Source organism: Erigeron canadensis, chromosome 9, assembly GCF_010389155.1.
Source record: "Erigeron canadensis isolate Cc75 chromosome 9, C_canadensis_v1, whole genome shotgun sequence".
NCBI lineage: Eukaryota > Viridiplantae > Streptophyta > Magnoliopsida > Asterales > Asteraceae > Erigeron > Erigeron canadensis.
The window spans coordinates 5,815,273-5,886,957 of record NC_057769.1 but is presented as its reverse complement, the minus strand read 5'-3'; the positions used below and the strand labels follow the sequence as shown (position 1 = coordinate 5,886,957).

General features: G+C 32.8%; 9 protein-coding genes and 1 long non-coding RNA gene across 13 annotated transcripts in view; 5 read left to right on the top strand and 5 right to left on the bottom strand.

The window, feature by feature from the left end:
- Positions 1-231, bottom strand: part of LOC122581069 (thioredoxin-like protein 4B) — a 3,286-nt gene extending 3,055 nt beyond the window's left edge. Inside the window, exon 1 of the mRNA XM_043753210.1 lies at positions 1-231. This exon is cut by the window's left edge and continues 177 nt beyond it. The gene's annotated coding sequence lies outside the window, so the exon portion shown is untranslated.
- A 3,832-nt stretch (positions 232-4,063) lies between these two features.
- On the bottom strand, positions 4,064-9,329 carry LOC122582768. 3 transcript variants are annotated; one of them, XM_043755202.1, is made up of 4 exons: positions 9,122-9,329; positions 7,839-7,985; positions 4,832-5,892; positions 4,064-4,384 (listed from the first exon to the last, which is right to left on the bottom strand). In XM_043755202.1, the coding sequence occupies exon 3, from the start codon at positions 5,881-5,883 to the stop codon at positions 4,840-4,842; it is 1,044 nt and encodes a 347-aa protein (XP_043611137.1). In that variant the 5' UTR covers positions 5,884-5,892; positions 7,839-7,985; positions 9,122-9,329; the 3' UTR covers positions 4,064-4,384; positions 4,832-4,839. The 3 variants fall into 3 exon arrangements, with proteins under 3 accessions (XP_043611137.1, XP_043611136.1, XP_043611135.1); XM_043755201.1 differs by having other exon boundaries at positions 4,064-4,394; positions 4,832-5,895; positions 9,122-9,325; XM_043755200.1 differs by having other exon boundaries at positions 4,064-4,394; positions 9,122-9,325.
- A 9,256-nt stretch (positions 9,330-18,585) lies between these two features.
- LOC122581628 (F-box/kelch-repeat protein At3g24760) lies at positions 18,586-19,951 on the top strand. The gene has a single exon (XM_043753870.1). It carries the CDS (start codon positions 18,612-18,614, stop codon positions 19,800-19,802), a length of 1,191 nt encoding a protein of 396 aa, XP_043609805.1. The 5' UTR covers positions 18,586-18,611; the 3' UTR covers positions 19,803-19,951.
- Positions 19,952-25,772: 5,821 nt separating this feature from the next.
- LOC122583091 (thaumatin-like protein 1b) lies at positions 25,773-26,600 on the top strand. Its single transcript, XM_043755529.1, has 2 exons — positions 25,773-25,824; positions 25,939-26,600. Exons 1-2 carry the CDS (start codon positions 25,773-25,775, stop codon positions 26,598-26,600), a joined length of 714 nt encoding a protein of 237 aa, XP_043611464.1.
- Positions 26,601-29,140: 2,540 nt separating this feature from the next.
- On the bottom strand, positions 29,141-31,987 carry LOC122581190 (vesicle-associated membrane protein 722-like). Its single transcript, XM_043753360.1, has 5 exons — positions 31,646-31,987; positions 30,607-30,748; positions 30,396-30,516; positions 30,240-30,302; positions 29,141-29,543 (listed from the first exon to the last, which is right to left on the bottom strand). Exons 1-5 carry the CDS (start codon positions 31,833-31,835, stop codon positions 29,394-29,396), a joined length of 666 nt encoding a protein of 221 aa, XP_043609295.1. The 5' UTR covers positions 31,836-31,987; the 3' UTR covers positions 29,141-29,393.
- A 5,503-nt stretch (positions 31,988-37,490) lies between these two features.
- Positions 37,491-40,615, top strand: LOC122582165 (uncharacterized protein At4g13200, chloroplastic). Its single transcript, XM_043754523.1, has 3 exons — positions 37,491-37,782; positions 38,774-38,928; positions 40,200-40,615. The coding sequence occupies exons 1-3, from the start codon at positions 37,563-37,565 to the stop codon at positions 40,434-40,436; spliced, it is 612 nt and encodes a 203-aa protein (XP_043610458.1). The 5' UTR covers positions 37,491-37,562; the 3' UTR covers positions 40,437-40,615.
- A 423-nt stretch (positions 40,616-41,038) lies between these two features.
- Positions 41,039-47,771, bottom strand: LOC122581519 (guanine nucleotide-binding protein-like NSN1). Its single transcript, XM_043753749.1, has 9 exons — positions 47,671-47,771; positions 47,343-47,587; positions 46,643-46,772; positions 46,368-46,532; positions 45,764-45,981; positions 44,695-44,959; positions 42,974-43,153; positions 42,259-42,470; positions 41,039-41,558 (listed from the first exon to the last, which is right to left on the bottom strand). Exons 1-9 carry the CDS (start codon positions 47,687-47,689, stop codon positions 41,196-41,198), a joined length of 1,797 nt encoding a protein of 598 aa, XP_043609684.1. The 5' UTR covers positions 47,690-47,771; the 3' UTR covers positions 41,039-41,195.
- Positions 47,772-49,231: 1,460 nt separating this feature from the next.
- On the bottom strand, positions 49,232-50,830 carry LOC122583090 (phospholipase A1-IIgamma). The gene is made up of 2 exons (XM_043755528.1): positions 50,249-50,830; positions 49,232-49,858 (listed from the first exon to the last, which is right to left on the bottom strand). The coding sequence occupies exons 1-2, from the start codon at positions 50,828-50,830 to the stop codon at positions 49,232-49,234; spliced, it is 1,209 nt and encodes a 402-aa protein (XP_043611463.1).
- Positions 50,831-56,879: 6,049 nt separating this feature from the next.
- On the top strand, positions 56,880-58,741 carry LOC122583881. Its single transcript, XR_006321342.1, has 3 exons — positions 56,880-57,120; positions 57,326-57,381; positions 58,426-58,741. It is a non-coding gene; the product is annotated as an uncharacterized LOC122583881 (long non-coding RNA).
- Positions 58,742-62,655: 3,914 nt separating this feature from the next.
- Positions 62,656-66,115, top strand: LOC122582506. 2 transcript variants are annotated; one of them, XM_043754911.1, is made up of 2 exons: positions 62,656-63,624; positions 65,824-66,115. In XM_043754911.1, the coding sequence occupies exon 1, from the start codon at positions 62,855-62,857 to the stop codon at positions 63,563-63,565; it is 711 nt and encodes a 236-aa protein (XP_043610846.1). In that variant the 5' UTR covers positions 62,656-62,854; the 3' UTR covers positions 63,566-63,624; positions 65,824-66,115. The 2 variants fall into 2 exon arrangements, with proteins under 2 accessions (XP_043610846.1, XP_043610845.1); XM_043754910.1 differs by lacking the exon at positions 65,824-66,115 and adding an exon at positions 65,080-65,464.
- The last annotated feature ends 5,570 nt before the right edge of the window (positions 66,116-71,685 follow it).

Below are 71,685 nucleotides of genomic sequence, written 5' to 3'. Positions count from 1 at the left end.
CTCACGTACTTTTGGTTACATATGAAAGGAGAGGGCTGCCTTTAGCTTAGGTGGTGGTGTTTTTTTGTGTGGCTAAATGGCCACAATCTTAAACTATCAAACCTAAAACTCCATCATGGATATGAACCACATCAAATAGCTCAACCCGATCAAAAACTCGGATCTAATATCCAGTTGCATCTATTTTGAGGAAAAACCAGATGAGTAATTAGCTAGAACTTGAATTTTTGACTTTATGAAAAAAATCCGATATTGCAAGAGTTAATTTGTGGGTCATTGCTTATTTGTTAATTAACTGCACCATTTTCTTTAGGTGGTCTTCGAGATTTCAAAAACTCACAATTTTCATCCCTCAAAGTTATATACATACATATAGAACCCTTTTCCCTTTTTTATCTTATGGTGCATTTAACTTTGATATAATTAACTACACTAGGTACAATCCCCTTTATTCATCTCGGTATTCGTATTGGTAGCAACATGAACAGAGTTGCGAACTAGGATTTTCTTTTTGATATTTTCAAGAGGCAGTTGTCGAGATGGAAGGCGTCATGCCTTTCAATAGGGGGTCGTGTGACTCTTATTAAGTCGGTTCTAGAAAGTCTTTCCATATATTATTTTTCTCTTTTTAAGGCACCATTGAAAGTGATTGAGAGTTTGGAAGGAATTATAAGGCGGTTTTTATGGGGTGAGAGTGGGGAGTCTAATAAAATCCATTGGGTGGCTTGGGATAGAGTTACATCATCTACTAATAAGGGAGGTTTAGGGTTGTGTAAGTTATATGAATCAAACATTGCCTTTTGGAGATACAGAATTGAACCAAATCGTTTATGGAGGCTAGTTGTTAAGGTAATTCATGAAACGAAAAGATGTTGGGCGGCCAATCCATATAATAAATCAATTACAGGGGTGTGGTATAATATTGTCAGGGTTGTATCAAAAGTGAGAGTGGAGGATTTGAGGCTCGATAATCTTTTTAGAGGTATTTGTGGGGATGGAGCGCAGATCAGATTCTGGCTTGACCCCTGGGTAGGCAACGCCCCGCTTAAAGAGGAGTTTCCGGTACTGTTTAAAAAAGAGAAAAAGAAAAAATGCTTAGTTAGCGAGAGGTACTATTTTAACGATGGCAAGTTTGTGATATTGGAGAATGAAGAAAGTGGGTTGTTACTAAATGGAGAAGAAGAAGAAAGGCTCAGGTTGACCAACTTGCTCGATGGATGTAGGCTGAATGAACATAGGGATCGATAGGAATAGACAGGAGGGTCTAAGAATGGTTTTAACGTGAAAGCTGTCAAGGAATTCTTGAGAAAAGGCAAAGATTACAGGAACATTTTTACGTTCTCATGGTCTAAGTGGGTGCCGATTAAATGCAACATCTTGATGTGGAGATTGGAAATGGATCGGCTACTGACCCTCATGGTATTAAGAAGGAGAAACTGTTGTTTTGACTCGGGTTTGTGTGGCTTCTGTGAGTAGTATGAAGAATCTAACGGGCATCTTTTTTGTTCGTGTGTGATTGCGATGGATATTTGGCAAAGGGTTAGCAGTTGGTGCAAAATCCCACCTATTTTTCTTTTTTCGGTTAAGGATTTGTTTGAAAACTACCAACAAGGAAGCAGAGGAAAGGAAGAGAAAGAAACCATAAAGTGCATTGTGTTCGTTGTTTGTTGGTGCTTATGGAAGGCGCGAAATGATAAAAGATTCAACAATGGCGTTATCAACACGGAAAGAATTTTTCAAGACATAAGATCTATAGGTTTCCTTTGGTATAGAAATAGGAAGAAACATTGTAATATAAGCTGGGAAAACCGGTGTAGTTTTGTTTTGTAGATCGCGTTTGTATAGTTTGTCGACCCACTAGTTGGTAGGGAGGGCCGTGTGAATAAAAGTTACCTTTCAAAATTAAAAAGACTACACCCAAGATTTTTACTAAAAACATAGGAAAATGTTAAATGACCTTAGGATTTTACTTAATGTGCATAACAAGATTATAACTTTTCATACTAAAAGATCACCCATTGAATTTTATGGTAAGTGTACAACTATATAATGCACCTTAATGAAAGCTCTTAGGGCTTCGTTTAGTAAAACTCAAGAAAATAGTATAACATGCTTACATACATATATTGAAAAGGGGATATCATAAGCACTGTGTGGTAGTATCCAACATTGGGTGATATTCATCTAACACACTGGGGGTTCAAACTTTAGGGGACCAATGTAAATTTTTCTCACAGGAATGAAGTACGAATGGTTCAAATATGGATTTCTAAAAATATGTGTAAAGGTTTAGTGGATGATACATGGTTCTACCGATTCTCTTTTAATTTTAACCATCAAACATTTTGAATATGTTTATAAGCCTAACAAATTAATCATATTTATCATTTTTCATGTTCAAAAGAGACAAATTGTAATACTTTATTTGTGCTAAAAAGATTCAGATTTTATTTTAAAATGAAAACCATACAAAATTACCAATAAAAAAAATACATTTAAAGCTCAACATATGTATTTATTTTACATCAGTTATTACAAACAACAATATTCGAAATTTAAACCGGAAAAGAAATAATTCAAAAGGTCCCTTAAAATACATATTTCTCATACAAAAATAACTTAACAGGTGATATATTAATGAGAGATAGTGTCCGCGCGTTGCGGCGGTGAGATGGTGGGGGTGATAGGTCAAGTCATAGAGTATGATATATAACCAAATGCCTTAGCCGTACGGGCTCCGCCCTCGGATTTAAAAATTCGTCAAAAGTATATCGAATGACATATCTAATGAAAGAGCATGAAATTTTAAGAACACCTATACAATTTTTATAATTTATCGATATAGGGTTTTTGAGATAAAAGATTTTGAATGAATTAGAGGAATAAAATGATTTATAGATGAGAGAGAAATGAGTGTTTAAAATTTGAAAGAAAAAAAATGAATGGTTGAAATTTAAGGTTATTATAGGTATATTAGGTAGCGATGTTTAAATTAATAAATAAATAATAGGGAATTTTTTGGGTAGTTAAAATCATCTTTCCTTAAAAAAAAAGACAAAAATAGTACTGTATTAAATTAGATAATAAAAAAAGAGTTAATTGCACAAATCATCCCCGTGGTTTACACATTTTCGTGGTTTTCATCCCTACAAGTTATTTTTAGTAGATTTCGTCTTTCAATTTTGCCTTTTTAGTAGATTACATCCTTTTGAGGGATGTAAATGTAAGATGCTAAAAAAGTTTGAACACTTTTCGTGTTTTTCATCCTTCAGAAGGATGTAATAATCCACTAAAAAGGTAAAATTAAAGGACGAAATCCACTAAAAATGTAAAGTTGAAGGATGAAATCCACTAAATATAACTTGAAGGGATGAAAACCACGAAAATACGTAAACCATGAGGATGATTTGTGCAATTAACTCATAAAAAAATGAAACAGATAACAAATTTTAATAAAGAAAATCAGCTATCAAGACACTTGGGTACATAATAATTTAGGAAAAATATCATCTGCTGCAACAAGCAAGCAACCCTTGTTTTTTCGTCGCAGCAACCCTTGTTTTTTCTCTAACAATGAATTAATCAATAAAATCAAAAAACTTCTGCTTGAAAAGGCAATTGTTTGTCTGTTTAAGCAGGCATTGATATCCTCATAATATTATAAATTTATGATTGTAATGAAAATATGAAGTCAGTATAAACATCTTTGATGAATTGATGTTATATCTCTTGATACATGATTACATGGCAAGCAAAAGCAGTTATAATGACCTGGCCACATTTGTGAAGATATAATGCTATTGTTCAATTTATGACACTTGGAAGTTGAGTTTGTATACTTGTTTGATCTATAACAATCATCAATTGAACTTAATAATCTTGACAATCATCAATAGGTTTATTGATATTGTACTTAGTAAAAGGCAGCCTAAAACATTCAATACCACAATGCCCCTTTTCCCAAAAAAATTGAGCAATTTCTGTAAGCCATTCCACTAAAAATAAGCCCAAAAAGAAGAGGACTAAAAGGCTATAAATTCAAGTCTCGCTAACGATAAGGCTGTTAATAAAAGATCAATCACATATAAAGCAAAACAAATCCGCCTCAGTACAACTAAAAAGAACCAACCAGAAGAACAACTCTATGAGTAAATATTGCAGGGCATGCCTCAAGACAGCATTGAAAACCCGCACACCAAAACCAAAAGCGTCTGTGAATGTTATAACAAGATAATTACTAACTTCACTTACCTTTTCTTTGAATTAAAAAACAATTGTGTAGATCATGCAGATTTAAATTCAGATTCCCATGACTGATCTCTCCACCTGTGCTTGCAAAGAAAGATGGGAGTCGGAGAACAGGATGGTGTCGGTTCACTTTTATCTGCATAAAGCTGAAACAAGATGAAAAATGAGGGTTTTATAGTACATGCCACATTAGAGGTGACAATTTTGACTCATTTACTTGCAAATGGTTCGGTTTAGGTTAATGTTTCATCTCTAACTGGGCCATATGAGTAAAATAAATGAAGATTAGCAAAAGAAAAATAGATGGGTCAAATGAACCAAATGGGTCGAAACTTGCCCAAAGTATATTTAATATGTATACAACATCCTAAAGCATATTAGTAATTAGAATATAATTGAAGCAATATCATATCTGTCATCTATTAGACACCCCGTTATTTTATATAAAATTAGGGTTTCTGTTCGCCATTTTGACTCGTATGAAAAAGCATCCAATATAACAGGAATACATCCTGACCGGTTACCCAACCCACTTGACCCCAACACTTATGCCACCTCTATATTAACAACTGGGAAAGACTACCAGATTCTTCATGATCGATCTTCATCTGATCTGTATCGAGTCAACCTGCGCCTCCGCCTCCTCACAAAAGGATGAAGATCTTCATCATCATCAGTTGCAACATCCAACCCAAGTGGATCATCATCACTATCATGATAGTCTTCATATTGTAAGCCCATTAAACTCTCTCCCCACACATACCGCCGATGGCGGTGTCGGTGTCGTGTCGGAACCCTTGTTCTACCACCACCTCGCTGGTCGGCAGAAGGTGGTTCCATCGACGCAATCATCTGAAACAAGAAATAAGCAGTCAACAAGTGTCCATTATTCCCTCCTTCACCAGGCCTATCATCTTCATTTTCAACAGCATAGTCTCCAAACACAACCGCACCAGGCATGGCTGACCTAATAGCACTAACTATATCACCGTGTTCTCTCTCATGCTCGAGAATCCTCCACGCTCTTTCACGGGTCGGGTCAACATCAGTGGGCCGGGTTGTCGGGTGGACTCGCCTAGCATGCTGCCGCAGCTCTCTGTAGTTCCCAGAAAATGAACACGATTCGCGGGAGCAACTTCTGAATTTCAAATTTAGATACTGCCTAGCTTCCTCCACCACCTTCCACCCGGTCACACTTCCCCGACACAACGGGCATTTCAGGTTATACTTAGAACTCGACCTTGAGGCATTATTATTATTATTATCATTATCATCATTATTTTCAAAAACACGAGGTCCTCTGGGCAATTCAACATGTTCAATTGCATCCAATGCGATTGATTCATGAGCTCCGTTAGCTTCTACTGAATTATCGTTTACAGGTATCAGCCTAGGAGAATCTATGGTGGCATCGTTGCTTCCAGACACGAGTTTTTTGAATCGGTCAAGGCAATTTGAGTGTCGATAACTAGTGTCACAAATGAAAGATCTACAGCCTTTTTCATGCGAACTGCATAGGATAAGAACAGCATTGTGTGGATGGTCCATGCATATAGGGCATGAAATTTCATCCCATTCCTTGTGGAGGGCACTCTTGTCTGCATCATCAGGGATTTTCCTTTTTCTACTTGCCATTTGTGTACGCTACTTATAACATCCAATGAGAGTAGACAATATCAGATTTAATATAAAAAAATCCAGATAGAAGAAAAAACATCAAACTAATTGTTCCTTCTCTTGTCAGAAAAATCTGTTGCTTAATGTTTGATTCATATAATTGGCAAATATACGTATGCATTTGTTAGTCTATTATCTATATGAGCAGCCACCAACTAATTTAACAAAAAGATATCCTGACAGATAAGAAACAATCCCTTCGCTTAATATTAAAATCTCCAGTTCATGTTTTGATTTATAGAATTAGCAAATCTATGTATGCATTTGTCAGTCTCCTTGAATGTTACGAATTTGGAATACAAAAATTATGTGATACAGACCAGATTTAATGAAAGATAGAACAATAGCCAGCAAAAGTCCGCTGAAAGAACCTAAATATTATTCCCCCAAAACTTATGGAACGCAGGCCTTATTTAAACATGAACAATACTTAACCTAACTTGTTCACGAAAGTCACTAATAAATAATAATAATTATCACTTAACCCCTCTGATCTCATACGGCCCTAAAACCCCAGGACCCATTAGGCCCATCTTCTTTATGTGACCCCAATGAGTTCCTCCAGATTGATTCATATTAAAAAAGCTCAAGAACAAATACAGAGGTTGCAGATGAGAGTAATTAGGTTATTTCAGACCCATCTTGTGATTTAGAAATCTTGTTGAGCCGCAAATGTGCCGTTTAAACAATTGAATGAAATTCAATATACTCTTAACAAGGATGTAGACCTGATTTGTAAAATCCACCTGTACTATAGACATGCTTTGCAAAAGTGAAACCACAACCAGACTTAATAGAACCATCAACAAAGATGAACCAGAATATGAACCATGTATAGAACAGTTAGGCACTTTAAAAGCAATAGCCGAATCAAATAAAAAAGAAAAAATGGGTAAAGGTGGGAATTTGAACCTATATACTTTTCATATGGCAATTACTCCAAAAAAGTGGCATAGGTGAACAAAAAAAAATTTGATCAGAGATGCGAATTTCAACCAAAATACTTATAAATGAGCCAATCGCGGCTCTGTTTTACTGCTAACAATCAAATGGGTGAATTAAAAAGATTAGCTAAACAAGAAGCAGGTCGAAAGTCACATGTATCATTATTGCATTTAATCTACATAGTATTTAGACCATTATTGCACTGATATAACCTGTAATCAAACTTACTGGCTTACTGCACAATTCAGTACAGAAACAAGTGATTTGGACCCGACACAATTTGACCCACACCAAACTTACCCAAGTATTTGACATTTTACACAGGTAAACCTGCTCATCTTGCCACACTGGATTAAATAACTAATACCATACACCCTACCAACTATATAAAAACCCAAAAAGATCTTAGCCCCAACCCAGGGCCAGTGGAAACTACATACTAGACCAATCAAAGTATTATAACAGCTAACAAGGCAACGAAGACTTGATACTAAACATGTACTCACCAATTCATCATAGACTTCCTAATATAGTTAAGCAGCAAGCATTAAATTCCAAATTATTAGTTGGATTAGATACAAACTCTGGCTGTAGATACAAGGTAGCAGCAATATGCTAAAAGGGGGAATTAACCAAATGCATACATATCGTAAAATGAACACCCAAACCATGACTACTACTATCGTGCTAAACCAGATGCATATACACATTTGCAATCAATTATCGATGACAGTGTGTACATTAAGTCCAGGAAACCACCCATAACAACTTTATACCAACGTGATAAGCCTCGCGGTTTGAACTCTAAAAGTTAACATGGATAGGGTCAAACAAAGTTTATAATTAGCCCACTGGCACGACAGGATCCAGTAAACATTTTGGCATGATATGCAAGATGGATGCAAAGTTAACAGGATATCCGAGATGACAAATGATGTACAAGTCATACATATTTTGGGAAAGTATACCTGAACTGAGCAAGCAAATGGAACCTGAGGATGGCCCTTACAAAATCTTTATGGATGGATAAGAGTATTTCAATGCAGAAAATTAGTACTTGTAGAAACCCCAAGCATATCCTGCCTCATAAGCAAAGAAAAGAAGAGGTTCCGTATCTAGTGTGAATCACAGAAGGAATGAGTGTTAACACAAACAGTTGTACCACAAAATATAGAGCAATAGTCTTGTGCATAGTATCCCAAATATATAAAACAATAAGCTATCACACATGGTATTAGCAAATCTTGGTTTAATATTTAGTGTTGTTATATACAATGCAACATTTTCATTCAATCATTTCAGTATGCAAGTAACTTTGAACGTTCACAACACCACAGACTCTATTTATTCACCAATTATACTGTGTATAGTAGTGAAACTAAAACTAGCTAAGGAACGCTTAACTCCTAAAACAATGTATCTAGAATTATCATCGCCAAATGAAAACTCTAAACGCCGCCGCTCCATAACTAGTTCACCTTAGAAATATATTCCACACTGGGAGACTAATTCGATAAGAAATGAAACATCTTACACAAGTTTACCCTCAGAGATACCAAAGGTTGTTTCTATAGCAACCCTCACCGACCCACGTTAGACTGCCTTACGCCTATATCAGGCTCACCTAAAGTCCTGCTCAGATGATGGCCCAACCAACTAATCCACCTTTTTCAAAAAATTTGCGATAAACACGTTCCTCGGTGTCTCCGTCTAGAATTAAAGTCGGAAACTTTCCAAATGCCCCCATCTACAAAACCAACTAGGCTACACGACGGTTGCATTTAGCCCTCAAAGTTGCAACTCCGGCAACTCCAACCAGACCGCCTAATGACCGTTACTCACGAGCTTAATCAAACTCACCTACTGGCACAAGTAACTATAATCCTCCCATTTACATGTCCTTTTAGCATACAAACTCTTTAAACTTCAAAAACCCCTAAATTTTTACTCAACCATATTTTATAAACATATTCATTTCCACATAACTATCATATACATACACAATTATCTACAAAAAAAAAAAAAAAAAAAAAGAAAAAAAAAAGATGATTTATCTTAATAAAATAATTATAAAAAAAAATCTAGTAAATGTTAACAGGTCTTTAAACATCAGAAAATATACCACTTAATAAATTAAACCTTAATAAACTATACAGATTAATGAACCATATAAGCACATGTATATATATGTATATATAATCAAACTAATCCGAAATTAAAGGTAAAAAAACAAATGAAGTTTCGAAATTACAATTGAATTACGTCATGGATTCATCAACCTGATTGAAGATTTGCTGAGATTTATCAACAATTTATGATTTTTCGTTGTCTTTTTTTTTTTTTTTCTTTTGGGGTTAATTTTGATGGATAAATTTTTTTGGGGAAATTAAGAATATAAGAGAAACGAGGTTTAATGGTGTTTTTTTCTCTCTCGTTTTTTTTTTCTTTAAGGTTGTAACGTGGTTATAAAAGTTGTAATACGTGTGATAAGTTTGTTGGTGGATGTACGTGGTATAAATTTCATTTGCGGATTCAAAATTAATAGAATTTTTTTTTTCTTTCGAATACTAGGTTTGAATGAACTTTGAGTTAGACTAATGATTTTTGCGAAACAACTTGTTAAGTGGGATGTCAAAAGAGAAACCTGTAGAAATTAGTGGGAAATTCGGGTGATCGCATTTAATTTTGGAAAGAAAGGAGTTTCATAAATTCAGGTGACAGTAATGCGAGATCTATGATTTATAGTCGGGGTGGTCGAATAGTTTTCATAATACTAACAAGCATAAGAGTTGTTAATTACCTTTAAATTAAATAAATACATAAAAATAATATTAAAAATATAGAGTTTTATAAATATTGTGAGATTGTCATTATCACCTTTGACAACTACATAATTTTGTCATGGTTGATGCCTTGATGGGGTATTCTCAAGACAATAATGAAAAGAAAGTCTAAACATTAGTCTTTTACCTTTCAGTCTTGCCATCACTACTTAGGTGGCTGGTAGGGGCTATTGCCTTTTGAACCAAAGTTCAATCCTTGACAATGATGTAATTTACTAATTTAATATTATATGATGTAATTTAGTAGTGTTTTATATTTGTCGTTTAAAAAATAAAAATAAAAAATTTCAGTCTTCAACAAATGCTCTTTTCACACTTATTGCCTTATATATTAAACATTTTTTAACAACTCTTTGTTTATTTGTAACTATTAAACTATATCCCGAGGAAATTTGCTTTCGGCAAATGGTTGTATTTTAGGAGGCTATGCATCGAAAATTTCAGTAAAATTGACATACTAGTGGTGAAGTCGCCAAAAGAGACTATGATAGGGAAATTTTTAGGAAAGTAAAAGAAAATTTAGGCCCCGTCTTTAAACTTTTTTATAAAATTTATGGATCCGTCACTACTTAATGATGTTAAAGAAAATACAGATCGAAGACGAATAACTGAATAAAAGGATTGAGACTTGAGGGAGAGTAAAAATCACTTATGTAAGTTTATTAAATGATGTGATTTACATCTTCACATTCATTTGCAATTATAATATACATTAATGTCGTTCAACGGCTATTGTATTTTGAATATAGCAAAGGCGTTGGCGTGAGATTCATGCCGGGCACCATTGTTTCTTTTACCAAAGGCGCCCCTAGCAAGGTTAGACGGCAAAGCGACGAAAAGTTGCGGATGTCGGGGCGGAAGGTCCTTGCTTCCAGGTGTCTGACTATGAGTCTATGACTTTACCAAAATTTCTTAAAATTACTGTAGACATGCATGTTTGTTAGATGATAAAGTTGACAAAGCTAAACAAGCCCTTAAATCTTATTCTTAGTCCGTTTTTCATTGCACACTTATTGATGTATGAGTATTAATTTTTCAACATACTCCTTTGTGTGTATTTGTGAGTACACCTATCCTAACCGTATCATAAAATGAAATTGTTTTATATCCATTGATAGTAATAATGACTAGATTTTAAACTCGTGTTCAATACTGGACTAGTGGCGGAACCACTTTAGGAAGAGAGCGGGCCATGGCCCATCCCAAACATGCTAGTGACTTTGATATATTATACATGGGCTTGTGTAATTTTACTCAATCCGTTCTTTTGGCCCATCCCATTTAAAATTTCCAAAAACTGAAAGTCTGAAACTATCAAAATGTTTCAACAAGTCAAATGTTTACACTGTACTTTGGCTTTTTTTATATGCAATGAGCTACTATTAACTTGTTTAGAGATTCCGATAAAACTTGTATTATATCTCATTAGATATTTATCTAAAAATAGACTCTACTATATGCATTGTAGCGCGTTTGATATGTTTAACAAATTACATAATTGAATGAGAATTTAGAGAAATGACCAAATAATCTATATCTATACTCCTTATTAAAAAGAATAGACCCCCGGTTGAAAGTTACAGGGGGGGAAATGTCAGAATTGCCCTCCATTAAAACAATACCTTATAAATACGATACAACCTCACTCTAAATGAAACAAAAACACCATTAGTCCCTCAACCTTTAAAATAACTATACTAACCTTTATATTAATTAGATTTACATAATAGCCCACACTACTCGTCATCACCACCGTCAGTCGCCACCGCCGCCCGTCACCATCGCATTGTGGCCACCGCCGCCGCATTTGCGCGGGTACCATGCTAGTGTCTCTAAAGTTTATCTCATTTTAAAAAAAAATATTAATTAATGTAATTTATAAGTTCTCATTATTTTCAATACTTTATATAATTTATTTATCGTAAAGATGTCATTGTTCTATAATATTTTATGCTTATAGCATCATAATAAACTATGTGCTTCAGATTTTTTAGATTGTTTTTTTTTTTTGTTTCTTGGTGCTAATTACAAGTTTATCTCTTGCAATCATATGGTTGACTTGTTAACGTGTTTCAATTCTTTCTAGGTGTTGTAGCTAAATTGTTGTAATGATGTTTTCTTAGCTTCTATAATGTTGTTGTTTTGATAATTGTTTTGCAATATGTTATATTATTGTTATTTGTAATGTAAGTTGTATGTACATTACTTATAAACTAAATTGATGTTTTGTCATCGTCATTGTTCGGTTGGGGCTCGGGTTAAAGAAACTTGGCCCTTCCTACGTTAAATTTCTAGCTTCGCCACTATACTGGACACATGGCTTATTACATATCAATATTAGACCTTCATACATTTAAGACATTAAAGGTTATAATTTCATATTGGTTGAGAGATATAATGAATTTTGAACGGAGTTTATATTGGTTTGAATTTAGGATTTAAGTAACCATTTGTTTAGTTTAATGTACTAGATTTTAGACCCGTGTCCAATATACTTGACACGGGGCTTATGACATGAGTTACAAATATAAGTTTGGTCGCCCATGTCATTGTATTCTGTTACAGGCAAACATTATTTTATTATATCATTTTTCCTATTTTACAAAATTAAACTAAATTTAAAAACAAATTAAGTAAAACTTTTAATAATAATAGTAGTAGTAGTAATAATAATAATAATAATAATAATAATAATAATAATAATAAATATTATACAATTTTAGACAAAATCTAGATAGAAAAATTAGGGTTTAAAAGTAAAATTTTAAAACTAAAAGTAAACTTTGTAAACAAATAAGAATTCAAAGGACTAAATGGAAATTTATATTAAATATATAACAATTTCAGGGTTAAAGCCCTTTCTTCTCCGACCAAATTCCCAACCGCCATATTTCTCACCACCGTGATTTCGAAATCTTTCTTTTTTCTTTCTCTATTTCACAACAGTATCTATATATCTATATATATCACACACCAGCAGACACATATACATAAATAAAAATTCGATTTTTTTTTAATTTGCTACGGTACACTTTTTTGGTCCCACATACCATTTTGACGCTCGTCTAACATTCGGACACTCGCCTAAGACGCACCGGTGCTAATAGCGTCTTCCGCCGGTTGGGCGTCAGCCGTGCGTTGGACGCGGTGAAGAACATCTATAAGGATAGGCCTAAGTATGCATGAACTTGAAGGACCCATGTGAAACTGCAATCATCTTTATTTGGCACCTCATTATCTTTTGTCCTGAATACCTCTTTCCATATGCCAAAGTTGCTTAACATGCCACACAAGTATAATTTTACTCTCACACTTTAACTATTCAGTTATCCAAAATACCTCCTGTAGTCCTTTAGTTATGAATCTATGATATGTCAATTCTGTCCTTAAAACGACTAATTTAAATTCCTTTGAACCTGTTTCTGTTAGGTTGTGTAATGTTAATTTATTTATTGGCTTTACTTTTGAAAATGGTTGGTTTCATCTCCTAGAAAATCCTACGGGAAAGCAAACCAGATCGCCCTGCTAACTCTAGATGGGTTTAAACTGAAATGTGTCTGATAGCAAACTTAATTTGAGAAAAAGTAGAACATGATGGTTTTGTTTTCATATTAGACTCATCTTGAATTCTTGAGCTCTGAATCAAAAACTTTGACAACTATAACATGTAACAGGGCATATAATTACGATATTTGACTCAGATGTACACAATTTAACTGGAGTAATTGTTTTCGAACTTCTTCTTGACCACACAAAATTTTAAAACATGTGTCGTCCATATTAAACAATGAGAAAGGGAATAACCACCACATGATTGTCTCATTAATAAAACAATCACACACATTTCCCACAACCTTGCCTGGTTGTCCCTCTTGACTAGGGGTGTTCATTCTTCGAATTAACCAAATAACCCACCCAATCTATTTGACATTTGTATTATTTGGATTGGATTATTTGGATTTGGTTTGCTGTTTGGGTGAAACCGAATAAGGAAGTTGTTAAACGGTTTGGTTTTGGTTTAGAAAATTTTAATTGGGGCCCAACCAAAACCCGATTAAGATTTAATAAAAACTATAATAACTTAATTTAAATGGTATTAATATGACTCTAGTTATTTAAATACGTTGTTCTACACATCTAATAACATATAGTTAGTTGAATAACCTCACATGGATAAATAAAATGGTGTAAATCGAAATTCGGATTGCATGATTATTCAAATATACTAAATAAAAATTTGAAAACGTTTTTTATTTGGGTAATTCAAGAACCGACCAAATAACCCGAACTTTATTTGAGTGGTTTGGATTGGGTGGTCATATATATGGATTGGGTATTGGGTGGTTTTCTCATTCTTAAAAAACCGATTACCCCAAACCAAATAACTCTATTCACCCAAAACCCGACCAAATGAACACCCCTAATGTTCTTAAGCCGCGTTTAGTTGGAGAAAATGTTTTTAAGTTTTTCATTTCTAGTTTTTTAGAAAATGAAAAGGTTTTTCATTTCTAAAAAACCCTTGAAAATTTTGAAAACACGTTCAAAATAAAAGATGGAGTTTTCATTTTTCCATTTTAGAAAACTAGAAAACGTGTTCAAATTCACTTGTTTTCTAATTTTAGGTTTAGAACATAGAAAAGTGAAAACAAAAACAGTTTTCTAATTTCAGTGCAAAAGTTGCAAAAGGGAGTTTTCATTTTCTAGGAAAACTTTTCTAAAAAATTACAATTTGAATGCGTTTCCTGTTTTCCATGTTTTCTTGGAAAATGAAAATGGAAAATAAGAGAGTTTTTTTGAACTAAACGCACCCTAAAACACTCCTTTTGCTAATCTTATTCATTATTCAAAATATACACCATTTCATTAAATGCAATTTATATATATACCTAAAATTCAAGTAAACAGAAGAGAAAGGAGTTTTAAAGAAACCTTATTATGATCTTTGGAAATTTCCGAAACCAAATTTCAACTTTAAAGAGTTATTAACCCAAAGTAAAAAAAAAAAGAAAAAAGAATAATACTCTGTAATCTGTATTATAGAAACAACACTCACGGTGTTTTAATTGGGGAGTATCTAATTAAGAATCTTGATCCTTGGAATCCCATACAACACGCAGACAGAACAGCTAGATCTTCTTTGTGCTGTCCATTTGACTGATAATTGTCCCACCTCCTTAATATTCTTTTACTTAACTTTTTCCTTCTAAAAAAGTCTCTAAAGTTCAATTTACATACTGTATGTGTGTTTAATTGAAAAGTTTATACTCACGAACCTGTAGACCGGACTACCCATATTTCCAATCTAGTTCTGTTTCTACTTAGTCTTGAAGACTTGCTAATATAGGTCGGCGACCATGGCTTGCTAATATAGGTTGGCGACCAGATTACCCTTCTTGGCCGTCACTATTTAGGCTTGGTCCGCTTGGATGTACACTACACACGACATTGCTTTGGCTAAGAAAACTCGTCCATACTGGTGAGACATATGTGGAGCGTTGAGCTACTTGATATGGTCTAACGGATTATGCACAATAGTGTTGTGACGTTAAGATCTATCAATGTAGTTTTTAAACGCCTTGGGCTTGCTATAAAAAAGAAATTCGCAACACAGTTTGTTGTCTGTTTGCCAATAAGACAGTTTTTGCAATCATAATGAATAATTTAAAAGCAAAATTGGGTTGGAGGCGAATTGCGCCAGATTCCATAAAACATGTACCCAGACTATAAACGTTAAAAATTTTAAGATCATAGCGAGTAAATAAATCTATTTAACTATTTGATGTATCTTTATACTAAGTAAATACTATCATATATAAAATAAATCATCAAATCATATATATCCAAATAAGTCATCATATATATAATTAAACTAATAGACAAATTTAGCATAAACTTATCTCTAAATAATCATATTCTAATCAAAATCATTGAGGACACCATGTTCTTACTTCTTTATTAAAGCTTAAAGACACATGAATAGATCCTACATTGCCTCTTCGAGGTGGCACTTGAACTACTACCACCTTCCTTGATCTCCTCCTTCCCCCTCCATTGTCTAGATTTGGACTAGGGAAAGTCCATTGATCGAAGTACGAAATTATTATTATTCGATCTAGAGTTGATGAAGATGAAGAAAGAAGATATTGCTAGAAGTCTAAAGTTCAATACTTCCACTCCAAAAAAAGATCATCATGAGGTCGTGGTTCGGGTTGGAAACAAGGTTTTGCCCGTCAACGAATCCACCACAACGTCATCATCCAAAAAAAATTTAAACACGAATTTGAGTTTTGATCATTTAAAGAAAGAAAAGGGAGAGAAAATGAAAGCCATTTCTAGAATGAGAGAGTTGTTAAGACGGGCCGCTGCTTCAAAATCCGAGAAGGGTGGGAAATACATTGCTCGAAAGGTTCGTGTTTATTTTTCTATTTTGTTCTCACTCGCTATAACTTTTCTTGTCAAAGGCAAATATATATCAGATAGATATATAAAAAAAACAAAAAGTTTGAAAATTCAAAATAAGACTCTTCTAATGTGACGAAAGGCGTACATAAAAAATAACAGAAGTAGGACCAAAAAGAGATTATACATAATTCTCTTTTTTTATTTCAGGTGGCACAATTTAGAAACAGGACGGTGTTTAAAATGACACAAGATGACGATCAACTGACTAACGAATCGCCAAAGATTAGTTTCAGATGGGAAGTAGAGAGTTGTTCAACTTTTTCATCTGCATTATCAGTCTCCTCTAATAATAAGAATGATCAAAATCTCAATATCGAAATTCATTCAAATACCGATGGCAATTCAAGCTATGCAAGTGTGAAATCTGGAAGCTGGATCACAAGCGATTCAGATTGTAAGCGTGCTACTCTCTTTAGTGTACTTATGAACCATTCTTACATATTAACATAGACGTAGTATGATGATTAAAACTTATCAACCGTGTCTTATGATTTCAACTTAACTAACTTTGTGTGCATTTTTGCAACAGTTGTGGTCTTAGAGCTTTGATTACAGTATATCGACGAATTTGAAGATTTAATTGCAAGTATTTTTGAGGATGTAGACGATTTTATAAGTATTTAGCGGTTTATTGTAACATTTTTTTTGGTCACGAATATATGGTCAGAAAATTGTTGCAATACTACATATATGCATTTTGAATGATCATGTGTACATCCTTTTATTTATTTTTATTATGTTTAAAGATAAAGCACTTTAGGTGTTTTGTTGTATTAATGCAAGATTTAAGCTAATCTATATATGTCTTTCCTCTTCCTTGGATCATCAGTTAAAAGTTTATTCAAGTTATCATCGACTTGTTAAATCAACGTTGTCTAAGATCTCAGGCTATCTTTAAAAGATCAATAACGTAGTATAATTTAGCAACTAATACGAGTATAATTTATCAAACAAGTCTCTGTTTGTTGTTCTAATATGGATTTTCTTTGATATTCACGGTTGAGTGCTTGAAAATGTAATTACTAGTAATTAATCGGTGTTTCCAGCTCAATCTATTCACTTGTGACTTGTCTAGATATATTTTTCCCTCATCATTAATAAATCAACTAATTAAACTCGTTTCTATTATCAATTTAATCCCCCAATTGGATCGGGCTGGAGCAAGTGCCTACGAGAAGATCGCTTGGATTCAAGAAAAGTTCGCTTAGAGCCAATTAATACTTAGAATGATTTTTATCATGTGCAACAAACTTTCTATTATTGTTACATGTATTTTCTTATGGTTCGTCATAGTAGAAGTAAGACATATGTATAAGTTGTCATGTCAATAAACTTTCTATTATTTACTTTTATTGAATTAGTATAATAAGAAATCGTGACAACCCCACAACCGTTAGAATTACACATATTACTATATTAGGTAAAGCAACACGTCCCTGTGAACGATCCTGTAGTTTATCACTAAACTATATTACATTGATCGGGTTCTCTGCTCGTTGGTGTACAACATTTTATAAATTTAAAGACCGAATAAAAACGCACATCAACCACATTAGTTCATTTTGAAGATCTTAAGCCAACACATGTTAACCATCATCTACGACTCCGTGTTGTGCATGTATGGACTGTTTCGGAGTGAACAACCCGAAGAAAATCAAAACGTTTGAGATGTCTTTGCTGATGAATTGGTGTGTAATTGTTCAAATTGTATACTATACACTTTTTGTTTTTCTTTTTGTTGAGTTCAACTCTAAATTGTTAGTATAAAATTGTTGTTTGTGTTTGTAGTATGTTTAGATTTAAAAAAACTGCAAATTTTGAATTTAACTAAAGCTGAAAAAAAAAGTAAAATGGAATCAATATTTATATGGAGTTAATTTTCATGTTTCTTTTTTAGCTTTAGTATTGATTAAGTTGTGATATTGATCATATTGATTGTTGCTTGAATCATATTGTATTATTTGAATTGTTTTATGTTTTATTTTTAAGTTTTTTAATTTTATTAATTTCATTTTTTAGTTTTGATTAAATATATTTTGAGATTATCCGTTCATTCTGAACTAGTACAAGTATACAATAGATTTATCATGAAAAAAACGTGACATATTTATCGATCTCCTTTTCATAAACATCAATCATTGACCAATAACAACGGCCCGCAAATGCCACCATAAATATCCTGGGCCACAAACAACAGTAGCCCCCAAATGCCATCCACAAATTCTTGACAAAACCAACGTCGATATCATATGGATAAACTAAACAAAATAAAAAATATCTAGTTAATTAAACTACAAGCCATCCATTATACTCACAGAAATTCAATCCATACCCCAAAATATCTCATTCTTGTCTCATTTTTCTCAACCACACTTCATCCATTTAAATTCCAATCCAAATCCTCACAATTTTTCTTCAAAACAATCAATCAATCAAATGGAACAAATACAACAAGAAGAAGAAAAATCAAACACCGACAATTTTTTTAATTTCATAAGCATAGATTTAACACAACTCATATTATCCCATCTCCCAATCCGTTCAATAATTCGTTGCTCATCCGTTTGCAAACTTTGGCGTTCAATTACTACTTCCCCATCATTCTCAACCGCGGCCCAGCCCGCGCCTTGGTTTTTCCTTTACGGACGAAACAACATATTTTTTAAAAACAACCAAGCCTTCGCGTTTGATCCAGACTCAAACGAATGGATCAAACTCGGGCCCAACCATTTTCCTCTCTCCATTTCCCAAGAGTCTTCCTTAATCGGGTCGGGCGGGTTCTTATTTAACACCTCCGCCAAGAACTTTAGCTTTTCCCCAATTTTAAAACCATTTTGGCGGGAAACCACCCCTTTGAGATATTCTCGGTTAAACCCTTTAGTAGGCGTTATTAATAATAATAAAAATAATAATCGGTTCCAACAGAATTTGAGTTTGAGTTTGCCGGCAGTTATCGTTGTGGGCGGGGTTCGGTTTATTGGTGGGTTAGTTGATATTGAAGATAATTTAGCCGTTGAAATATATAACCCTGATTTAAATTCGTGGGATCTTTGTCCTCCTTTGCCCGCGAATTTTAGATCAGGGAATTCTTCGCAGTCCCTATCGTCGGTCTTATACAATTCAAGGTTTTATGTATTTGGTATACATTCATGTTTCATTTCGTCTTTTGATTTGAAAAATCGTGTTTGGAGTCAAGTACAGACACTCAGACCACCGGGTGTGATCATATCATTTTTACTATCTTGTCAAAATGAGCTAATGCTAGCCGGGTTATGTAACGATCCACTTGGACCGTCGTTTAATCTATGGAGAGTTAATGATTTGACAATGGAGTTTAGTGAAGTTTCGGTTATGCCTCATGATTTGCTTAATGTTTTGTTTGATAGCAATGAAGATGATAAGTTTGCTAGTTTAAAATGTGTTGGATTTGGGGATTTTGTGTTTGTGTTTAATGAGGAAAATCGTCGGAATTACCCTGCTTGTGTATGCGAAATTAGGCCTAATTTAGATGAGTGTAGATGGAGGAAGGTTCCTGCTTTGCCTGAGCCCGTTAATAGGTTTCATAAAGTCACCGGATTCTGTTCACCTATTTCGCTTCATAGGATCCTTCATCGCGACATTGCATAAAGGTTGATTTTTACTGATACTTGGTGGGATGAATGTGCTCATGAGAATATCATCTTTTGTCGCACAGTACACGTTGTTTTTTAACAACTTTTGTATTGTAAATTATGTGAAATTTGAAATTGTAAGGAAGTTTTTATATTTGTTAGTCATTGTGGGTTTATGATACTCAATTCTATCATAGAGAATATATGGAAGATTTGGAATGTAGATAGTTTTGTAGTTGCTTGAAAATAAAGAAACTATTTCGGTATTTTCAGAATGAACCTGCTTATCCTTAAGGATTAGGATCGAAATTAAAGTGTGTACAATTTGGTTGAGGTGAAAAAAAGACATGTGATTCAATAACATGGGTCATGTCAGGCCTAATGGGGCCGGGGCCAACATTAAATCAACGCCTTTGATCACTGTTTTTATTTTAACCATGTTGCAGAAAAAGTAAATTAATCATTAACATGCCTAAGAACTTGAACTTGTTCTTTCTTCAGTAGTGTATTATACTCCCGTAAGTCCGTATGATATAAGCACTTATGGTATCTTACCATTAAAATAGTTTGACTTTAATGAAAAAAGAAAATGTATTGGCCCAATTAAAGTAGAAAAGCCCATACATCCTTTTTATACGTTTGTGAAACTCACATTCTTGGGACTGTTAGTCACGACATCATCTTGGCTAAACCAAATTTTCTTCTTCTTCCGCCATTAATAACAAATCTTTTTTAGGTGTGTCCAAGTCCAGTACTTAAGTAGTCCATATAAAATATTTGTATATCATATTCTGTATGAATATTTTTACTATGAAAGCAAGTAAATACTGAGCTTTCTTTTGTTTTTACTTTTTGCATAACAAGGAACATGAGGTTCAATTGTTCAAAGTGGTAAAAACTTTGGCAGAGGGTAACACCACCAGGTAAAAGTCAATCCGGCCAAGCTATTAGCGGCGACGTCGCCGCTAATACTCTGACACTGACAGGGGGCCCGCTAATTTCTCGTTCAGATTTACCATTACAGACATGGGGACCCGCAGTATTAGCGGCGACGTCGCCGCTAATACCCTCTGTGGTGGGGTTACACATTTTCCCCTGGTGGGGTTACACATCCCGAAAACTTTACATTGAGGCTATATAAAGATTGAACATTGTAATCTCATTAAAGGCAAAGGTTATGAACATTGCCAATTTTGTCTTTTTATGCATTTTTTAAAATAAATATAACGTTTGTACAAATATTAACAAATTGATCTTTGGTGGAGTGGTTTGGCCGCTGCTTTCTATCCGGAAGGTCGGGGGTTCGAAATTTCCCAGCCTCGTATCTTTTTTTATGTTTTGTTATTGAAGGATTTAAAAATTTACATTTTGCCCTCTTATTATTTATCTTTCTTTCCCTTTGCTATTTGTTTTTTTTTTCTGCCCCCTCTGATTTTCTATTGTACTTTCCTTTTTAAACTATAAAAGTTTTATACTTTATAGAAAATAACATAAATTATATTTTACTTATTTAACATTTTATTTTTTTAACATTTGTTTCCTAGCTTTTGATGTACATTTTTGTTTTGTTTTTTTTTATTTTCTTTTCATGACTTTTGTAAAATTTTTGATACTTTTTTGTTAATTTATTTGTATTGATTTTGTTATTTGGTTTTATTCTTTTAGTATTTTTTTTTTTGTGGGTACGATACCATAATTTTCTTTTGATTTGGTTTTTAGGTTTTATTAAAAAAAAATTTTCCCGTGATTTTCGAACTAAGTTTATGATAATGTCATTCAAGAAATTACTTGTTTTCGAACTTTCTAGTTGAAATGATAAGACTTTATTTTTTGTTTTCATATTTACAAGTGGGTTCAAATAATATAAAATATTTAACATTGATATTTTGTCCATATTTATTGTTTACACAACCAAATATTTATGTCATTGATTTTTAATAGATGGTGATACCATTTTTTATGGGTCTCATAACATTGTATTAATAATTTATATAATTAGTTATATAACTTGTACAATGTTGTACATCTATCAAATATGATGATACGAATATTATCACTTATTTTTAATAGGGTTTATGACATACGAATGTAACCACCTATGACCAAATGGTTATGTAATGTAGTGACCTATTCATGTGGCTATGTAATGTATGCACCTACGTTTTCTTGGCTATACTATGTAAAATATGTACGGATTTTACATAGTATAGCCAGAAAAAATACATAAGTCCTTATATTGATTGACCCAAATAAAAAGAACCTTACATAGTATAGCCAAGAAAACATAGGTGCATACATTCCATAGCCACCTGAATAGGTCACTATATTACATAACCATTTGGCCATAGATGGTTACATTCGTATGTTAATATCCTTTTTAATAAAACAAAGTTTCATTTGTAACTTTATATATAGGAGGACCTTTTTCAACATGCACAACTTTATATATAAGAAGACCTTCTAGACTATAATAATTTTGTTTCTTAACTAGGTAAATCAACTTACGCATTGCATGACTCTAGTTATTACACTTTTTGTTGTTATTTTCGTTTCGTTATGCTACTTGTCTTTGGTTGATCTACAACCGATTAAATTGAAAACGAATTCATCATATATATATTTTGACAAAAAGTTTGTCTTGTCAAATATAACTTAATTAAAATATATTAGAATGAATATTAAATATATTATATTATGTTATATTATATATTATCTATGGAAAATGATCTGTACAAGTTATATCTATGTCGTTGGGTTAATGGTTATTTGAATTTTGTTTTTTAAAATTATAAATTAAACCTTTGAATTTGATAAATATATAAAATTTCTTCTAAAACAATAGTTTGCAACCAACTGTACATAAGCTTTTTCATTAACTGTTACATTATATTACATTATATTATATTATACTATATTATATTATATTACGTTACATAAATAACAATTGTATTACAATTATAATTAAATAATATTAATAATAAATGTATCGTGTTATTTCATAATTATATATATATTAATACTATTCGTATTATCGTTATATTCTATTTTTATTATTGTCATATGTTATGTTGATTTTTAAAGATTTGAGAAACAATTGACATAAAATCTTTGGTATAACATGTAGCACAGTTCTTGCATATCTAAATGATATAATATAGATAGAGGGTATGGAGTATGTGGCTGTTAGATATCCAACTTGGGTATAGAACCCCTCACATATTGTTTTTTTAATCCATGAAAAGCATGAGAACACTTAAAAACTACATTTTGATGCATTAAAAGTCCATAAAACTGACATAGTGCTTAACTATTTATCATTATTTAAGTGTTTAACAACACATTGATCCGTCAAAATCAAAAAAATCACGTTTTTTGTTGAATGCATCATTTTGATGAATATGCATCCAAGATGGATGCACAAAACAAAAAACGTGATTTTTAAGATTTTGACGGATCAATGTGTTGTTAAACACTTAAATAATTATAATTAGTTAAGCACTATATTAGTTTTATGGACTTTTAATGCATCAAAATGATGTTTTTATGTGTTCTCACCGTTCTTATTTTAAAGTTGTTCTCACCGGAGTGTTATCCTATATATATATAGGGTAACACTCCGGTGAGAACATTTTTAAAATAATAACGGTGAGAACACTTAAAAAACATCATTTTGATGCATTAAAAGTCCATAAAACTAATATAGTGCCTAACTAATTATAATTATTTAAGTGTTTAACAACACATTGGCCTGTCAAAATCAAGAAAATCATGCTTTTTTGTTTTGTGCATCCATCTTGGATGCATATTCTTCAAAACGATGCATCCACCCAAAAACATGATTTTTTCGATTTTGACGGATCAATGTGTTGTTAAACACTTAAATAATGATAATTAGTTATGCACTATGTTAGTTTTATGGACTTTTAATGCATCAAAATGATGTTTTTTAAGTGTTCTCACCGTTCTTATTTTAAGATTGTTCTTATTTGATTGTTCCCATATATATATATATATATAGTTAAGTTATTATGAGAACCAAAAAATTGTCGAGAACTACAAGAACCATTTTCGTCCATTTGATCAATTAGATCAATGGTTGAAAAGATTTGATGACATTTATTAATTAATTTAAATAAAAGTTGATTTACTAATAAATAATAATGGACAAAAGGGTATATCTGGAATATTTATGAAAATAGAATACCGAAACACACGTCCATAGATTATGGATCTTTATTTTGAAACTTTTATACCGTTTCAAATTATTATTAATTTATAATTTATAATAATGATAATAAATACAGATATTATATTATTCATTTCATTTTTAAAATTTAATTCAATAAATTAATCAACTAATAGAAAAATGATCGATCCAAACATCTATTAATATTTTTAATTTAATTAATTCATAATATATTTTAATAATATATATAAACTTGTGATTATATTTAATTTGTAAACATGTGAATTGTATAAATATAAATTTTAAAAATTATAAATTTTTTTTGTTGGTACACATGTATATGGCCATATTTACAAGTGCACATGTTTTAATAAGGTATAAAATAAAGTATTTTTAATTTGTACACATATGTTACCGTGTGAATGTGTTTATTTTAGGATCACAAGGAACATCTGTATTTCGGTGTCCACATGTGTTATTGGGATATGGTCATTTATATATGTATTTCAGTGTACACATGTATTTATAGTTTCTACCAATATCTTCATATTTTTAAAATGTATTTGGTACAATTGGTTGTAATTAGTAAAAAAAAAATGATATTTATGTTCAAATAAAAAAAAAATAAAAGATAGGATATTTACATATTTGATAAACAACAAATTTATATATAGTATAATAATAATTTTTAAATATGTACTTGTGAACTAAATATTTATTAGTATTGTAAGTATTACGAGTATAACATGTAATCATGGAACTTAAAAATGAACAGAATTCATAAAATGAAAAGGACGATCGACGGTGATCTATATAGGACGGTCGATGGTGATCTATACAATTGTCAAGCTATTTGAATAATTAGTTTTTCAACTTGTAACCGTTTGAGTAGATTTAGGAATTTTATTTTAATATTTTTATTAATTAAAATGATCAATTATTATATTACAATATTACCCTTACATAGATTAATAAAAGATTGGTTCTCGTAGTTCTCGACATTTTTTATGGTTCTCATTTTATCTTTTGACTATATATATATATATAACAACACATTGATCCGTCAAAATTGAAAAAATCATGTTTTTTGTTTTGTGCATCCATCTTGGATGCATATTCTTCAAAATGATGCATCCACCAAAAAACGTGGTTTTTTCGATTTTGACAGATCAATGTGTTGTTAAACACTTAAATGATGATAATTAGTTCTGCACTATGTTAGTTTTATGGGCTTTTAATGCATCAAAATGATGTTTTTTAAGTGTTCTTACCGTTCTTATTTTAAGACTGTTCTCACCGGAGTGTTACCCAATATATATATATATATATATATATTAAAATATTAGTATGTGAGAGGTTCTACACTCAAGCTTGAGTATCTAACAGCCACGTACTCTATTTTCTCATATATATATATATATATATATATATATATAGTTAACAAAAGTTACTATTGCCAAATTATAATTTCTTGTCCACAACCAATGGTCATGCATGTATGCTACTCAGAAAACTAAATGTTGTTATTACTTTTAGTTTTAATGTATAGATTTATTACTTATACTGTAATACAATTTCCATTTCTCTTTCACTATTTTAGTATTAAATTAACTTTTAAATACAACTTATCCATGTGTAATAATTGATATGAGTTTTATGCAATGCACATTCCGAATCCCAGGACGTACATGGTACATAGAATTGTCACCCAGTTAGTCTATTCTATATTAATAGCAGCCATGACTTCCTATAAATACAACTTATATTTGTCTTTCACTATTTTAATATCAAACTCTCAAAATGAAGATTGAACTTGTCATTGTTTTTTCCTTGATTTGCAATTTGATTTTTGGTAAAGCTTAATTTAGAGCGTTTGTCGTTACTAGAATTTTGGTCTGATTAATCGATAATGGTTTTATATGTTGCATATACTTGTATTATGCTTCTAATATCAATGATTTTGCAGGTGTTTATTCAAGCACTTTCACAATTAAGAACAATTGCCCTTATGGAATCGCACCGGCAACGTTAACTGGGACAGGAGAATCAATATCCACCGGATTTGAACTAGCGCCACAAGCTTCAAACGCTATTAACATACCAGGCTCATGGTCTGGACGAGTCTGGGCCCGTTTCCAATGCTCAAATGATGGCAAGCAGTTTCATTGTGACAGTGGAGATTGTGGTTCTGGTCAAGTAACATGCAACGGGGCTGGTGCGGTCCCACCAGCAACCCTTGTCGAGTTTACCCTACATGATGCAAACTCAAAAGATTTTTATGACATTAGCCTTGTAGATGGATTTAATCTGCCTGTTTCAGTTGTACCACAAGGTGGTTGTCCAACTACTAATTGTCCTAGTGACATTAACTCTAGATGCCCTCCTGAGTTAGTTGTGAAAGATGGAGCAGGAAGGACAGTTGGGTGTAAAAGTGCATGTGAGGCATTTCATCAACCACAATATTGTTGCACTGATGATCACAATACACCAGAGACATGCCCGCCAACAAATTATTCTGAGTTTTACAAGAATTTATGCCCAGATGCTTATTCTTATGCTTATGATGACCAATCAAGCACTTTTACATGCAATGCTGGCAATGATTATTTAATTACATTTTGCCCATAAATATTATATTGTATATTGGTAAACTGTTCAAGTAATAAAGATTCATTTTAAAAATAAAATTAAATAGGTTTTTATTTTCTGTATTGATAAGAGGTTATATATATAAGTCGCGCGTAATGGAGATTATGCAGGCTTTTAATTATGAGTTATAGTTACATAATCTTTTTTTTATTATTATTGTACTAAGAGTATGTTGGCCGTGTGACAACATCGGTAAGAATGACATACTCAATTCTATAAATAGAGTTAGGATTGAGATCGTGTGACAACTTTTAAGTATCATCTCCCTACTAGCTTAGGATAATAATATCGCTTCTGCCTAAGGCTACTTGGCTTTAGTCTACGTAGTTTCCGAACTTAAGCATAGCTGCTCAATAGAGGCTCCTGACAATCTGACATAGCCTATGAACCCTGTTCCATAGAGGCTCTGACATAGCTTTCGAACCCTGCTCCATAGAGGCTCCCGAAATAACCTCCGGACCTGAGCATGCCTGCTTAATGGAAGCTCCTGACATAGCCTCCGGACCTAAGTCGTGGAGGATCCTGACTAAACCTCCAAACCCTCACAATACCCCATGTATGTTAAGTCATGGGTTTCGTTTAGGCCCAATCATGTAAAGCTCATTACTCATATCTTTAAATCCTAACAGCTCGACACCTCTATAAATTAAAGACCAAGACACTAACCAATGAAAACTCTCTCTTTCCCCTCTCTCTCTCTCTCTCACACACACACACTAGCCTACTTTGACTTGTGGCGTCACGTTCTGTGGTCACGAACAACCACCCGAAATAGCAACAACATTATATCCCTCATTACATTTTTTAGATGTAGGATTCACTCGTAGTACTAAGTGCACAAATATGCTTAAACAAGTGGCTCTTCTCACCTTCGTAGTGGATAGCATAAGTTTCACGTAACTTAGATATGAAGATCACCTTAGTTTTATGTAAACGTCATGTGATATTCGAATTATGTAACATTATTTACTGAAATTCATGTCACCTAACTTGATCTTTTAAATATAAACAAAATGTCTAGTCACTAAAACCTTACCTTATGAATACAATACTTTTATTTTATATATTTAATTACATGTAAACAAACTGATTAAGTATTGCCTGTTAGAGAGAATTTTAGGGTTCAGTACCTGAGATTGGTGTCGGTGCATCCAGAAATTTATTAGATAGTTTAGGATTATGGGTAGAAATTTTAGCTGTTAAAAAACAACATTATTATTAACGTATATAGGTAAACAATAAAGTACGAATTATCAAGTTTTGTTGGTTCGTATAATAAAATAGATTCAACTCAATATTCAAATAAATACCAAATGATAATATTTGGTTGACTTAAACAATACCTCATCAATCAATAAAGTAATACGAGTACTACGTGATGGTTAGTACTTAGTATTATTGTATGTGGGTTTTATTAAATTTTTGATGACTTTTTACATAACGTTGTCTTTGATTTTGAACCATTGAAATATATACGGATGTAATGGACGGGAATCCGTATGTAAATCTATGTCAACACGATTAGAAATTATTGACATAAAACCATCACAGGAAATCTAAATAATCACCAGTCAATCTATGTATGATGTATGGATATTTATTTTTAAGATACATTGGTTGGTGTCCAAATTTATGGTTTCTTTATTCTTATCAGGATGAACTTGTAAGTTGAGCACTACAGAGAGTTGGTTTAATAGTTGCATAATAACATGGAAAACATAAAAATGAAAGGCAACATTGACATGTTTGAAGAGCTTCAAGAATAGTGATGAACTTCTTTTAAAGAATTTGTTGTTTTTTTAGGTTTATAATGTTCTGATGTATTGTGATTCGTATTGTAAGTTGTAACACTGTAGCAATGAAGTTAGAAATCCTTGGTTAGTGTATCCTCTGAAGTCTGATCGATTCTGATTATCTTTGACCACTTTTAAGATATTTATCCAATCAAGTTTCAAATCGAAGACCTTTTTAACGAAATAGGATAATACTATTTTGGTGATGGTTAATTGTATGCATTACAGCATGTCAAACAGACATTCTAGAACAAAGTAACATTAGTCTCGGTGGTGAGTTGTCATTTTTAATTTCACAAGTGCAGTGTGAAGGGGAAGGTGCTAAATTACTGGTCAGAGAAGATGGAAACGATATGTCGATATAATAGGTAAGTTAATAATTGCCTTCAAATATCAAAAAAGTTACATAACTGAGTTTACCAAGCACCACAAAACCAAAACTATTAAATTTGAAACACATATATTAAGACACCTAAAAGTGCAAATATCTCCAAAAGGAATATGAATTAACAAAACAAGTTATGAGCAAGCTAAAACCAAACAAATCAACCATTAACCAGAGCTAATCCAATTTTCTAGACTATCAAGGGATAAGAGCAAAAGCCAGTTTGTATAACTTGGTTTAGCTTAGTCTGGAATTATTTTTCCACACCCGTATTCTGCGTTTTTCCACATATGACATGTCTCAAATAGCCCCAAAGTACAATGCAACATCAGACATCGGTCTTAGAAAAAACAATAACGGCAATCAAATAGTTCCCTAGTAAGGACATCCATGGTACTTAAATACATACTACACAACCACTATATCACAATATAAGTGTTTCGTCACAAAAGGTAGGCCCTTGTCACCCCAAAAAGTAACTAGCAAAAGAAAATCATTGGCAAACAAATAAACATGGGAAGACAGAACCCCGAGTCTTTTTCCATGAATGAGATTTTTACCATTCTAAATGCCTGAAGCAATGATGCATGTGTCTCACTTGCCACAATTGAAGCCCCCACAAGCCGATAGGACTATAATGAGAATCAAGGCAATGATGATTCCAAGAACTATCAGTTTTATCTTCATGTTCTGCAACCACATCTTCCTCCTTATCTGTGTGCCTTGTGTCCTAAAATCTTGAGCCTGTGAGACAAACCATGCTCGCACATCAGGAAATCATCAAACATAAAACATGCAAAAAACTCAAACAAAGAATACAGAGAACTAGAAGTGGCTAATTCTACCAGTTTACTGCATCATCAAGTCCAAAGTGTACTTTTGATACATACAACATCCTAGATCATGTTATTCAAGGATTTGTGGTGGTATTGTTTTTGTAATCATAGTTAAAGCATTATTATTAATGAAAATTTCAACAATGAATAAGGCGTTTGCAGGTCAACCCAATCCGGCCCGTTGTGACCGGTTAACCAGTCAGCCTATCTACCCACTCTAGTATAACATATCAGCCATTGCCCCTTTCTCTCTTACCGGCTCATTAGCAGTGCTTCAAAGGGTCTGTTTGTTAACAATCGGGAAAAGTCATTTAGGTGTTCACATATGAGTGAAGTCGTAGATGAAATTTTACCGTATCTTAAGTACATAAAAACTCCAACGAAAGATATTTCCGGGAGGATGTAGTGATATTATAACAAGAAGAAGTTTTGTGGAAACGTATGTGATTTAACGACCAAAAAAACCGCTTTCTCTCTGCTTATGTAAGCCCTAACAAATAATCCTTTGGATTATAGCAAAGCCTTTACCACAAACAGACACCACCTTAGTTCACTAACCATGAGAGAGAGAGAGAGAGAGAGAGATGTGCACTGATCCACTAACCTGAGAGCGGAGGTTCTCTGTTTTATCCACCAGAAGCTCGATCTTCTCTCCACGGTCAAGAACCTAAACGTGCAAAAATTTAAAAAAGAGAGATTTGAAAACCAACACAAAGATATTGAATAACAGTCTGCACCATACAAGAAAATGAAGTTTTACCTTCTCAATGTTTTCCATCATCACACCCTTAACTTCTGAAACCTGGGCTTTCACCTTTGCAAGCTTGCTGATCTCTTCTGGATGGTCCACACAATACTGCATCTGCTCCTTCAGCTTGGGACTGGGATAAGAGAAATGTGTTAGTGGACATTAGCTAAATAGTTAGAAACTTTAAATGTCGCAACAGATAGAAATTGAGACCGAGAATTACCCAAATTCTTTGCTTAGACTACCGGCGGAAGCTGTTGCAGCTTTCCCCCCTCCATATTTCTTCGTGAAGTCATCCTTGACTCGCTCAAGGAAAGCCATTGGAACCTGTCTACCAACGGATTCAGCCGCAACAACACAGTACGCTTCATAATGAGAAATATATGAATAAAAAGTTAGTCAACCTGTGTTGCAAACGCAAATGAAGCAAGCAATATTCCAAACATAAGTCAATAACACTCAAACACAATTTGAAGAAGAAATTTTGATACGATCAGGTATACCAAGACCCAGACATCAAATTTAAAACCCTAAGATTCACTTGGCTACTGTCAATAATCCATACATGCAGATGGTACAAACGACAAATAACAGCTAGAATGACGATCATATACGTGATTTGGATCCAACAAACTATAACTAAAATGAGTTTTACATATGTATAAAGGCAAACAAGATAACAATGAACCTCTACCATTAGAGCAAGTCCGGAAGTTCAAACTGATACAAATTCAAATAGTACATCATAACTCGCATATATCCACAATTTTTTTTTTGTGTCTGCATAAAACAGCAACAACATAGAGAGGTTCTAGCAATAGTGTTCACCGAGGAACTCTACATGATCTATTAAAAGTCCAAATGTAAATTAAGTTGGTAGCGAAAAACCAAAATCGACTAACAACAGGCACCTACGCTTACATTTCCATATTTTCAACAATAAATCAAATTAATACCCACACCCAGACAAATGTTCAGATCAGCTAATTCTTCACAAAAATAAATCTCACTAGAACATTCTAAAGTCTATAATCAGCTAATTTGACAAAAAAAAAAAACTTAAATCACACCAAAAATTATTCAGATATATTTAGCTAATTTAACTTAAATACCTTAAACCTAAGGAAAAACAATATATAAATCAAATACGATCTAATAAATTAAATCAACTAATATTTCGTAAATCACTAATTCGAACAAACACGATCAGATCGATAAAAACTTCAATATATTAAAGAAAATAGGTGAGAGATCGGACATACTGAAACCGTCTTCAACGAGGTAGTTAAAGGTATGAGCATCGCAGTTATAAGTAAACTTATTATTAGTAGCAGGAAGCTTCTGGAGACACTGAGCAGCGATGCTTGTAAAGTTTCCGGTGAACTCTGTGTATTCCGATAGAATCACCGTTCCTCTTGCTACGAAACTGTAGATCAACGATTGTTGCCCCATCTCTTCACCTCTTCTAATTATCTATATCTATATTTATATATATCTATTTATTGTTTTTTGAGAGAGAGAGAGAGGGATTAGATTGGAATGGGGGGGTTTTCTAGAGAGAGAGAGAGAAAGGGAAAGGAAAAGTGAAGGTTGGGGAGGGGGTTTGAGACTTTTTCGAGTAATAAGGTATGAATTTATTTTTTCTTTTCTTTTTTTAAATGTGGGTGGGGTTTTGAAAATGGTGTTGGGGGTGTAGAAAATTTACGGAAGTGCCACGCTGTGTTTTGTTGAATTTTGTTTTAGATCTACGTCACGATACTTTACTTTCGTGTGATTTAATAAAATCTTTGTGATATTAAAAGTCGCCTGGTTACCCAACCACTATTTTGGTAATTTGATTAGACTTAGTGCAGCGACTTTCGCTGCAAAAACGTTTTCGTACAAACTCGTACATTGTGGACCATGTACGGGTATTTCTATATATGTAAACTCACGTAGTGTCATTTTCATACAATATTTTACTTTCGTTTCACGCATTCGTTTCATCATCAGGTATGTTTATATATATATGTTTAAATATAGTAAGTATATATATACTAGTTATAATACACGTACGATGTACGGATTGTTTAAATATATGTTTAAATATAGAAGTATTGTTATTGGTTATCAAATATGTTAGCCGTATTAAACTTAAGGTTTTAAAATGATGATATGTTAAAAAATTTTAAAGATGTTAGTGTAGACAAATTACTACATCAAGTTGTAGGGACTATATCCTCATATATAGATATGTTTATTAAATTCTTCATACTGTTTATGTATATGTATATATATTAATGTTCAAACAAGGTTCGTTTGTAATCTTGTTTCGAATATAAGTAAGTTATAAACTTATAGAGTAATTGATAACTACTTCATTTTCAAGACACTATCGTCCTTTTATAATTAAAAAAAAAATTATCACATCTTTCTGTCCGATAACCATTCTAGCATGACAACTTTCTGTCATTTTCAAATCTGTATCCCACTTTTATAAAATGAAGGTTTAAGAAAAGATCCAAAATTATCACATATAACAAAATTATCATATATACATATAACAAAATGATCAAGGTTAAGGAAGATCCAAAATTATCAAATATTTTATTCAATGTAACTTATTTTTTTTTATTACTTTTATATATATCTTTTCAATTATATTTTTTGTATATACTTTTTATGCAAACGTTTATTTAACTTTATAACTTATTTTTTTTATTACTTTTATATACATCTTTTTAACTTTATAATAATTTTTAGAACTTCGTTTATACAATATATATTGACTTTTATACTTTTAATTTTATTCTTATTCTTTTTACTTATATATTTACTTGTGTTTTATACTAATATAGTTTACTTATATGTTTTTTTTACGTAATGTTTAATATTCTTTTTATACTAATATACTTTACTTATATCTATGTTTTTATATTAACTTTTTAACTAAATTTTTTATACGTCATATTTTTTGAACTTAATTTTTATATATAGTTTTATCTATATTTTTGTTGAACTAATTTTTTATACGTTTTAAGTAGTTTATTATAATCAATTTTTTACATAATCTTGGCTATTTTTTTCTATACATATATTGTTAACTAACTAAAATTTTACACGTCATATTTTTTAACTTAATTTTTATATATAGTTTTATCTATATTTTTGTTAAACTATATTTTTATACGTTTTAAGTAGTTTTTTTTTAATCAATTTTTTTACATAATCTTGGCTATTTAGTTCGATACATATATTTTTAACATAATCTTGGCTATTTATTTCAATCAATTTTTTAATAAATTTTATTCTACGTAATTTTTCATCTAACAACATATTCTAACAAAACACTAAAACACCTAACACTAATCACTAAATATTCTAATAAATATTCTAACAAATCACTAACAAAACAAACTAGTGGGCTCCTAACAAATCACTAAACATTGTAATACAAATCACTAAATTATCAAAAAAACTAAACTAACTATACTAACAAACCTATTAAAATCCTAAAGTAAACTAATAATCCTAACAAAACTAATATGTATACAAAAACTATACTAACATACCAATATAATCAATTAACTATCAAAAACACATATAATAACAATCAAAAAATGAAAAATACATACCAGAATTTGAGATGGCCGGAAAAATTGGGGGAGAACGACCAAAAAATCAAACGGCGGCCGGAATTTGGGGGAGGAGAGCCGGAAAATCAAACGGCGGCCGGGAAATAGTGGGCTTCTAAAAGTCTAGATGTCGCTGTTAATACTACTTCGCTGTAAAAGGGGACCGACGATGGTAGCTGGCGGGGGTGATGATCCCGAAACTTCGTGGTGGCCGGATTGTTACAACAAGGGGATTGGATTGTTAAAATAGGAGGTGTTTTGGTGGTGTCGTGGTGGCTGGATTCTTAGTAGTCGGAGTGGAGGGGTGGATGCGTTTTGCCTTTTGAAATCTTAGATGAAAACGATGGAATGGATGGGTGGATTGTTTTTATTCCGAAAACGGGTCCCAGTTCACTTATTGCAACGACCCTCGCTGCAATATGTGCATTTACACCGGTCAAACCAATAAAGGCGTCGGTAGTGGAAAGCTGACGTGGCTAGGTTTTTGCAGCGACCCTCGCTGCAAAAAGTGGGTGGTCAAAATACTAATTACCAAGGTCGTGATACGGGGCGCGTATTAAAAATCTAAACATCTTTATTTTGTTCTCTCACATAATAACTTACGAGAGAAAGTACTCTTACAACGGTGAGATTATGAGGTGATAAGTCATAAGAGGTGATAAGTCATAGAGTGTAATAACCAAATTCTTTAGCCATTTAAGATGATAAGATAAACACTTAAAAGGATTTACCACAGGGCTAGCACCCTTTGTGGTCACTTCAACATCATCTTCATCTTGATCATTCCATATGTACTTTGCATGTAGTTGGTTCCAACAATTTATTTACCACTTAAGATACTAAGGTAAACACTTAAAGATACGTTTAATATGGAAAAATTCAAAGAAATAAAATGAACACATAAAAATAAAGGGAGGAAAAATGAACTTGGTGGCGAAATCTAGTAAATTTCGTTGTTTGATATAATAGGGAAATTGGTATGAAAAATGCAAAGAAAATAATACTTTGTAATCAGAATCCTTTAAAATCCAACCAATTATGCGTAAACTAATTTGAGATATGAACTATTTTAAAATAAATATCTAAAAAAACCCATCTAATTATACATTTCTTTACAACTTTTCTTCATTTTGAATGGAAATCAAACTAACACAAAAACATTTTTCCAAAAATAACCATTTCTCCTCTTATAATCAGTTGTTCCTATTAAATATTATTTTTATTTTTTCTATTCAATTCTCTCTACCAAACTAGAAATCTATTTTAAGAAATTTACGTAATTTTTTCAATATCTTCATATTGCTCCTAATTCACACATTACCTCCAATTATCTCTAAACACAATCAGACAAACACCCTACCAGAATCTAACACACACATATCAATTCCCCCCACTGTTTTGTATTATCATCACGGTTTAACCGCCGCAATGCGCGTGCACCAACCCTTGTAACTTTGTAAGATAACATCTAAACTAAGTTTTTGTGTGAAAATATGACTAGTGACCACTAGTCCACTATACTAAAGTCGCGTTTAGTTCGTGAAATATTTTTTGATGGAATAGAATTTGATAGAATTGAATTTGATAGAATTGAATTTAATTCCTTTAGAACGTTTGGTATGCAAACTTATTCAAAGAATCATAATACACATATTAGGAAATGACATAATTAGCCTTCTTATTAAAAAAAAAAATAAAAAATCAACCTACCTAACACATCTTTATTTGTATGACCTTTCATCGAGAAACCATCATCATCATTCATTTCCTCTTCAATTTTTCTTTCTGTCTTTTTTCCCCATCCATCAATAAAGCAAGAAGGAATTAAATCAAATGATAAGTCATCCTTAGCTTTATGGATTTCGGGTGACGGTTGTGAGCGAGTATAGATGTGAGCCGGATCTAAGATCTGATATTTTCTCTCATTTTTCATCGTACCCACATCATTAACATCCTTAAATGATTGTCGATGGAGGTTGGTCGGAAATAATATATTACTCCAACCGTGGTTACATATGGCGGTCGGAATCACATTGGTTACATATGGTCGTAGTTGTTGATGAAGGTTAGTCGTAATATCAATCGATGAAGGTTGGCCGCATAACCCTTTTGTCTCTTACTTTCTTTCTCTTCTCGCCGGAGTAACATTGATTACATATGGTAGTGGTGGTTGTAGATGGAGGTTAACCAGAGATGATATACTACTTCAACTTTTGGTAGTATGAAGATTATAAATTTACAAGGAGTTGGAAAATTTGTGATGGGTGTAGGTTGTGTTTATGATAAAGGTGGATATTATTGTCTTTTGGAGATAAATGGTCTTATGAAATGAGATTCAATCACTACCTCCTGAGGAATTAGGTTTTTATTAGCATATTAATATATATATTAAAAACAAAGGTACGAAAATGCGTGTAAAAAATAGTAACGGGTCATTTTATTTCTTTGGGCCCGCTTTTATTTTTTTAATGGGCCAATTTCATTTTCTTTTGGACCCATCTTATATTCTTAATTTTGGGCTTGATAAATTATGTTTTGATATTTTAAATTGCTTCCAATTTGTTTATAAAGATCACTTATTTTAATTGCATATTATTATTTTTTAAGTTCGTAACATATTTAAGATTATCTCATTTTACAAAGGTACGAAAATACGTGTAAAGAATAGTAATGGGTCATTTTATTTCTTTGGGCCCGTTTTTATTTTCTTAATGGGTCAATTTCATTTTCTTTTTGACCCATTTTATATTCTTAATTTTGGGCTTGATAAATTATGTTTTGATATTTTAAATTGTTTTCAATTTGTTTATAAAGATCACTTATTTTAATTTCATATTATTATTTTTTAAGTTTGTAACATATTTAAGATTATCTCATCTTAGTACAAGTGAACAATTACATAGTATATATACATATAACAGTATGGTATATGTTTTGAATATATATACATCTAACCATCTCCGAAAAATTTGTTTGCAATACTTATTAGTTTCAATGTTATTTCGGTTGATGTTTTATTATTATGTATTTTTTTTCACTTTCTATGTTTGTATTATTATTTTGTATTTTTATTTTAAATATTCTACTTTCATACTTATTATCTTTTAGAATGTATATAATATATTAATTTGTTATAAATTTATACTGTTGATTTTTTTAATTTATAATTGCTTACTCATTAAAAAATCAATATCAACTCAAGTTTTGAGCTATATAATGTTTCTAAAAGCATGTAATAATTTTTTAAATAATACGGAACACAATAAATATAATGTCTCCCAGGACAACGCCCGAGTAACTATCTCGTTTAAATAAATTTACAAACATGAAACATCAATTTACATAATGAGCCCAACATATAAAATCCAACAAAGCGTAACCCATGGAAAAATAAAGGCCCAAAATACTCACATGATAGTAGACTAGTAGAGTACTGTTACAACTATACAAGTACTACAAGTATAAATACACCCAACCCAACCCAAAGTACACAATTAAGATTTTGTGAACCATTCTTCCAAAAGAAAACAAAAATAAACTTTCAATCTCCAAAATTTACAGAAAAATGAGTAGTGCAATTTCTTCACCAACTGCAAATTTTCATGTTCCGTCAAATACCCAAGTCTTAAAAAACTCAAATTCATCATCTTTTTCAATTATCTGCTTAAAATCCACAAATAATTTTGGAAGAAAAACAGTTGGTTTGTTGGTGCCCAAGAAACTGGTTCTTGCAAAACAGGGGTTTAGATGTAACTGTAGCAGCACACCTGGTGGGCCTGCTCCAGGTAGTTTATGATTCATTTTTGATTATTGTGGTTTATGAAATTATTAAAGGGTTATTATATTCATTAATATTTTTTATATCATTTGGATGATTTTGAATACATCAATCAAGAATTTGTTTATGGGATTTGCATATATTTAATTGGTTATATATTTATATCTAATGTATGAAGATATTTGCAAGGAATTGTTTAAGGGGGTGTTTGTATGCTTGTTTGAAAATGATTATCGTTGTAACAGTAATTATTAGAATCTAACAGTTAGTCGAGTATAATTAGATATGTATCGCCAATCGCAATATTAAGTTTAACAGCCTAAAAATCGGCATGAGGCATCACTTTATCTTTGGGAACAAATACCGCATTGCATGTGTTAATGTTAATGTTTTATTTTAGCTGAATATATGTACATTGTATTGTATGCGTTTTACGACACTAAGAACTGGCGGCGCTTTCAAGAACTTGAATCAACATTTTTGTCTTGGAGAAAATGTGGTGTTACCTATGCTAATGTCAATGTTTGCTTTACTGATATAAAGACCGCATGCCTTGTATGAAGAACTGGTATTGAGACTCACCGGACCTAGAACCAGAGATGGCAATATTAACAACATTTACAATTACATGAGCTTATTCGTGATAATGTGATATGTTTGTGCCACCCACCGATTTTGCTTCCTCTATTTCATAGCAAGTTGATTAAAAAATTTTCATTTATTTTGCTTTAAGCTAGAGTCATTGTTCCACAAAGCTCTATATTTCTACACTAAAAACTATTTTAGAGTATGCAAGTGCATGCCTAGTGAACCATGTAAGCGGATCCAAGAACCATGATCATTAAGGTATAAATCCTAAAGCTTTTTTGTGCATGATTGCAAGTAGTTATATGACTAGAGACCATCTTGCAGCTACATGATTCTTGGTTTATAAAACGAATACTGCTTTACTAATGAATGAGATTACCAACTTAATTATGATGATCTGGAATTTACAGGAGAAAATGAAAGTAAACAAGTTTTGGATGCGTTTTTCTTGGGTAAAGCTTTTGCAGAAGCACTAAATGAACGTATAGAATCGACAGTGGGGGAGTTCTTGAGTACAGTTGGACGCTTGCAAGCTGAGCAACAAAAGCAAGTACAGGAGTTTCAGGTACAAAATAGCATTTTCTCTAGAAGTTACTAAATTGGGGCATCCCAACATGTTAATAAAAATTAGTGTGTGGGGTTTGGGGTCAAGGGAATAGGTTAGCCTCGTCAGTATGATTGTCTTTTATGTTCTGATTACCGCAAGAAGCTGAAAACTGACTGTTAAGGACTTTCCTTCATGATGGATACGTATGTGCCATAGCTTTAGTCTCTTGTTCTACTGCTACAAATACAAAATGGTAAGGTAAATATATATATTTGCAGGGATAAAAATTAAAATATGTTTTAATATTCCATTTGATTTTGGTGTTAGTTCATCGTATACAACCTCCTTCTGTGATGAACATTGTAACACTTCTGTTTGGTATGTATCGAAAAAGTCACGATGTTACGAGTTTGTTCATGCTCATCATTGCAGATGAGAAGATGTTATCTTTTTGGGTACACATTGTAGATTACCTTTTTATTGAATGGGTTTTTTTTCTGACAAAATCAAATATTAAACTTAAGCACCACCAAGGTGGTCTTGTGATTAGATGTTCTGATGTCCTCACAAGAGGTCTCAGGTTGGAACCTCTCTTGGTAAACATCTTGGGAGTTGCCATGGAAAGGGTTTGGAAATGGTCAAGGGCATAGCTTAGTTAGGCTGTCTACATCGACTCGCCCTCATGGGTAACCTAAACAGGGAAAAGCCTTTTCCCTGCGCTAGCCCTCTGTTCATCTTTTAAGTCAGATATTAAACTAACCATGCACGAAACATATGTTGCAATTTTCATGAACAAAGTGATTCACTTAGGGAAGTATCAATATATAGATGAAAAGGTGTGATAAATGGGTACCTACAGATTATATTCCTTACATCAAGCAAAGTATAATGTTCTATTTAGTTTATGGTTTAAGAAAAATGTTAGATACTTGTCATAAAACTAAAAGACACTTCAAGTTAGTGGTGACAAATTGGACATAAAACTAAACATACTAGAGTAATCAGTGCTTGATTAATCTTGTGAATTCTCAATAGCATATACTAATTTTAGTAATCAGTGCTAGAGTTCTTGATTAATCTTGTGAATTCCCAATAGCATATATATAGAAGGGTGATGATATCACATAGAAGAAAAAATATCAATAAAAATACAAAAATTCTGTGTATTTAGTTATTTACTACCGTTTTAGTCCAACTGATTTTCAAATAAGCAGTGATTTAGACAAAAAAAAAACAAATCGAAATATTTCTTTTAAGTTTAATATTCCCGTTGTTGGGCATGTATTCAGGATGAAGTCCTAGAAAGAGCAAAGAAGGCCAAGGAGAAAGCGGCACGTGAAGCCATGGAAGCACAAGCACTTGTTCCAGAGTCTGCTGCATCAAATATTTCTCCAGCAACAGCTAATAAAACCGGAAATGCTTCTGTGACGGTATCTACAACCATTGATGAACCAACAGATTCCATAGAGCAGGGTACAAATAATGGCAACACGGACCCGCTCTTGGGAATATCAATAGACGATTAAGATAAATTGTCTTGTCGGATTGAGAAAATATATGTGTTATCTATTTCAGCATACAATTACTAGTTTAGGCCCATTGTGGAACAAATGAGCTATGACATATTGATATAGGCTGTACATTGATATTGCGAGACTCGTTATAAAGTGAACCAATATTGAATATGTAAGTATGCTTTTTTCAAGTTTGGTTCTAGGTCTTAAACGATTAGAAACCATATCAACATCAGTGTTGCAACACATAGCATGCCCGTAGTGAGATGGCTTTATTGTACTCTGTACAAACTTAATTACGTCGATTGTCTTCAAGGCAATATTAATGGCTTTGTTTAGTTTCTAGTCTGATCATTCAAGGGTTTCGAATGGTGGAGATTTTGTATGAAATATTACATAATACATACTAAAGTTTTATTTCTAACCAACAGTTTGCAAAACTACATCGTTAGAGTAAAACATTGCAAAGTATACTTGCAACTACTTTGAACCCGTGTTTAATGTTCGACTTAATAAAACATAACTCAAATAGGGCCATTTATATCAAATGAATATAAATTGTCACATTTGATACAAGGGTCGCAATTCAATTATGTACTGCTCGAAAAAAGTAATGAATATAAATTATAATCTCATTTAAACAAAAAAGAGAGCTTTTGGTTAACCAAAAGACATCTAAGCGAATACATCCTTTCACAGTTCAAGCATTTTCCTCCATTATCAAAATATTGCCTAATTTTCTCCAAAACCAAACAACAAACTTAAACTACCTTACACTTCACTCTGATCAACATTGTTTCCATTTCCATCAGCTGAACCATCATTATTATCATCGACATCCTTCTCTTCTTCCTCACCAACATCCATGTCGGTAGATCCCTTTTTCTTGTAATCTATCTTGAAGTCATAATCACCATCTTCTTCCAATGCAGCAGATTTAGTGGCCTTTTTCCTTCTTTTCTTTTCCGCTTTCTTTTGCTTGGAGTTAAGAATACCTTCTGTGGCATATAGTTTCTCGTTTTGTTGACTACTTATATTCTTGACCTGGGTTTCTGGCATATCTTTTTCATCTTCTGACATCGCTTGATCTGCCATATTGCTTTCTATGGGAGTTATCTCTGGCTGTTTTTCATCCTGTATAAGCAGAAATTCATATATTTAAAGTAGATTCAATTTTCCAACAGGAAAAAACACCAGGTTAGTAGAACTGCAAAGGTAAGCATAATTATTTATTAGAATTTTTATGTAATCATTTTTTATGCAACTAAGTATTCATTACAAAATCGACCAACTTTATAAAAAAAAAAGTTTTTCAGTTCAAGCTAGCGCTGTTTTTCAACCTGTAAAAGCAGAAATTCATATAGTTAAGAGTAGATTCAATTTTCCAACAGGAAAAAAACACCAGGTTAGTAGAACTGCAAAGGTAACCATAATTATTTATTAGAATTTTTATGTAATCATTTTTTTATGCAGCTAGTATTCATTACAAAATCGACCAACTTTATAAAAAAAGGTTTTTCAGTTCAAGCTAGCGCAACCCATTCTAACACGTACCAGAAAGTGTACCATGTTTGACCTAAACACATTTTGACCCATTACAGAACCTGCCTAATTCCACCCAGATTGCCACATATTAGATCAAGCTACCAAATTGGCCATTGCCTCAGGCATTTTTGATATATATCTATATAGCCCTCAATTACATGAAGCCATGAAAATAAGTCTGGATAAAAATCTAGCAAATTCTCATTTTAATGATCAAAAGAAGTAATCTTGGTTTCAAACTTCCATGAAAGTCATTTATCAATAGATAGCAAGTGCAAGAAATACAGACCTCAAGCATCGACTCATCAAAAGCCAGAGGGTCACTTGGTGGAATCTCCACAGGATTAAACTCATTCACAGATTTTAGGCTGCCAATATACGAGGATTCAGTGCCATATACTTCATCCACATTGAACTCCTTTCCTAATTCTGGTACAATAGTTGCCTCCATAGCCTCTCCTTCCTTCCTATTAGGTGGCATTGTATAGTATGGAATCTTACCTGAATTAGAAAAGACTTTGAGTAAAACAGACGTTGCAAGATGGGTGGGCTGGATAACACGTCAAAACAGGCCAATTTTGAAACAGGTTATTTCTAGTGACCACGTCAAGTAGGGTTGAGCTGAAAATACTTCTGTGTACATTTTTAAAAAGATCATTCACTGACCTACAACATTCTGTTGTCCATATTTAAAAAAAATATTAACTGATCAGCAAACACTTCCACGTCCAATTTATAAAGATGGCAGAAAAATTAGTTAACAAATAAATACATTATTATAAACATACATATAAACATTTAATAATACACTTTCAGAGGTCATATGCATATCAAACTTTTAATAGAACTCGGGATGATTTTCAGCCTCTTTAAGACCCTACTCTATTAGCTAAAACTTTGTAATTTTCAAATAACTAAAGTCACACATTCATCAGCAAAATGGGTAGACATTACCACCTCTAATGCAAATGAATACATAATTATCAAATTTATGTAATACAAACCTTCATTCCAATCGCGTAAAACAATTCTTGCAGCAGCAGCAGTGTCCAAAATGCCACCTTTGTTTAGTTTACCTCTCACAGTAGCGACCTTTGAAAGGAAGTCATCAGCAGAAGCAAAAACTGGAATCTTGTATGCTGTAACCAACATTTCTGATGGACATTTCTCGAGGATTTCCTGCACTGAAATCCACATAAGAAACCATTCAGTCACAGCAAGAAAAAATTGAACCTAATGTATTTGAAATGCCAGCTTCAATTTTTTTTTTTATTATTTGCAACCTTGCAAAGAATTAGCAAACACAAAAGTCAAAACACAACTTCCTGGTAGCCAGGTAGAAAGATACTTCTCAAAATACCTTCATAAAGCATGTCCTAACTTGTTTATCCTAGGAACTTCAGCCCTTTTGGCAGCTTAGCAAGTAGGGTGATCAAAACTAAATCTAAAAAGCCGAGATGGTGCTTCAAAAAGTCTATCACTACTTTGTAATAAGTTGAAGGTTGTAAGTAAGAATTTATGAGTTTCCAGCCAGTTTTGCAAGTGGCAATGGATGGGTTACCTAGCTTAGACCAAAGAGGAGTCACCCAGTTGTCGCACTTCAGTTAGCGGGAGGGTCAGAACAGCTAACACTACATTAAGATGACCCAAAGCACTTGCAAACTGTTACTTATACATAACAGTTGATATGTCAAATACAAATATAGATTTTATATGGATTTATTTTACTATTTTAATAGCAAAAATGATAGAGAGGCCTAAATAAAAAACCTAAAAATAAACCTAACCATTTAATATTCGACACCTGGCATGATTTTAAATAATCCCATCTATTAATTTATATTATTCCATTTGTACCCTTACTTTAATAAAGGAAATAACAATTCGTATTATTTTCCTGTTATTCATTCATTTTCTACTCTTTATCATATTAGACCTTCTACCCTAAATGCCTAAAGTTACCATCACTGATCAATTGTTCATGAAATTACTCTAATAATGGACTTCTATGGAATATAAATAAATGATATACATGGATCAATTGTACATGTATATAACGTTGGGTGTAAATATTAAAGTTATGGTGTTTGTATAAATTTATGAAATGGGTTTCCTTAAATATTGGGAAATTGCTTCAGATTTGAGGGGAAAATTCACAGTGCCGATGCAAGTTAAGATTTGAGAGTGAATTGTCAAGTCTTAATGTTGGCGAGTCTAATTGATGATAGAAGATGGTGGAGACACGAAGGAGATGGGTAGCGTTTAATGATACTGAGGTCGATTAGGCGAAGTGGATTAGGCGATGACGAAGTTGAAGTGAATCAAGCGATCGAAGTGAATGATGAATGCAGAATGATGTCTATCAAATCAAATAGATAATAATATAATATGAACATAAAGAGAGTCGTAAATTGCAATGTGATTTATCAAAGAAATAAAAGGGCTTTATTGGAATATTAAAAAGGAATGTCAGCAAATTAGATTAGGTCTAAAATTAGGTCTATTTAGTAGGTCTCTGTATCAAAACTCTTTTAATAGTTACCGAAACTTAAATAAATGCCGTATTCATTAGATACACTTATTAAACATGTTTAACTCATTACTAATACCATTCATAAGTAAATGGGTCAAAATTGCTACCTCTAAAGCTCTAATTTTAGCATAGACGTTAAAATTCAAAATAGAAATTCCTGGAACAGGTCATTCATGGATACATTTCAATTACCTGAAGCAACGGGGTCCTCTAACTTCTCGATTTTTATACAATTTCGAAGAGCTGCAGCAGCAGCATTCTCCCCGGAATTGAGCATCACAACACCAGGACAGTCCAATAACTTAACATTCTTGTCTAACTGAACTTCTTGCATGGTTCTTGTGAGACCTGGGGTAGCACCAACAGTCACAACATGACACCTTTTCAAGCTATTAATGAGACTGCTCTTTCCTACATTAGGCAACCCAACTACACCAACCGTAATTGACTTTTTGATCTGCAAGAAAAATCACACTATCAGTAGAAAATTCAAAGTTACCCAGAAGTTAACACCACATAACCAACCACATCAAGAGTTTATCTGCGCTCTGCCAAAGAAATAAAAAAAGAGAGAATACTTAGGTTGCAAAATGGGCAGGTTGGATATTGGGTCAAAATATGTTTTTGGTGTGGATTGGGGTGATCCAACATGCTTTTCATCCAAAACTTTTGGATCATCTTTAGTGTCAACCATTATCACAGAACCATACCATTTCAACGAAAAAATAAAAATTAGAACATATATACCAACGAAAAACGAATGCAAACACGGGCAGCCTCTACGTATGATCTATAACAGAGCAAAAAACTAACACAAAAAAAGTTAGCTTGTATGAAAAAAGGGCAGAATGGGTCAAAAGTTGTCCAAACATATTTTCAATGCGTAAACTCTCCCAGATCATTAGTAAATTAAAACTCAAAGTAGATAACTTTTTTCAATCATGCTTGAGTACCTGACATGCTAGTTATTTATTAAAGAAACTGATACTCAATCATTTACAACAAAGAGTGTTGAGTCAACCCAATACAACCTATACTTTTCTAGCCTGTTACCCTGCTTGTGTGCGCCCTCTAGGAAGATACAACTTGAGGTTTTTTGACCCACTGACCAATTTCCTTGAAGACAATTATTTTGACTTCACATGGTTGGCCCATTAAAGTTAAAGCATATAGCTCAATTTAACTCATTTGTAGATGAAAGTCAAAAATGTTATCTCAAAAAAGAAGAGAAAAAAAATCAAACAGTTGGAAAAATACATACCTCGTGACTTCTTGAGTAATTCTTCAGAAGCTTTAGAAGAGTTTCTGCCCCTAGACAGTCACTTGTTTGCAATAAATTGCTGGTCAATTTTGCAGACTTTGCAGCTTTCCACCCTAGATTCGATTTCTGCTTTTGGGTGCTACATTTAAAAGCAACTGCGGGTAACTCCTCTCTAAGATACTTTAGCCATTTCTCAGCAGCTTCACGGGGAATGAGATCTAATATCCACGATCCAAAAAAAGTAAACAAGACCGACAAAAACAGTCAGATAGATAAACAGCATAAGTGAGCATTCAGATGTACCTATTAAAAGGTGATTTATGTAACTTGGACAAATGATATAACAGACTGAACAAATGATATACATATGATGACCAGAAACTCAGAAAAGGCATTTTGATGAAAAAAATGATGCTTTTGTCAGATGAGAGTAAAAGTTCCTCTTATTGGGTCAAAAAAAGAGATGAGAAGATAATGTTACTTTGTTCTTTGATGATCAATTTTGTTGCAACAAGTATGAAATGGATATTATTCGACCCCTAGCCTCATCGTGCCCATATCCAAACATTGAAAGAGCAGTAGGTAGATAGCAGAAGAAGATTACCTATTTTATTAAGAAGCAACACGAGACGTTTCTCATGACCAGCTTTCAACACCATTTTTTCCATTTCAATGCAGCGGGTCCCTAGAGGATCCCGGGCATCGAGCACTTGCAAAATGACATCTGAGGCTTCAATAACTTTGGACAACTCCTTGTAAAATGACCTCTCTGAATTGTGTGAAAAGCCAAATATATTCATAGACGGTAAAGACAGTAAGATATGCGTTGGAGTGAGAAAACAGGAAACAAATGTAAATAGACAGCATATGGCCACATACCCAGAGTTTTAGTTGAATTATCAACGGGTTTTTTCCCTGCAAATTCTTTTTCTTTTGCAGAAACCTGCTCCGCCAGACTGGTCATATCATCTCCATCATCTTCCAATAAACCCAACTTCCTCTTTTTAGCCTAAAGTTGTATATAATGTCAGTTAAAAATAAATTTCAGTATCACAAGTCATTCAACCTGTAAATACACCTCACACATAACACTAGCACTATCAAAAACAACACAGAAGAAACCAACAAACTGATGATAGTACTTGAAGCAGATAAATAAGAGGGGAGGTTGAACGGTTCAAAACGGGTTTGGGTCGGCATTTTTAAAGAACCTAAAAACTAACCCATCTGTCCCACAGAGCCATACCTACCCTACTGCCTATGTGTGAGTCTATAGAACTACTGTTGATGAGGCATTCTTTATCTTCCTAAGCATTAAACAACACTACTGCATATGAGTATAACGAAATGGTAACAATGCGCTAATTAGAGAGAAAACGTATGCTCGAAGAAAAATTACTGGAGTCGGGTCATATTAAGTAGTCGATAACACAAGTCCCTTATCGACAACTCATAACATACTATTTTCTACATATGTAAAAGAATACAAGTCTTAACATTTTTTAAATTTAAACATCAAATAATATCAGACATTATAACCATAAGCTAACAAAACAATGTAAAAACAAAAAAGTTATACCCTTTCTTTACGGGCAGCTTTTTTCAGCTCGATTTCTTCGAGGGCTTTCGTACGGCGAGCTTCGAGAGCTTTAAGTTCTTGCTCCTTAAAAGGCCAATCATTAGGAATCCCAGGATCTTTCTCAACTTTCTGTCTCTTATTCAAACCAAGTTTTTTAGCTTCTTTGGATTTTTTCTTATGATGTTCTTTGACTTTCTTGATTACTTTATGCTTCTGTTTCAATGATACTCTTTTACTTTTACTCTCTGCACATTTTTATTATATCAACAGTTAATTACAAACATATATAGATATAGATATATGTAAGTATAGAAAGTGGGGAACTTACTTTTGCTTCGCTTAGGCATGTTTGAAAGATGATGGTTGTGTGCGGATGAGAATAAGCAGGGTTTGAGGGTTTATGTTATGACAGACCAAATTAGGGTTTATGGGAAAAAATAAAAAGGAGGCGCCTAACATATATCGTATCTACTGTATTTTATTATGAAATTATTAATTAAACATTAATTAATTAGCTAAAGTGACAAACAAACTTTTACTAACAAAGTTTACAAACATATGTGACATTCATAACCACCAATAGAGTTATTTTTCTTTTCTTTTTATTCACTTTCTCTCCTTCTTTCATTGGTCCACATATGTTTGTAAACCTTGTTAGTAAAAGATTTATTTGTCAATTAAGCATTATTCCGAGATTTATTGTTATATTTATTTGAAAAAACTTAAAATATTTACTGTGCATAAAATAATACTTTGTATTTTCTATATTGAAACTTTATTTTTAAAATTTTATGATAAGTGAACAATTATTCATGTACTTTAATTACCGCCCCTAAAGCTATATTTAGCAAAATTCATATTTATTTAATAGTTTGTCAGGTTAATTTATTTGATGGAGGCTTCTTTCTATGACAGAGTGGTCAGAAAAAAAAAAGGTTCGGTCCAAAGGTTTTGCCTTGCTTTAACCCGGTCCAAAGTGGTCTAAACAACGGTCCGGTCCGGTTCTATCTGATCGGCCGGTTTCAAAGTGGTTCAGTATCAGTCATCCAACCGGGAGTGATTGGACCGTTATTCTTAAAATTTTCGGTCCAACCGCGGTCAGATCGGTCGGACCGACCGGTTCGAAAACATTGCTTTTACATGATTACATTAAAACACACAAACAACGCACTTAAATCAGTTGTCTCATTTGTAAAAATGATATTGCTTTTCGAGACATGTGTATCAATGTCAATTTCTTTGGCTAAATGAACTGTTCTTGATATTTTTTCTTTTTTTTGGGGGGCAATCTAAACTCTTTTCATGATATGGCCATACACTTCACCATTTCAAAATCATCGATACTATACGGCGTGATACTCAGGGAGTGATAACAATTTTTTTTGACTACATACAACTCTCAACATATTTCACGTTGTATCCAAACTAGCCGTTATAATTGCCGGTTAAGAAACAAGTATAAAACCAAATCAAAATATACCCACGTATAATCAAGGGCACTCAAGTCTAAGTTTAAGGATCTAACAAACAAAATAATTTTCCGAGGTTGACTCGTGACGCCGATTAACGAAGTGATCTCGGTTGCGGGTCAATCCCATATTCGTTTCTACGAATACACATGAATAAAGCTATATAACTCTTTATACTTTATTTACCTATTACTAATTAAAAATTCTCGTTTGATTATAAGAGCTTAAAATTTTTAGGCCAAGAGAAACAACTAAGGCTACAATATTGATACGGAGTAGTAATGAAGCAATTGGACATCATTCAAAGTTAACAATCTTATAACATCACCCAAACAATATATTTCAAATGCATGTATGAGAAACAACAAATTAATGAAATTTCACAAACATATGTAATAACCATGAATGAACTTCGAACTCTTATTTGGAGGTGCTAACATTATCATCATTTTCATGATCCATCAATAACCATGACCCATTGGTGTGCCGAACCATACCCTTGTTCTTCTCGACCCACCACATCGCAGGCACATGATATCCATCATCGGCGAGTCCATCCGTATACTTGTTCACTAAAGCAATATCTCGATTAACTTCTAAATGAAACCCTCCTTTGCTACCTTGTGTACCCGCGACTCCATGTAAATAAGTCTCCATATCATGCCATCTTTGAACATCCCCTGGACTCCTTAAATAGGGGGACTTGCTTGTATCTATCGGCAACTCTTGTCCAATGTGTGAGTACCCTATCATGACCGGGTAGTGTGGAACCAAATCATGTTCATTTTGAACGCGTAGGACGTGAATATCTTTGTGTGAAGAGTAAAGCTTTCCAAAGTCAGAGTCTCCCACACGAGGGCTAGCAAAAACAAAAGCAGTAACAGGAAAGGTCTTGCTAGGTTCACTCATTGGCTTGTTGAATCCATTTGCGACTATATCAACTGCATTGAGTGTCGCAAGCGCCGCTCCCATACTGTGCCCCACCACTGTGATACTTGTTTCTTCGTTCTTGTATAATTCAACTAATCGCCTCACCTCTTCTATAACCTACACAAAATATTGTTCGTAAACACAATTAATCTCCTTTCTAGTTGCTTTCAATTAAAATATATAGGATCGACCAAAGGGAAACGATCCTAGATGTATTCAAGGTGATAAACATATTTACAATTTGTCAATAATTATGGATAAAAACCCGTAACCTCTTGGTTGATAGGTTATATATGTCGGATAGAGAACCTCTTGACTGTTGGGTTACCTTAATACCTTTTTTTGGGTGACCCATCAATCAAGAGGTACTGTATTCGATATATATAACCCATCAACCAAGAGGTATGGGCGGGTTTTAATCCCTAATTGAAAAATTGTAAATATGTGTGGATACTTAGTCAATTACCTTTTTTTTTTTTTTAGACAACATTAAATATAAGAACTTACTTGGTCTCTAGCACTTAATTTGTTGAAAGGTGATCTAGGATCACCACTAGTATAGATTGAATGCCAACCATGTTGAATTTTTACATCATCATTCCCTCTAAATATTTCAGGAGCAGAAACCAAACCAAATTTGAGATCATTAATCCATTCTGTGGTTTCAACTGTCCCTCGCCAAGCAATCACAATATCTCTCCGTCCTAAAGCCACTTTTCCTTCTTCAGTAGCCACAGCCACGTACCCTATCCAGTTCGATTCCTTGCTCCAAGCCTCCCTAGACAACGACTTCACAAGAACCGATGGAAGTGGTATTGATGATGTTCCATAGAAGTATTTTGTTACTTCATATTTAAAAGGGTTTCCTTGCTCGATTTCTACTTTGGATAGGAGATCACTCTTACTGTATCGGCTGCTTCCAGCGTACTTTGATGCCTTCTCGGTGTTGAAAGCGTCTCGTGTTGCTTGTGCCATCTCACCGTAGTGAATGATGTATCGACGGAGATCAATGTCTAAAGGGTCTAACAAGGATGACCACTTGTCTTCTACTCCACTTAGTTTCTTCCATTTTTGGGATATGCTACTCATCTTTCTTTTTTTTTTTTTTTCTCTTTCAGAAAGTTGTTTTTGTTTTTCGTTTGTGTTTGTACTATATAATTGATCAATGACTCAATGTTACATACACATATATATAATGTGGTCAGTACTATTACATTATATATTTTATTATATATGTTGCCAAATAACATGAATATATTTCATCATAATAGCTTATTGAGTACTACGTTTTATCCGCCACGAAAGAGTCATTTGAAAGTTATTGTATGAAGTATGAACCATTATTACTTAACAAAATGATAACTTATATAAATAGAAACAATTAAGGACTACATGAATGAGGCCAATACAACCAATAAGTCAATAACGTCATTATATTGCTAGAGAACCTGAAATATAATGACAGCAAATCTGTCATAAATTAAGGGCGCCCCTCACACCTGCGATGTAAATCATTGACGATATATGTTGGTAATTGGGTTGTACGTATAGAGTGTAGATGTTATTACCAAGACCGTCACGAGGACCACATGTGGCTCTTTTACCATGTTATTAACTCTTAAGCGCTGTGACAGATGCAGATCGAATACTATAATTAAGCTTTACAAAATGTTTAGACCACGTACATTTTTCTTCTAGTCCCCAATATATTTTAGAAATATCTGATTTTCCCTAAAAAAATTATATCGAGAATAGGTCATGTAGTTCACGGACACCCTGTTGGGTTTGCATAACTCGTGGCCGGTTTACAACTATAATACCACTTATTTATCTCAATTACACTAAACTTATTGACAACGCATATCAGAATAGCAACATGCGTCCCATTAATAATTTGACGCTAATTCATTTGAAAAAGCCATCATTTAGCTCTGTTATTGTATTATTAAAATTAATTAAGACAGAGTACCATAAAATAAAATTTGTTCCATATTGTCATCATAATTTAATTACTTGAAGGAATGATTTAGCAATTATTTTTTGATTCTTACAAGTCAATGATCAACTTTTTTCTAATATAAGTAGGAATATATTAACAGTTAACTCAATAGATCGTGCACAATATAAAACCCAAAAATATTCCAAACAAGTAATCATAACAGTTTAGATTAGAGAAGTCAACGGTCAAACACAAATATCTGAAGTTAACCCTTGCCACGCATAGACTTGACATAGACATCACATTGGCCAAAAGTAATGGATAAACTCTTTGGCCTTTGTAGGGACATATATATTTTTGTTTTATTGTAAAAAATGAAGTGAAATGAAATGATGTTTTTATACCATACGTTTGATGTTAAGAAAACTTAACCAAAAGAATCACTTTCTTTTATAAGATGTAGCCAAACAAACTTTCAAAAACACTATACCAAACATAGTCTTCATTGGAAACTAATGTTAATGCAAAATAGGTATTTGCTTTTAGACTTTAGAGAAAGCTTTTATAATTGAAGAATAGTTTCATGTATATGGAAATGACTTCAAATTAGAGTTTTGACAATTTATCTCTAGTTAGTACTTGTGAGTAGATAAATTGATGGATGTTGTTGTCAGTTGTCACTTTATAATTTTAGATGCAGCTAAACTTAATACTATAAAAAATCCAAATTGATACTTGAGTGGTTTTTAATCTTCTAAAGTGTTAAGACAATTTAGTGAACGTGTTTTTTCTTGAATAGTTTAGAAACCACCTATCAAGATGACCGAGTAATGAGTCATATGATTCCATCTTTCTTTTTTTTTCTTGTTTTGTTTTTCCTTACATTTGAGCATTCCAAAATCAATGTTTTATAAACATATTCTATAAACACATAATCATTTCAACCATTTTAACTACAATAACATACGAACTATATATCCATATTTATGCGGGTAGCTGAATAGAATTTGGTGTTAAAATTACAGTTTGTTTAAAAGCCATAATATATAAATCACATTTGTTATATTAAAAATCTAATGATAAATTGATTATTCAATTCTCTTACTTCTAACTCTGAAATAGTATTACAATAATAAATTTTAATCTACAAATTTGTTTTCTATTTCAATATCAACCCTTTTGATAACACTCAATATTTTACTTAAGTAACAATGACATCGAAAGAAAAAAAAAATTTATATAGCTTAAAAAAAATACTATGAAAAATTTAAATAATTATACGGGTTTTGATTTTTAGTTTCTATTCCGCCTAAATAATTAAGTAAAATAAAAATTTTCCATATACTATAATTATGTTAAAATCATTATATCTTGAAATAAGTTTGAAATTGTTTTGTTTTGTCTATTTTTTGAATGATGTCATAAAAACATTAAGATAATATATTAACATGTTATGGAAAATTTTTTTAAAAGAAAATGACATCATCACAATCTTTTTTTTATTAATATAAGAGAAGAGATATCCATTAACATAACTTAAACTTGATAGGTAGCTTTTTATTACTAGAATATATATTTTAATTAGTCGAGCCACATTACATAAAATAAAAAGTAGATAATTGGCATTGACGTTAGATATATGTGTGCAACTGACATTGAATTACTTGGTACATAGTTTGATACATTTGAGGGGTGCTTGGTTTGATATATTTGGGGTGAGAAATAGATAAGATAATCAGATGCTTGGTTAAGAAAAAAAGTGTGTAATTAATACTAGAAATAGGTAATGACCCATTATACAATAATTTGAGAGGAATAACTATTAACACCCCACTCATTCTCTCGCATCCCATTATTATTATTATTATTATTATTATTATTATTATTATTATTATTATTATATAATATGTTTTATAATGATAATATTCCTTATCCATTACTTTTCACTTGCCCTTACTCTTTCCCCTTTTTAAACCAAACACCCCCTAAATGACATTTAATAATAAATACAAGTAATTTTTTACTAGATTATATTTTGTATTTGTATGTATTAGTAGCTTGTTACATTGAATTACATTGATGAGTATTGGATAATCAAGATAAATTGATCGATATTGGGCACTAGTTGAGAAATGAAATGCTATAGATACCCCCATTTTCTAAAGGCACCCCCTATTACTCTTATTATCAGTCAAAGTTTTTAATTCATTTCATTTTTTAATACAATTAAACATTAACATTTAATAACTCAAAATAATTGTAATTAATTCTTTTGCATTAAATGAGAATGGGTTTATATATTCTTACACTATTTTTTTGTAATTAATTGTTTTATTATTGTTAGGTTTTTAAATTTAAATATTACGTCGTATATATTTACACATCCATTATTATTATTATTATTATTATTATTATTATTATTATTATTATTATTATTATTACTATTACTATTATTACTATGAAATATATTTACTTTTTGCTAATAAAATAATGTCCATCGCTTACTTTTTGCTAATTTTTATTTAAACGCTAAGTTTAATTTATATTCTTTTGAAATTGTTGTTAAACGTTTGTTGTTAAATTTGTTTTTAAGACATCAGTTTATATTTACATTTTATAACTATTATTTGTTAAACTTTTAAATTTTTTATTATGCTTTTTTTTAAAGACTTCATTTACTTTATTGTTAAACGTTTGTTGTTAAATTTGTTTTTAAGACATCAGTTTATATTTACATTTTATAACTATTATTTGTTAAATGTTTAAATTTTTTATTACGCTTTTTTTTAAAGACTTCATCTATTTTTATATTTTATTAGAGTGTTCATTTTGTTAGCTCATCCGGAACTTATTATTGAAAAAGAGTTTTTCTTGATATATAAATGATTAGATCTATTTTTAATGTCATTATATTAGTTATTGGTTTTAAAATATATCTTCATTAGTTATGTTATTTTTGGACTTCTATACAATACATAAATTTTTTTTGTCAATAATATTTAACAAAAATGTATAAAGATAAAAATAAATAAATTTTATTAAAAATATATTGTAATTAGTAAAAAAAATAAAGCATTTAATGTATGGGTAGAAAAAAAAAATAAAGATAATAAATGACATGATTAAATAAATAAATTAAAAAAACATTTAATGACATAATTAAGTAATGATTATATAGGTGTACTTTTAGCATATATGGGGTACCTTTAGATACTCTCGTTGAGAATTCTACGTGAATTGGCACATAATTCAAGTAGATTTGTATTTTTACCACAATTTTATAAAAGAAATGTGAAACAAGATGAGGCTTCTATCGGTTTAATTTTAAGAATATTTTTTCTATCAAATGTATGTGTGCTTTTAGGAACGTTTTTACGTTTTATTTTACTTTTTAATGTATTAATATTTATATTTAATGTACATATTTGTAATTTTTCGTAATGTGCCAGTATGTTTAAAAAATATACTATTTGTTTATATATTTTAATATAAAGCTTTTAAAGTTAACGAGAATGGTACCCGCGCATTGCGACGGTGGTGGAGGTGGTGCCGGTGGTGGTGATGTGATAGCAGCTATGGTGACGGCGGTGATGGTGACGGTGGTGGTGGGGAGAGCGGCGGCGGTGGTGGCGGCAGAGATTGGTGGTGGTGGCGGTGCGGAGGCAACGAGTAGTGTATATTATTGATATAATTTGGTTTTGATGAAATATTGAAACTTAAAATGTTAAACAAAGATTTTTTGCTTCATAATATAATATAGATTTTATAATGGGGGAAGGGAATATGAGGCTGTTAGGCATCTAAGTTGGGTGAAAAACCTCTCACATACATTTTTTTAACCATAAAAATCATGGGGGGCTTCAAAATATTATAATATTGGTATGTGAAGAGTTTTTCACCCAAGTTAGATGCATAACATGTTGGAAATAATTATGATTCGTATTGTAAATATAATGAAAATATGATAATAATAATGTGTACCTGACGATCTAGAGGACTTTGTAAAAGCAATAATGTTTGCCATTGATGTCGGGTTCCCAAAACAAGATGATTGTTATTAGATGGGTATGAGTGTGGAGAGAAAACACACATAAAGATGGAGGAAGATTAGGGTTAGAAATTGTTGTAAATGACTCTCTATTTATAGAGAGAGCATTTACATCTTTAGCCCCTGGTGTTTAGTATGTGCAATATAAGTCCCCGTAGTTTCAATCATCTAATGGGAAACCCTATAATATGTCTATAAGAATAAATACGCCCATCGTATATTTACTAGACATAGGGATTTCAGTTATCGTCAATTATCATATCACGAATGATAAACGATCCGTGACGGTCACATTTAACGTGATTCCAACATAACAACCCCATATTCACTTTTCTCTTTTATAATATAGTATACATATAAAAGTTTCGACTAATGTAATGTGGTTATTGAGTTAAGATAGATTATGATGTGGCATTGACATATTAGGTTTAGTATACTGGGTTTGAGGCAAAATTTGTTCAATATGTTGATTTAGTATAGATGTTGACTGGTTGTTGAAGTGATCAATACACTTGATGATCTTGATTTTGCTATTGGAGATGCCTAAGGGTACAAAATGTATGCCTTGATACACTATCAATGTCATGCCTTAATACACTATCAATGTCTGCAAAAATACTAAACGTCATCGCAAGATCACCACTGTATTTTTGACATTCAAATTGTGCTTAATGTTGTCAATGGTATTAAATGATATATGCAGGATCAATAGACTATAAAAATGGTCCATTTATGATCTAACTATTTAGAAAAGGTCTACACTCCTTAAAAAAAAAGACTTGGTCTATGTATGTAATCATCTATTACTCATATTTAAAGCACGCTTAGGTTGATCTGACCAAAGAAACTGAAAAATGTCAAGGTTGGAGGACCTTTTTTTTTTATTTTTTACTATTTAGGTGGAACATGAAAGTAGTCTCTCTACTTAGGTAGAGGTAAGGTGTACCTACATCTTAACCTCCCTCATACACTGTCGAGATATTGAGGCTCAAAACCCGGAGAAGGCGGCACTGAGCAGTTTTTTTCTTATAAATAATAATTAAAATATAGGGGTTGTTATCTTAATAATGAAACCTGAGGGACAAAAAGTAAACATTGTAGAAATATAAGGAATGAGATGGAGATGAAACCCTAACCTCTCCTCACTCTCAACAGCAGATCCTCATGGAATATCACCACAGGCCACCCTAAAAATCCCCAAAGAACGCTATAACCACCGCCGCCATCATCGATGATCAACAAACCATCCACCATCTCCGTACCCCTGGTTATCCTTCATCTCTGGCATTCAAATCCAATTTTCAGCCTTATTTTGAGACAGATCCGACCACTTTTCACCCTTTTTGAGCGGTTGACCATTGCTGACCGCGAGATGGCTAATCCAAACATCAGGTATAATCTAGACCTTGTAAAAGGAAATGCTGACCTTAGTGAATTTTGTAGGATTGTTAAGGCAGTTAGAACAGTTAGGCGGATTAGGGGTAGAGATGGCATGATGCTTGAAGATATCGATATGTTTTTGATAATCATAACTTGGATGTTTTTAATAATCATTATATGTTTTTAATAATCATAACTTGGATGTTTTTGACCCAAGGATAACAGAAGATGCACCGTATTTCGCGCGCCTAGTACTTTGCTTCGCTCGTGTAGGTATGTTTCTTACATTAAGTAAACTGTAATACTAAATATTTGTCTTGTTAGCGTTCAATTCAGATCATTTGGTTATTGTGATACTACCCATTAGTATGCTTTAGATAGTGATTGTTTGTTGGGTAGGATCGGTACATACATGTGTATAGCTGTCTATCATGAGGGTATCAGTAATGAACAACTGACTTACTTGGAGTGTCTATTTGCATTTGTATGAAAGCTTGTGGAGTTAATATGTAATGTAAAGATTTGCTTGATAATGGCCAAGAGGGTTTACTAGAATTAATTGCTTTAACTTAATAGAAGCAAGTTTCGAGTCCTTTACAAGTACGTTGGATGAGGTGCATAATTAACAAAAAAGTTTCACACATTTTGCCATACTTATGACAGTTTTAGTTTGTATACCCTGTTGTAGCCTATTATCGAGCTTGTTAAAATTTGTTAGAATAATCTTATATTTTGGTGCATTTATTTTTTGGGTTTCTCTTGTTAGTCCATTTTGGCAAAGCAGTGGAGGCTTTGGCCTATGAATTGTTTTGAATGCTAATGGACTTATACAAAGTTCCAGTCTTTTACTGTTCTGGACTTCCAAATAATGTGGAAGTACCAAGTCATTCGGGCTGAAACACTCACTTGTATCATGTACTAACATTATATGCTGATTAAGATTCTTATTTATTTATAAGATACTACATAGAACAGTTTTATTAAGTAGACCATTAATCTATCACAGCAAAGCAGTTGAACCATTAGGCGATAAACAATTTTGATTTATAGTAGTTTGATGGTTCATTCATTCGGGCTGAAACTGTCGATATACAATCTTATTATGTTATGTTTACTCCTTATTTTTCGCCCTCGTAGCCTCGTAATCATTATTTACATTGCTTGATATAAATTCTAATTTATTATCTTTCACTGTTTTCTTCCTCATCAACTACCTCGGTATCTTTTATGTTATCTTGTTTTCATTCTGTATCTTGGTTTACGATATTTGGTTATCGTAATGTGCTCTGATTTTGCACGCGATGGTTAATGTTTCAGACAAATGAGGTGAAGTTGGTGTTTTCAGCTGAAAGAAGTTGATAAGACGTCAGGTGGAAGATAATGAAATTGTATCTATCTAGAGTGGATGGAGTTTCTATCGGTATGAGCAGTGAGGAGTCGTGATCTCAGGTCTAGTTGGGCACTATCATTGGTAGTACATGAATTATTAGTATTATTATCAGTCTATTTTTATCTTAGTTGAATTAGCCATTGTAAATTTAATTGTGGTTCTTGACAAATACCTTGCTTATCTAGTTATGTAACTTTGCATTTTGTGACAAAATTCTGAAGCATGACAAGTTATTTTCCATTATAATTAATCCAAAGAGAGTATAGGCATTGGTGAGTTTAGCATGGCAACAATAACTTTTGTCAGTGGAACTAGGATAACATAATAGACCTCCCGCCTCCGCATGATCAAGCAGATTTGAAAAGTTCATTTTGAGTTGTGGTGATTTACTGTATGATGAGTCATGTGTTATGTATAATGAAGTCTGTTCTACACTAAGTAGTTTTTTAATGCCTCATTCCATGTCATGAGACAACCGTGTATTAGTTGATAATGTAGTTTTGTTTGGTTAAACATGATAAGCAAGTTGCATTTTTCATTTCTTTGGTTATCTGTAGTTTTTCCAAATTTGATTATTTGTAATCCTCGAAGGCTGATGTGGAAGACTGTATAGTATGATAGATCTGTTTATCCTTTGGGTGTCATTAGAATTTGAACATGGAGAGCATGGTGTTTACTCTTTGGTATGCAAAGAGCTATAGTCTTCTGGAAATGGAGACACTTCGGTTATAGCTAATCTCATATCATGAACAAAAAGATCTGCCTGAACCAAAGTAGATAAACTTGAAGCATCTAAGCCACATTTAGAAGTTAAAACCCTAAACGAAGAAACAACCAAACATAAATGCTCGTCATATTTGATATTGCTGAAAAGAACTTAGTAATTGTCCTCTTGGATAAGCAACAACCCTGGTTTGACGGGATGTAGAACAGTCTCACAAATTTCACACTCCTAATCTAATAGGAAATCCATGGACTGCGAATTGTTGAGTCTCCTCCGAGATCCAGTTTTCACTTTCATGTATTTGGTTTGCTAGGCTTCATTATCCTAACAGCTATATATGCATGTAAATATAGGCGAAAAATTGGGGGACTCGGATGAATTGGGTAATGATTCAAATTGGGTTAAGCTCACTGACTAGTCGATACATTTGTTGTTCTTTTTAATGTAACTACATGTCATATGAAATAAACAAACTTTGTTTGAGTTTCTACACTTTGCCATCCGACCATTACAGGTTGAGGTTGGATTGAAAATTTTAAGCTTTATATTTATTCATAGAGCTTTTTATATTTGCCTATTTGGATATGCATTGTGAAATTATTTATGTGATTTTAAATAATCAAATTAGCTTCAAGAAAATGGGATGGTTAGAAACAGTCTTTGAGAGCTAATAAATATTTAGACCAAAACATAGTGTAAAAAGTGAAGCTGATATACAACCCAAACCCATACATAGTCAGATTCTTAGATATACGATGTGTCTATACGAACATTAAAATCTGGTTGTTTGGGTCATCAGGTTCGATACAGAAACTGTGAAAAGGAGAAAGATTTCTGGATTTGCAATGTACATCTTTACTTTCACACAATTACGATTTGTGTGGCAGTTGCCTGGTGGTTGTATCCGAACATGGAGATAGTTGTATCTATATATGAGTATCTACTTAGCAGGCCCCACAACCGACCATATGTGGAACCTAGCAAGTGCAAGATTGAAAAGTTTGATTGACTGAATGTTCAACTTAATTGAGGAAGTCAGGACCCATAATGTCACCATTTTATGCTTTCACAATCGGCTTTCTCTTTGTACCTGTCAAACATACCAAAGACCTAAGAGCTCTCTTGGGGTCACCCACGAACTAGTAAATTTTGTACATGATTGGTCAAAACTACCTACTATAGCTGGTTACACTCTATTAAGCTGACTTGACAGCTTAGCTGGTCATGACGTCACAACTTACCAGTAAACTGTACTTTTCCTTTTGTACATGGTTGCCCAATAAACTTTTTATAATGATGTGTATCACCCACAAGCTTGTAAATATTGTACACAGTTGACCAAAAACACCTGTTATAACCGGTAGAAGTGGTGAAAATGTTTTTCTTATTATTAACATTAACAATATGGATATTTAGTTTGTCTTATACTTGTGACATAGTTCGAAAAAAATCAACAGTTTTCACCAAATACAGATGTGGTCTCATCTTTATTAACTCAACAACCACATGATGAAAAACACAAACGTGGTTGGCTGTTTCATCATGCCGTTTGTTTCCATCACTGAATAAAACAACCAACCACGTCTGTTTCTTCTGTTAGTTTTTTGATTTAAAAAAACACGAGACCCTGTCTATATTTGGTGAATAAGGTTAGTTTATTATGATCCATGTCATCAGTATAATATACACCTAATATCCATATTATTAATTCAAATAATAATAAGTTTTGGTCAATCATGTATAATAACACCTAGTATCTATATTATTAATTTAACGATACTTTTGGTCAACCATATACAAAATTACAAGTTTGTGGGTGATACACATTAATACAAAAAGTAAATTGGTCAACCATGAAAAAAAAAGGTAATGGAGGGAACCCAGCTCTGGTACCACAATTGGATACCCATCGACTCACCTCGTATGAGCCATATGATGCCGGTACAATACCTCCATCCTAATTCCCACATGATCTGAGCACCCCAAAGGATTAACCCGCGTATTTAAACTTCACATGTGGGTCTAGGCTTCATTGGTAACGAGTACCTTAAATGAATTATTTTTTGTGCCAAGTGGGGATCGAACCTCAGACCTTAAGGTCATCAAGTATTTACCTTACCATTAGGCTAACCATGTACAAAAGAAAAAAGTCATTTAACATGTAAGTTGTCACATCATGACCAGCTAAGTTGTCACGTCAGCTCAATAAAGTGTAACCGACTATAGCCAGTCGTTTTGGTGAACCATGTACAAAATTTACAAGTTTGTGGGTGATACATATCAATATTCTAGTTTATTGGGCAACCATGTACAAAAGGGAAAGTACATTGGTCTTCTAGTGATTAATCCATAATATTTTAAATCTTTGGATAAAATTGTTTAGGGTCTTTTGGCATGTTCAACATGACAACATGTTTCCGTTTTAGCTGCCATTCTACCAAGGTGGTTTTGTTTATATTCTCGCAACAACACAAACATTTATGTTGTAGTTCACCAAATAGGTTTATTCCATTTAGTTTATTTGTTGTACATGATGAAAATTGTTTGTATATTCATCATGCATAGACAAAGGTATTTGTATTACAAGTGTTTAGAAGCTTTCATGAAAATTTAGGAGATAATAAGATATTATAGAAATGAGATTGAGAATTTAAGAAAATGATTAAGAGTTTGATTCCACAAAACCAATTCTTTAAAAGTTTTAAAGGTTTAAAATAATATAATCGATTAACATGTTTGAAAATCTTAAATTCAAGGGGGTGGGGGGTGGGGCTGTTTAGGTGGTGGTAGAGAAAAAGAAGGGAAGGGATGGGGGGTATTTGTGTGTTTGAAATCTTGATTTCATGTGGTTTCGAATATGTACCTTTTGAACGTGTGAGCATACGTATTATCACTTCTGTTTTGCAAGAGTGTGCATATTCCAACTTTCAACATAGTGTCCACCTAACTAAGTTGTAACTGCTAGGGTTTAACCATTAAAATCTAACATTCGTTAAATAAGTGGGGGATTATTTTGGAAATGTTGATTTTAAGTATAGGAAAGATTGTTCAAGAAAGACACACTGTTTGATTTAGATGACCAGTAAAAATTTTAAAGTATTAGATAAGGAAAGTGATATTAGTACCACAACATTTGATTAATTACACTACAATCATGCATTGTTCACTTGTACAGTCAGCATTAAATGATGTACATTGTGATAAATGAATCAAAAATCATGATACTAATATCACCACTCATTGAATAAGTATTGGCTTGTTTGGCTACTATGACATAGTAGGATAATAACAAACACTCCATGAAAATTTAAAAGAAAGGTAGTATAAAAAAAGGGCTGTTATCTTAATAATGAAACTTGAGGGAAAAAAAGTAAACATTGTAGATATATAAACAATGAAATGGAGATGAAACCCTAATCCCTCCTCTCAGATTCTCATCAGTTCCCTTTCATCCTTTTATCTCCAAATGGAGCTATCACCAACGTCGACCACCGTCCTCCACCACTACCATACAAATCTTTAACCACGGCCGCAATTATCCTGATATTCTCCATTTCCGGCAACAAAATTCGATTTTCGAACCTATTTGAGACAGATCCGACCAGTTTTCACCCTTTTTGAGACGTTGACTAATGTTGACCCCCGTTGACCGCGAGATGGATCATCCGAACATCAGGTATAATCTGGACCTTCTAGAAGGAAATGCAGACCTTAGTGAGTTTGCTAGGATTATTAAGTCAGTTAGAAAAGTTAGGCGGACTAGGGTTAGAGATGGCATGATGCTTGAAGATATCGATATCGTAAACGTAGACTTATTCTCTCAGGACAGAACTATTCAATTGAAAACGGCCGTAGTAGATTTCGACTTAACCGGATACATTAAAATCGACTCCGAAAACATTTTGTGGGAATTAAGATCAGATGGTGACTTTCAATCCCTCGCCGGATCAAAAGCCTTAGGAATTTCGTTGAAATCTGTGAATGACGGTGACGGTGCATCTAACAGAGACATTGGATTTATGGCCATGAATAACGCGTTTAATACGCTATGGACTAGTCACCCTAACGAAAATCGTGATGACATAGAATCCGCCCTACAAACCATAAGATTGATGTTGTTTGAAACTGCTAAGTTTCGCTGGTCGTTTTTTGAGGTTTATAGGAATATAGAGCGCAAAGTGTTGTTGAGGGTACCTGCATGGATGATGATTTTAGCGAATAATTGGGATATTATTTCTGTGGTGGCAAGATCCCAGTTACCGATGCATAAGTTTTTCCCACAAGATCTGGATCCTGCAGTATGTACCATAGTCGTAACTTTGATGTTTTCGACCCTAGGATAACTCCAGGGGCAGTGTATTTCGCCCCCGTGGACGCGTGGTGCTTTGCATCCATCATATAGGTATATTTCCTTATATTAAAATTTAAATAGACTGTAATACCAGTTATTTCTGTATGTTATGAATATCTTAGGAACTACCCATTATTTTGCCATACTTTAGCTTGATGACTGAATTTTTTGTTTGTAATCCATCTTGTTAAGGCTGTTAACAATCTGGTCTTAGCTCATAGCGGGAGTTTATCTTTGTGTTGCGGAGTTGAAGGTGGTGTTTGCTTATTTTTATTAGGTTGTTATGTGTGTCTCTCCATATCTGCAAGAGCTTACCGTCAATAAGCAAACTTCTAAATACAATGCGAAAAAGATGTATTTTAAATTAACTAGTATAATTTGTTAGTAATTGCACTACCGTAGTAGTAGTCTTTTCAGCAAATTTATTGCTCTGAATATTTATGTTTGCTTATTGTTTCTAATAGCATGCATCTTATAGAAAAAGGAGATTTCAAAGCTTTATATTAGTCTATACTGGACATTACTATGCTACGGTACATACTCTGACTAGTTTGATTTTTTATTATTTTTTATTTTTTTTTGCTTTCTATTATAAAAGGATTACCCTCTTTTGATGGCGATTCACTGATAGGTAGTACACACTTGTGTTTAGTTTCCGATGCTCAGGGTAGTAATAATGAACAACTGACTTACTTGGAGTGTCTATTTGCATTTGTATGAAAGATTGTAAAGTTAACATATAACATTAAGATTTGCTTTAACTCAAAAGAAGCAAGTTCCCAAGTCCTTTACAAATACTTTGGATGAAGTCCATAGAACTTTAATACACATTCTGTCATACTCGCCACGATTTTAGTTTGTATACCTTGTTTTTTGCCACTAAATGAGCTTGTTAAAATTGGTTAGAATAATCTTATATATTTTGGTGCACTTATTTTTTGAGTTTCTCTTGTAGTCCATCTTGGCAAAGCAGTGGAGGCCTTGGCCTATGAATTGTTTTGAATGCTAATGGACTTACACAAAGTTTCAGTCTTTTACTGTTCTGGACTTCTAAATAATGTGGAAGTACCAAGTCATTCGGGCTGAAACACTATACTTACACCTGTACCGTGTACTAACATAATAACATTATATGCTGATCAAGATTGATACTACAAAAAACAGTTTTATTAAGTAGACCGTTAGTCCATCTCGGCAAAACAGTTGAACCATTAGGCGATGTACAGTGTTGAATTATAGTAGTTCCATGGGTCAATTCATTAGGGCTGAAACTGTCGATACACAATGTAACCATGATATGTTTTCTCATTGTTTTTCGTATCTTCTCCTACTCATTATTTATATTGCTTGATATTAATCCTGATTTATTATCTTTTCACCATTTTCTTCCTGATCAACTACCTCTGTATCTGTTATGTTTTCTTGTTTTTGTTCTGTATTTTGGGTTATGATAATTGGTTATCTTAATGTGCTCTGACTTTGCATGCGATGTCTAAATTGTTTCAGATAGATGAGGTAAAGTTGGTGTTCTCAGTTGTGCTCTCATTTGAGAAGAGTTCCTAAGACGTTAGTTGTAGATAATGAAATTGTATCTATCTAGAGTTCAGGATTGACTAACATAGTGGCTGGAGTTGCTATTGGTATGAGCAGTGAGTAGTCTTGATCTTAGGTGTAGTTGGGCATCATCAGTGGTAGTACATGAACCATTAGTATTATTTTCATTGGACAAGTTTTTTGAACTTAGGTGTCTTTGTCTATTTTTATCTTTGTTGAATTAGCCATTGTAATTGTAATTATGCATTCTTGACAAGGCTAATTATTTAATGCTCTAGTTATCTTTGTTCAATTAGTCATGTTTTATGTCGTTACAACTTTACAAGTTGATAATGAAGTCTGTTGTACATTAAGTAGTTTTTTAATGCCTCATACCATGTCATGGAACAACCGGGTATTAGTAACTAATGTAATTTCTAAATCTTATTTAGCATCATGCTATTACTTTTATTAATGACTTGGTTCTCTTTTTTAATAAGTGCAGGGATTCATCTCTATAAGCGTGATAAAAAAGCTGCATTTTTCATTTGTTTGCTTACCTACTTATCTGTAGTTTTTCCAAATTTGATTTTTTTGTAATCCTGGAAGGCTAATGTCGTAGACTGAATAGTATATAACAGATCTGTTTATGTCTGTTTCCTCTCACTAAATGAAACAAAATATAGATTGGTTATTCTTTGGGTGTTTACATTTTAGGCAAAGAGCTATAGTGCTTCTGGAAATGGAGGCACTTGGTTATGGCTGATCTCATATCACGGACCGAAAGATCTGTCTGAAGCGAAGTAACTAGTAACTTAAAAATTGTCCTCATGGACAAGCAACAACCCTGGTTTGACAGGATGTACATCATTCTCACAAATTTCACACTGCCAATCTAATGGAAAAACGGCTGACTCTTCTCCGAGCTCCTGTTTTGTTATTATATATTGGTTTGCTCATTACCCTAACAGCTATTTATGCATGTATATATAGGTGGCTGTTCCTATCAGAAAAATTATGATTTCAAAAAAATGTGCGGGTCAGGTAAATTGGGTAATGATTCAAGTTGGGTTAAGCCGGCTGACTAGTCAATTCATTTGTTGTTCTTTTTTGTGTGAAGCATGAATAGTTACGTTATAAAATGGGTTACAAACTATTGGTTGCAACACCATAATTAACAACCTTTTATCTTATAAAAATGGAAACAAACCGTTGCTAAATTAATTATCGAACTTTGAGGTTGTAAACAATCGGGTATGCTATGAATGAAACTGTTAAAAAACTATCTGGAAGTGACTACAAAATATATAAATTACATGTCTTAAGATGACATTACATTACTAGTGGTTTTAGGTCCCGGAAAACTGTTAGTATCCATTATTTCTCTACTTCACCCGGGGTTTCTGTATTGAAAGATTGCTTATAGTACTGGCATAAGGGGTTTTTAAGTATATATGTTCACACAACATGTCAAATGAAATGAACAAACTTCATTTTGAGCTTTATATTTATCTATATTTGGATTTGCATTTTAAAAGTGGTTATGTGATCTTAAATAATCAAATTAGCTTTAAGAAAATGGGATGGTTAGAGAGTCTTTGAGAAACTACAGAATAGAAGACCAAAAACATAGTCAGATTTGCCATGTATAACTTTTACTGAGTATTAAATAATGCCGATTTTCGTGGCACTCTCCTAGTGGTTGTATTCGAACATGGAGACAGTTGTATCTATATATGAGCATCTACTGTACTTAGGAGGCTCCACAGCCGACCATATGTGGAACCTAGTAAGGGCAATACTGAAAAGTTCGATTGACTGAAGATGTTCAGCTTGAGGAAGTCTGGACCCATAGTGTCACCATTTCATGCTTTCACAATCTGCTCTCTATGTACCTGTCAAATGTGCCGAAGAGCTAACGGCTCTCATGGGATCGTATGCTTCTTTATTTTAATTCCTTCACTAGTCATTAATGGTGGCAAATAAGCAGGTTGGGTAGTGGGTCAAAACATGTCAAGTTTTAGTACGCCTTCAGATGGGCCAAGTTGGTTTGAGATGCATCGTCAGTTTTGGTATAGTTTTTTGTTAGCAATTACATAATACGTTAATTATGGCTGCATAAAGAATATTACGAGTATTAGTGTATACTGTGTATTACAATGTTAATCTAAATCTTTGTATACAGCGGTTTAGGGGTCTAAACGCAGTAGACATAGATTTCTGGCTCTTCCCAACCCCATTTGGCCTGCCCAACATGTTCTTATCTTAGCTATTTTTTGATTATGTGACATGTTTGAGATAAAACATAATCCAAGTCAACCCATTTAGTATATGGGTCGAAGATGCCTCTGTGGCTCTGTTGCATTGAACACTTTGGTTAGGCATCAGTGTCTTCATATGCTGTTTCATATCAAATGTTTTGGTAATTGATAAATATATTTCCCTGGCCGACAATGTTCCTTTCAACAACTGTAAGCAGGGGTGAAGTTTTATAAAATTTACATCAAATTCAGTCTGAGTATATATAATTGCTAATGAATCAAACAGGTAAGATTTACTAACATAGGTAGTTGAAAACGAGTCAAATGGTTTAAACTTCACTTGCATATACTCATGTAGTTGTATCTGCAACTTCCAAATTTGATTTTCCGTTTTAGAGAATCAGATCATTATTTACTTAACAAATGTTAGAACATCTTTTAGTAAAACCTTCTTCTGTATTGCAGGAAATACCACTGCAGTTGGCTTTCGAAAGCAAGTCAATTTGCAATTCTTACGTATTCGAGTATGTATCTAATAAAATATCATTTTGGGTCTATTAATCATATGGCTTTGGGGTCTTGGGGTTATTCTAAAATTGCCTAATAAGATAAACAATGAATGCCATGAACAAGCTTTTCTTTGACTAATCACACGGGAGTATTGTTTAAGCAAAAGATTATATTCATATTCTTTAACCAAATACAAAATTCTACATAAAACAAGTATAGTAGCCTCTCCTTTTGACCCATAAAGCAACTTTGGCTGGAATCAAAGGATAATATTGTATAACATTATTGGTATTATGAAATTAACATCTCATCACCGACGTTATCAGTTCTATAATCCAATATAACAACCATCTTTAAGTGAATATATATATATATATATATAGGGGTAGGTTATTTTGAGAACCATAAAAAAAAAAAGAACGTGAGAACCAATCCTGGCCATTATTTTTGATCTTGATGATATTTAATTTTCCCTCTCCTCATTTTCACCCAATTCATTCAAATGGTTTTATCTCACAAACCGTACATCGTTAAACGAAAAAAAAAGCATGGGTAGTCTTAAAATTTCGTGCTCTTTCATTAGAGATGCGACTTGATATACTTTTGACAAACTTTTAAATTTCGATTTTTTTTTTAATTTTTTTTTAGCGATAATCCTACACATGTGTAGGATGTGTAGGATGTATATCCTACACATGTGTAGGACGTCCTACACATGTGCAGGACATGTGTAGGGTATACATCATACACATCCTACACATGTGTAGGTTATACATCCTACACATGTGTAGGTATGTCCTACACATGTGCAGGTAAAAAAAAAATTCGAAAAAAGAAAAAAAATTCGAAATTTAAAAGTTTGTCAAAATTATATCAAGTCGCATCTCTAATGAAAGAAGACGAAATTTTAAGACTACCCATGGTTTTTTTTTCGTCTAACGATGCACGGTTTGTGAGATAAAACGTTTTGAAAAATTTGGATGAAAGTGATGAGAGAGAAAAAAGGAGATGAGATGTGTAGCCCAGATTGATTCTCGCGTTCTTTTTTTTTTGATGGTTCTCAAAATAACTATATATATATATATATATATATAGGGGTGAGTTATTTTAAGAACTCACAAATAAAAAAGAACGCGAGAACAAATCTGGACCATTCATTTTCTATCATTTTCTCTCTCTTCAATTAAATAATAAAATTCACCCAAATATTTCAAAATGTTTTATCTCACAAACCGTAAATCGTTAGACGAAACAAAAAGCATGGGTAGTCTTAAAATTTCGTCCTCTTTCATTAGAGATCCAATTCAATATACTTTTGATGACTTTTTAATTTTCGTTTTTTTTGTTGTACTTACACTAACTTACACATGTGTAGATTGAACTTACACATGTGTAGGTTGAATAAAAAATTATGATTCGGAACGGGCTTCGCCCTTAAGGATATTCATAAACCAAAGCTAGTGGGGGTGATAGGTCATAGAGGGTGATAGGTCATAGGGTGATAGGTCATAGAGGGTGATTAGGTCATACGGGGTGACCGGTGATGGGTGATCTACCTAACGGGCTCCGCCCTTAGCCGCAATGGCTTCGCCATGGACCGGCAGGCTCCGCCCTTGGCCACCATGGCTCCGCCATGGATTGACGGGCTCCGCCCTTAACCTTCATTGTTGTGTACATATGTTCATTTATTAATTTACATGTGAAAACAATGATCCTACACATGTGCAGGTACACGAGTACAAGAAGAAAAAAACAAAAATAAAAAAGTCATTATAAGTATATCGAATTGCATCTCAATTGAAAGAGCACGAAATTTTAAGACTACCCATGCTTTTTATTTCGTCTAATGATTTACGGTTTGTGAGATAAAACATTTTGAATGATTTGAGTGAATTTTATTATTTAATTGAAGAGAGAGAAAGAGAGAAAAAAATGATTGGTCCAAAATGGTTCTTGAGTTCTTTTTTATTTGTGGGTTCTTAGATAACCCTTCCTCTATATATATATATATATATATGAGGTTAGGGTTTATGTGGCTGTTAGACACCCAAGCTTGGGTGTAGAACCCCTCACATCTTGTTTTTTTAATCCATAAAAAACATGAGGGGCCAAACATTTATAGATATATTAAAAAATTAGTATGTGAAGGGTTCTACACCCAAGCTTGGGTGTCTAACAGCTACATACTCCATTTTCTATATATATATATATATATATATATAGTCAAGAACGTAACTAGAGATGCCACTAGCCACTAGAGTGTCAAGTGCCAAGCAAGATGAATTATATTTTAGCATACTTTCAAAGCTATTCCTTTGTTCCCATTAAGCTTCTTAGACATTTTCACATGAGAATTAACACGTAATCCTGATTCTCACGCTTTTCTGAAGTTTTTCTACGATCCTAATATGAACACTCTGCAACACCGAATTATCTTGGTATCTGATTCTCAAGTCACGATACACACTTTCAAAACGCATACTAATAACGGGGATAATTTCCTCAATGTCACTTGATCTCATTCCATTTCCATACACTAATCTTTAAAACGCATAGTAACGTAGGTAAGCTGTTGATTTATAGTACCATTTGATACCGAAAAAAGTGTAATTAACAGTGATTTGATTTGTTGATTAGGTATATGTCTGTCTGCCTAAAATAATAAGTGTAAGTCATTATGTCTTATAGCTCTTAATTTGTTGTTTATTGTTTGATTCAAAGTAGTGGGAACATGAACAGGGGTTTGAGAATGAAAGGTGGATTCTGCTTTTGATAGAAATTTTTAAAAAGCAAAGGATACATTTTTAGAAGATCAGCTAATTGAGCCCTACCATCTTTTACAGGACAAAACTTTTTTATTGAACAAGACTTGTTACCATTACATTTTTATAAAATTTTTAGTGATTTGTCTTTTTATAAAGCAAGGTATCCCACTTGGCCTAGCCATTACATATTGCTTCTTTTATGAATAAAGTGTGCTAATTTTTTTCTGAAAGATTCAGGTTACCAACTTAGGTTTAAAAGCTTCCAATTAATGTTCATGTGGATTAGTTATATATATATATATATATATATGCATACATGACTTGCTAGTCACATGAAGGTTGTTGACCCCCTTCCCCTGCCACTCCTCCTCTTTTGAGATGCATACTCACTTGTTACTCGTAGTGTGTGATTTGGATGATATGTAAACGTGCAAACGGATAAGATTTTCTCTATTCAGGTTACTCGTATATGGAGACCGAGTCTTGATTCAGATGTACACTGTCTAACTAGGATATCTTCATGACCGTTTCCAAACCCTCTCTTTTGTCATCCAAGATGTTTACTGATAAATGTTCGAACCTGAGACCTCTAATCAGTTGACCATACCATTTGGCCACGCTGGGGTTAATTTGAATGACTAATGACTAATATATAAATGATTAATGACTAATATATATAGCCATACATTTATACATGTGAAGCACTCACTCAATCAACATCATTATCAAATAATAATAAGGATATGTCATCAACCTACTAATTGTCTCAACTTTTAAGGGGATGTTGTTTTCAATAGGTAAGCCTCAGCTTGAATCAAGGGATTATGAAAGTGCCATGGTCCACATATTGCTTTTTCCTCCTTGCGTATTCTTCAAATAATTGACAATTTTCGAAATCATTCCTGTACGTGCATATTGGGCTCTGTATTCTAACTACAAAGGTTTACCATTTTCGAATTAGATTTTTGCTGACAGTTTTAGCAATTAACTAGCCAGTCTTACAATGATTTTTGTTTGTACTTTATGTTAAATCCAGTTCCAGT

Bases quoted from the DNA above. Each gene is read 5' to 3' on its own strand.
- LOC122582768 (XM_043755202.1), bottom strand. From the start codon at position 5,883: ATGGCAAGTAGAAAAAGGAAAATCCCTGATGATGCAGACAAGAGTGCC.
- LOC122581628 (XM_043753870.1), top strand. From the start codon at position 18,612: ATGGAACAAATACAACAAGAAGAAGAAAAATCAAACACCGACAATTTT.
- LOC122583091 (XM_043755529.1), top strand. From the start codon at position 25,773: ATGAAGATTGAACTTGTCATTGTTTTTTCCTTGATTTGCAATTTGATT. The intron at 25,825-25,938 runs GTAAAGCTTAAT...ATGATTTTGCAG, and splicing joins GATTTGCAATTTGATTTTTG to GTGTTTATTCAAGCACTTTC.
- LOC122581190 (XM_043753360.1), bottom strand. From the start codon at position 31,835: ATGGGGCAACAATCGTTGATCTACAGTTTCGTAGCAAGAGGAACGGTG. The intron at 30,303-30,395 runs GTAAAACTTCAT...TTGCACGTTTAG, and splicing joins TGATGGAAAACATTGAGAAG to GTTCTTGACCGTGGAGAGAA. The intron at 29,544-30,239 runs GTTAGTGGATCA...TTTGTCTCACAG, and splicing joins CAGAGAACCTCCGCTCTCAG to GCTCAAGATTTTAGGACACA.
- LOC122582165 (XM_043754523.1), top strand. From the start codon at position 37,563: ATGAGTAGTGCAATTTCTTCACCAACTGCAAATTTTCATGTTCCGTCA. The intron at 37,783-38,773 runs GTAGTTTATGAT...TGGAATTTACAG, and splicing joins ACCTGGTGGGCCTGCTCCAG to GAGAAAATGAAAGTAAACAA. The intron at 38,929-40,199 runs GTACAAAATAGC...GCATGTATTCAG, and splicing joins AGCAAGTACAGGAGTTTCAG to GATGAAGTCCTAGAAAGAGC.
- LOC122581519 (XM_043753749.1), bottom strand. The intron at 44,960-45,763 runs GTATGTATTTTT...TTTTTCTTGCAG, and splicing joins ATTACTCAAGAAGTCACGAG to ATCAAAAAGTCAATTACGGT. The intron at 42,471-42,973 runs GTTTGTATTACA...TTTCTAATTCAG, and splicing joins TTTACGCGATTGGAATGAAG to GTAAGATTCCATACTATACA.
- LOC122583090 (XM_043755528.1), bottom strand. From the start codon at position 50,830: ATGAGTAGCATATCCCAAAAATGGAAGAAACTAAGTGGAGTAGAAGAC. The intron at 49,859-50,248 runs GTAAGTTCTTAT...TATTTTGTGTAG, and splicing joins AATTAAGTGCTAGAGACCAA to GTTATAGAAGAGGTGAGGCG.
- LOC122582506 (XM_043754911.1), top strand. From the start codon at position 62,855: ATGTTGACCCCCGTTGACCGCGAGATGGATCATCCGAACATCAGGTAT.